The following is a 72,089-nucleotide window of genomic DNA, read 5'->3' on the forward strand; positions in this document are numbered from 1 at the left end:
TTTTATAGCCTCGTGGAAAATTCGAGACCTTTCAGGAATGATTAGACACACCCACTCAATTTTTATTGGTTGACTAAGAATTACACATGGAAATTTGAAGAAGAAGAAAGCTATGATTGGAGGAAAATTAATTACAGAAATTACTGATTGCTTAAATTCAAAACAGGCGGAAGGAAAAGATTAATATTGCCAACCCACAAACCACAGAACAAAATTTAGTAAAGACAAAACTTATGAACACTACATTTCTCCAAGAAGGTTCATTCCTTTATACCAGAGTTCGTTATCATAGTTTTGGGTAGAGACATCTGTTAGAGAATGTCCACACTTCTTGATCAATGATAAACAAAAGCAAATCAAAAACACACAGTGACATCTTCTGATAACCAGTAGAGTTGGTTCAGTTGTTAAAGTTCCGGGTTTCTCCAGTAGAGAAGTTTCAATTGGCGCAAGATTTGAACTTGCGTCGCGTAGAGGTGTACCGCCCGGTACATTTCTAAAGGTGAAAAATGATTGATATCGATTGAATAATACCCTCCTCATATGAATTCGCAATCGTTCTCTTTTTTATAATATGTATAGATTAGAAACGTTCCTCATCAGTCGAAGCAAGCATGTGCATACCTGCTTCAAAGCAGTTGATTAAGATTCACTTTGATCTTTAACTGTCAGAACAAACACTGTGATGTTTTAAACTTTAATGAAAGAGATATTTCTGCCTGGATACTTCTTTAACCCCAGTTGCCATTCCGGTGAGTAACGCCGTGAAACTGATGATAAACATAAATTTCAGGCAGACTTCAATTTAGATTCCTTTGATTTGGAGATAGAATTTCCATCAAATTTGTGTAGCTTATTCAATGTTATTGTCAATAAATCACTGCCATTGGTATAAAATCCCACTGGGCCATGAAATACCGTTGATGGTTCAAACAATGAACTATGGAGGAAAAATAATTTCAAAACGCGTCCCTCATAAATTGTTACAATGGCGCGGATGGCTATTGTAATCCCGTTGAACATACCGGAAGTAGCAAGAATACGACAATTATTTTATTTTTAACAATTATTACTTCAAAGAAGAGGAAATGTCATTTATGCAAGTGCGCCTTGTTCAGATGTGGTTTGATGTGGTGTGCGAGGGGATAGGGCTTGCGAGTACTTCCAGCCATTAAGTTAATGAAATATATTTCTGTACATTAGTTTTGTAACAGCCTGTTATTGTTCTCATAATTCATCATCATCATCATCTGTTTACCCTCCAGGTTCGGTTTTTCCCTCGGACTGAGCGAGGGATCCCACCTCTACCGCCTCAAGGGCAGTGTCCTGGAGCTTCAGACTCTTGGTCGGGTGATACAACTGGGGAGTATGACCAGTACCTCGCCCAGGCGGCCTCACCTGCTATGCTGAACAGGGGCCTTGTGGAGGGATGGGAAGATTGGAAGGGATAGGCAAGGAAGAGGGAAGGAAGCGGCCGTGGCCTTAAGTTAGGTACCATCCCGGCATTCGCCTGGAGGAGAAGTGGGAAACCACGGAAAACCACTTCCAGGATGGCTGAGGTGGGAATCGAACCCACCTCTACTCATTTGACCTCCCGAGGCTGAGTGGACCCCGTTCCAGCCCTCGTACCACTTTTCAAATTTCGTGGCAGAGCCGGGAATCGAACCCGGACCTCCGGGGGTGGCAGCTAATCACGCTAACCACTACACCACAGAGGCGGCGTTCTCATAATTCACAGAATATATTTGTTGCTGTAAATGATAACATAAGGGTGTCGTGAAAGTGGTAGCATATCAGTGAAGTGGACTGAGAGGGGCCTTGGTGAGAAACAAGAAGAGGTCGATATCCAAGACGGACAAGGCAGAGATGGGGTGGTTGCTATAGAATCTCAAGTTTCCCATGCCTTTTTTTGTAATTCCTGCCGAACTGAGTGGCTCAGACGGTTGAGGCGCTGGCCTTCTGACCCCAACTTGGCTGGTTCGATTCTGGCTCAGTCCGATGGTATTTCAAGGTGCTCAAATACGTCAACCTCGTGTCGGTAGATTTACTGGCACGTTAAAGAACTCCAGTGGGACTTAATTCCAGTACCTCGGCGTGTCCGAAACTCGTTAAAATATTTTTTTTACAATGTGCTTTATGTCTTACGGTCATAGATAGGTCTTCTGGCGACGATGGGACAGGAAAGGGCTGGGAGTAGGAAGAAGCAGCTCTGGCCTTGAGGTACAGCCCCAGCATTTGCCTGGTGTGAAAATGGCAAACCACGTAAAACCGTCTTCAGGGCCACCGACAGTGGGGTTCGAACCCACTATCTCCCGGATGCAAGCTCATAGCTGCGCGCCCCTAACCGCACGGTCAACTCGCCCGGTGTTACAGTAGTTAGTAGGACGTAAAGCCAATAGCATTATTATTAAATGTTTTAATAATTTCTCTTCACGAATAATATTTTTATGGTTTTTTACGAGTTTGTTCAATTTTCATACAGAATAGCTGTGCCCTCACCACTGCTTACCTTACGAGAGACTCGATCCTTGAAAAAGCTGGACGGTGGAATTTAGATACGCAATTCAACCACGACCTACAAGGCTAAAACAATACCTCTATACTAGCCTGATATATTGTTCATTATTTATACTTTGATTAATATAAAATCATATTAACAATTTTCAAGGGTATCCTTCTAATAAATAAATAAATAAATAAATAAATAAATAAATAAATAAATTAAATAGTTTGATAAATAGAGACATTTGGCCCGTTTTATCTAAATACGTTTATCTGATGACTTGATAACTATACTTCTGTGCTATAAAAGAAGGAATAAATGAAATAATCCACTTTTTTCCACGCAGTGTTTGCTTTGGGACATCATAGCTGATGTGACATAAGAAAGAATGCAGTATATAAGGGTAGGAATGATATGTTTTTATACACATATATTTATCAATTTTCTGCCATTCACTGCAAATATGAAAACGTAGTTGGATAACGTAGCAGATGTGGCAGATGCACAGCCCTACCGTGTTTGTTTTGAAATGTGCTTTGACAAAGGGACATTCCTAATCTTTTATTGAATCTTAGACATTTTGACAGATGTCAGCAGCACTCCTTGAGTGGTTGACCCTGTGTTTCACACCGGAGTCAGTATTGGATGACATAAACACGGTTGGAAAATAAAAAGAAGGGTTTCAACAAACTTTCGGATACATTAAAAGACCTTCAGTAACTGATATAATTAAAACATCGAGGCAGAAACCCACGACGATTATAATTTTCTGGTTAGCAATTTAACAGCGAAGTAATTTCGGCACAGCAATGCGTATCCCACCGTGAATATCCAATCTCCATAATTAAGTGCGGTCCCTCAGAGAGGGATATGACTGTTTCAATAAAATGTTAGTGTGGAATACCAGTATAAATCTGCACAATTGTTATGTACTTCAGCATTATTGTCTTAAGTGAATAGTTTTGTCATATATGAGGCATATACTGTATTTGGAAACTGGAGCCAAGTGAACTATAACCGGGAATATGTTTAGCCTACTGAAATCCTGGTGGATCATACAGTGGAAGTTTCACGTGACTAATCACTTCGCATCCAGAAGGGCATTCAGTCTTAAAATTCAAAAAGAATGGAAGAATGGACGCTTTGACTATTCCCACTAAGTTTTATCGGGCGAGTTGGCCGTGCGGTTAGGGGCGAGCGGCTGTGAGCTTGCATCCGGGAGAGAGTGGGTTCGAATCCCACTGTCGGCAGCCTTGAAGATGGTTTTCCGTGGTTTCCTTTTCACAACAGGCAGATGCTTGGGCTGTACCTTAATTAAGGCCATGACCACTTCCTTCCCACTCCTAGGCCTTTCCTATCCCATCGTCACCACAAGACCTAGCTGTGTCGATGTGACGTAAAACCACTAGCAAAAGAAAATAGTTTTAAACTTGAAAATGGGCAACATCACGAAAATTCAGTCGCGAAAATGGTAAAACCAAACCAATTAAAATTCCTAGAGAATTATTAAGATGGTTCTCCTTTGTCGTCTACTCCTTTTAACGTCCATTGATCTTATTTCTAAATGAACTGGGTGAGAGCAGCATGTCTACAGAGTATGGCTTTCCATTAACTCCACATCAGATTTACTTTCTGTAATGAGGTTTGTTGATGATATAGTTAATATTGGAAAATATAATAATTCAGTTTCCGTCATATTTAATCACGCCTTTCAATAATTTAAGTAAATTGAACCGGATTCCACTTCAATAAATGTAAATAGATATTGAAAAGGGCCACTTATCGGAAGAAAACAACAACTTCTCAGAACAAGCTCTGCCTTGCTTCAAGACTGATGAATTCATTCCCTACGTTAGAGTCAACTGTAATAGCGAGATTAATTCTGACCCTCTCTCAATAATAAGTAAGACAAAATCTAGAACTAATTATTTCGTCACTACTCCTCCACGGGGACCAGCAATCTAGTATATTAATTACATCTATATCCTTGTGTAACATAATATACAGTACTTTCCAGACGACTACTCCTAATAAAATACATTAAAACCTCATAACGGATCTGGACTGTATAATAAGGGGCGCACTGGAATAAATTTTACAACATATTACAAAGAGGTTTAATTTGTTCTTTGTGGGAAATCAATTTACAACATGTTTATGCATGTCAGCCTTTGTTACATTCAGACATTCCATTTTTGCATATCGACGGGTTTCTTTTAAATCCTCGTATGTCCAAATGCTGTCCGTAACTATTATGTTACTTAAGACTGGTCACGCCTCCCAGGCACATATTTATATGCAGTCCATCAGCATTCGTTGTGTTCATTTTCCTATGCTAATATACAGGGTGTACCAAAACTCGACGGCAAAAATTTAGGAATGGATTCCTCACATAGAGAGAAGAAAGAAAAGGTTATGACAACATGGGTCTGGAAACGTATACTTAAGGATGTATTCAAAATTTGTGACACAAATTAATGTTAGTAATAATTTACATGTCCTGTTTGCTAAAAAAAATCTAGACATCGGTTACAGTTGTTACATAAGTGATCAGGTTGTGAATGAATCTGATGTGAGTCTTAAAATACCTTAGCTCTCACACATCTGGAGACTGCTACGAGAAAACCTGTTGTATCCGTATCATCTGGAGCGTGTACAAGCCTTGTCTCCTGCGAATTATCCTGCAAGAGTAACGTTCTGCCGGTGGTTCTTACAACAATTCAGCATGACGCCTAACTTCGCAGCTTCTGTGTTGTTCACAAATGAAGCGACATTCCCAAGAGACAGCATACAGAATTTCCATAATCAACACGTGTGGAATGATACTATTCCTCATGCAATCATCCAATATTCTCATCAACAGAGGTTCGCCGTTAACATCTGGGCAGGCATTGTTGGTGATTCCTTGATGGGACCCTACGTTCTTCCGAATAGGCTTACTGGACAGAACTACACGAACTTCTTGCGTACTGCATTGCCAGATTACTTGGAAGACATGTCAGTTGCATCCCGTCGACAAATGTTTTTCACGCATGATGGTGCTCCAGCACATTTCAGTCTATCTTCCCGTAGGTACCTGAATACCCATTTTCTTGAGCACTGGATAGGTAGAGAAGGACCGATTGCTCGCCCACCACGCTCTCCTGACTTGAACCCCCTGGACTTTTACCGGCGGGGACACGTTAAGTCTTTCGTGTATGCAACTCCTGTTCCTTATGAAGAAACTTTACGTGAGCGCATTGTGACAACCTGTCAGGCAGTACGCACTACACCAAGCATTTTTGATGGCGTGCGTAACTCGAAGCGACGACGAGTGGAGGCTTGTATTCAATCTAAAGGTCGTCACTTTGAAAATTTCCTCTGATGCATGCTCAAAGTGTTCTAGCTGCCGTTACACACGTACGGTGTAAATGTACAAAAGTTTGAATAAATCTGTAAGTATGCGTTTCCGAACCCATGTTGTCATAAACTTTTTTCTTCTCTCTATGTGAGGAATCCATTCGTAAATTCTTGCGTTCGAGTTTTGGTACACGCTGTATAAAGGAAAATGAACCTTAAATACATTATACTGTAGGAATGTGTAAATTCGCCCTGAAAACAACATCCCTACAATACGATATAGCAAGGTTCCATTTTCCTTTACAGTTTAGTATAGGAAACTGAACACAACGAAGAGTATTCTGATGGACTGCATATAAACATCTGGATGGGAAGCGTGACTAATCTTAAGAATAGAATGAGTAGGAAGAACATTGGGACATACGAGGTTTTAAAAGAAAGCCATCGATATACAATACCATCCTCTGAATAAATCTCTTCTAGTCTTGCAACACTAAATGTGAATGAATCTAATAGTATACTAGATAAACGCGCTCTCACAAGCACACGGAAATTTCGATGAAAATTGCAAGAACTGTTTTTTGAAAAATGGAATAAAAGAGAACATAAGGGGAAAGTTATATGTTACAATGATTCTTTACAAACAATGTACCCCAGTCAATAAATGGATTAGACATCATTAAGGCTTTACTTATAATGAGCGGAAGGAAGTAATAAACATGACGGCGAATCTGTCGGTAGTCTGTAGTGTACCAGTCATCACAGGGAGTGCTCGTTCATGGGGTCTGTTCACACGGGGAATTGCCACGAAATTCATGCCATGGCAAAGTAAGATCGTTAATTGTCAGTGCACTAAGGAAACAAGGCTACAGTGTATTTGAAGAAGTACATGGTATTCCCAATGAAGGCGGCACACGCGGAATTGATATTATCACTTTTAAATACACAGTATATGTTGTGAAGGACGCATAGTCCGACGATCCGTTTTGTATCCCATGAGGAAAAACAAGAGGGGGTAAATACTGAAAAGAGGCTTATTTAAGAGCTAGCAATCAATTGTAAGGACAAACATAATCTAAAATATATTTCGATCACGGGTCTGATTATCGGAGCTCGTGGAACCATACCAAACTTCGTGGGCGTTTTCTGTACATTTTGGGGTTCAATCAATCAATCAATCAATCAATCAATCAATCAATCAATCAATCAATCAATCAATCAATCAATCAATCAATCAATCAATCAATCAATCAATCAATCAATCAATCAATCAATCAATCAATCAATCAATCAATCAATCAATCAATCAATCAATCAATCAATCAATCAATCAATCAATCAATCAATCAATCAATCAATCAATCAATCAATCAATCTGCATTTGGGGCGATCACCCAAGTGGAAATATTTTCAACGAACTTAATTTATCGATCATTTCCCTTGATAATTTATTCCAATCCCTTACTTCTCGTTCTATAAAGGAATAACTTGCCCCCATCTATTCTCTTGAATTCCAACTTTATCCTCATTGTATAATCTTCCCTATAGCTCTTCTTCTACGAATGTCATTCCACCCCATCTTGCCACTGAGAGCTCCAAACATACCACATACTGTAGTTGAACAGCTACTCTCCTTACTCACAAGTCTTCCTAGCTCAAAGTTTGCAACATTTTAGTAACACTACTCCTTTATCGGAAATCACCCAGAACAAATCGAGCTGCTTTACTTTGAATTTTTTCCAGTTCTTGTATCAAGTAGTCCTGGCGAGGGTCCCATACACTGGAGCCATACTGTTACTGCAGTCTTACCAGATACTTTACAACCTGTCTTTTACATCCTTAGTACAGCGCCTAAATACTCTCATAACCACATGAAGAGATCTGTAACCTTTTGTTTTTAACCACATCGTTAATATGATTACCCCAATGAAGATCATTCCTTTTGGCCTCTCTTGTAGCACTGAATGGATCACTAGCCATTTACAGAAATCATACGTATTTGCCATAGGCCAAATATTAGATTTGTTCCTTTATAACCGAGTATACTTTTGACATTGTTCTTTCTTTCTATTCCTCTTCCTCAAAATATGGCTTCATTGTTATTACATTGCGATGTTGTTGTATTGCTCCAAACACATTTAAAAATTATTATTACACGGCTAAAGGTCTGTTTTATATAATTGTATTGATACAGTTTGTCACTGGTAGCCTCTGATAGCTGCAGGGTAGTCTTAGATTGGGTGCCACCATAGCCTACGATTAGGATTGGGAAAAACAGGTATGGCCTTTATGATGGGTATCGACTCTCTATTCGTCTGAACTTGAAGTGGAAAATTCACAGAAGAAAACATTTCTAGAACTGCGAACTCCTTTCGGCTGAGTGCATCACTTCTTGCACTTAAAGTGGGAGTTGAATATCTGATGATGTGGTGGTGTCTTTTTATTCAGGTAAACAATTTCGCTTTTAATTGATGGTTGGTTAGATGACACTGCATCACGTAATGTGTAACAAGAAAGCTCACAATTCTCACTGAAATGCAGTGTAAATTGTGCTGTATGGTCGTTTAATGACGTAACTCTTGTAACCACTCGTTATCGGAGTACTGTAATTAACCTGTTTAATACAATGGTTCGGTTCCTTGCTTGTGGTCATTAAGATCATTACTTGAAGGCATCTTTGGGAGTACTCTGCACATACAGAGGCAGATTTAATTGGAGACCATCCCTGTTGCGATTTGTTATTGAAGTATACAATAAGGAAGCATTCAATCATCGGCTTCTATTCACCAAACTCATATCTTTTCACCCTCATTATCAGTGGTTTAAGATATTTGTGCTTGAGAATTTTCCTTGAATATATCACAAAGGCACTAAATCTCTATACGAGGCTTGGATATAACCTAAGTAAAGCTGTGCTTCAAGTTTTTTCTCCAGCGCCTAGATATAAGGAATTCATGTATAAGGCAATGTTAATAATTACCGCTGGCTTAGAGTAGGGATTCCGTCATGGTTAACAGGGTGGTGGTGAGGGTATTTATTGTTTAAGAGGAAGTTTAACTGGACAACCACCCTCCCTTAACACTAATCAAAGTGAAAAATTGAAGAGGTCCGGCACTTCGAAGAATGAATTTATGGGCAAAAGGAAGGGAATAGCAACGAAGAGGCTGAAAATGAAAGACTCCCTAGACTTCGCAAACTTAATACTCTTGGGATCGCAAGAGTTGACCAACTATGGGAAAAAGGAGACTAGCACAAGTAAGTGGAAGCAACGCTAGACTCAGCTGGGGACCCGGGGTCGCCAACCCATGCTTCCTAGTTATAGGGGATATTGTACCTTGTATACTGACAATGTTAAATTTGTCTCATTTAGGTACATTTATCTCAAGAACTATGCATGATAAGAATGTGAAATTTTAGTAGTTGGTAGAGCATGATTGTCTCTTCTAAACGTCATTTTTGTTGCTATTTGCATAACTTGCTTTTTAGAAATCATTTCGCATGTTATTAAAAATCCATGTTTTTCGAATTAATTAATTGATAATTACCAAAATATTTAACTCAAGTTCTTAAAAGAATGCGTAAATGATCTTATAATATCCTTTGTAATAATATATAATTTTCATTGTCCTAATATGGTTAGTTTCTGAGAAAAATATACCTAAACCTCATAAAAAGGGAACTTCCAGAAAACAGGCCTTCAAGTTTATCATAGTTGCTTTCTCACCCTAAAACATGCCTGCACTATATCCAGGGTCACCTATATCTATGGCAACATTCCCTCAAGTCAGTTTTTCAATATTATTATTATTATTATTATTATTATTATTATTATTATTATTATTATTATTATTATTATTATTATTACTCACACTATTTACACCATCATAATCAAATCTTGCATCTGAGCCGGTTTTCGACTTTTTTTCTGGAAGCATTGCCACTAATATTTTCACTGCTAGAAATTTCATTCATTGAGGAAGTTGAAGCACATGTTAAAACTAACCCAGAACCACTTGCACAAACATCAACAACCAAAAGACTATTATTTACACTATTATTCTCACTATGTACGTTTGCGTTAGTCTTTCTTCCAGACCCTCCACGACATTTCTTGAATGCTTTTCCAATTCGAAGCATGTTGTCTCATAAAGAAACTTCCAGTTGTAAACATATGCTGGAAACACAAGAAAAAAAGTGAAAGGTACACCGTAGAACAGTGCAGCGAACTGTGAATACTAAACTTTCTAATAAACAAGATATCGCTACAAAGAAAAGTAATTGAACTCAAAGAAGTTGACGGCAGAAGAAAGGGGGCGTAGTAAGTAGTGCGGCTGTACCTTTAAATGGATAATTAATGCCTTAAGAGCTAAACTTTAATAAGGAAACATATTTGTCTATCAAAACATTCTTCAAGGAATGTTTAACAGTAAAAACAATGAAAACATATTTTGTCCACCGGGAGGGTAGGTCATGAATATTCGAAGTCCTAGCCATATTTCTTCTTACTGTCACCATAAGCCAATGTGTGTGAGTTTGAAGCTAAAATGCTTGAAAAAAGAGGAAACAAAGTCTACTTGAGCCACTCTAGAAATGTTTCTTCAATGTATCTCTAATTCCTATTCTAGGTGACTAGTGGATTGGTATGTAGTATAAAGATAACTGACACTTCTTTCCCAAACCCATCCCCTATTAGTCGTTCTCAGAGACACGTGTGAATAAATCTATCGACAGAAGTCTGATGAATTTCAGTACAAATAGCATTGGATGAGCCGCGGTTGAAGCCCCCACTTGCGTCCAAAAGGCCAATGATTTACCATCTGAATCACTTAGCCTGCAATATTCGTGTACAATTTTAAGGTTACTCGCATGCTTTGTTAATTTCCCCCCAGCTGTACCATCAGAATATCTGAAGCACTAGCACGACGACTTTTGATTGATAATGACCACTTCTTCAGTAAAATAAAAGCACTTGCTTCCTGATAGATAATTACTCCGAGTAGTTCGAGGAATTTGTCTAAATGGCACGCAATAAGACTTTTAGACTGCAAATTAAAGTCACCCGTTAATTCTAAATTGGAGAACGAATCGTTTGGCATTTCATGAGCGTGAACAATTCGTCTCATGTACCTTTACGTTGATCATTTGAGTTTCAGGTGATGGTACCAGAAATCTCCATACACTGTCTCTATTTAGCTGGACAGTAGTACTGGAGGCAGTTCATTACCACGGCGAGCCATGTTTACTCAACGCCCCAGGACTAAGCTGTTAAGTGGTGTCCGCCCGGCCTAATTGAGGCGCGACAAATAAGTGCTTCTGAGCCTTTGATTCAGCTTAACGCAGTCGAGTGCTTCCAGATTCAATCAGTTGTGCTGTATCAAGTTCTGTTAATGGCAGTGGTGTGAACCTTAAATGAGAATTACAGCTCTGTGACGACCAGTTTTACAGAACTGAAAGTGCTATTCGCTGCTTAGTTTCGGGGAAGTACAATGAGATCATCGAACCCTCTTTACTGTAGTCGTGGGAGAAAAAGGAAATATGCCCATTCCACCGTTTCAGCTAAAGAAAGAGAAAACCTTAAAAGTTGTGAAAATTGAAGAGTATCTTGGCCTCGAAGGCCAAATTACATCGGATTTGGAAGGTAACAAGAGTTGGCCGAAGGATGCCATATAGCAAAGACCTGAATGAGGATTATAGCATAATTAATATTCTAATAATTAAGCTACAACACTGTGATCACCTCAGCACGCTGACAAGTTGGCCAAATCTAGGGGAGCGTGTTTGCGTGTTCAAGCTGAGTTGATGGTGTTGAGGGTTTGTGGAAGTGTGACTAGCTGTAGTAACTGTTACCATGCCATTCGTTTAACCATAATTATACTTAGTCATCTGTACATAAAATGAATGAATGAATGAATAAATAAATAAATAAATAAATAAATAAATAAATAAATAAATAACACTCAGTTCCTTGACGTTCAGTTGGTTTCCTTTAAACTATGTCAGTGGCGTAGTCGGTTAGACTTTGTACTGTTCTCAAGAAAGCGGTTTCGGTAGCCTAATGGCAGATGTAAGAGAAATTTAAGGATGTTAAAATGCAACAACTCCATGTCGGTGTCTTCTGGCATGTTAAATTATGCCTGAAAAACAACATTCTGAAACTCTGGCACTCTCTTAAAATGTATGGTTATTATTATTATTATTATTATTATTTTTATTATTATTATTTACCTGTGCTTGGAGACGGTAGTCGGCTTCCGTCATTACCTGATTCTGGATATCGTCAAGTGATTTCATAGTAATCTATTACATACCACTCATTGAGTGATATTTCCGGTTCCGTGGCTAACTGGTTAGCATGCTGCTTTTGATATAAGGGGTCCTGGGTTCGATTACCGGCTGGTTCGGGGATTTTAAACTTCATAAGTGAATTTCTCTGACTCGGAGGCTAGGTGTGTGTGTGTGTGTATGTGTGCGAGTGTGTGTGTGTGCCGTCTTCAACATCACAATTCATCTTAGGTAAGACCCCATCGTCACATTGGCGCAGGTCGCCCATGGACATCAGCTGAAAGACCTCCACCAAGCCTCGATGGAGTCCATACGCCATTATTATACCGAGTGATTTGGTTGCTTGGTTCGGATCATGTAGCTGTTTAGTTTGCATTCGTGAGATGGTGGGTTTGAACCCTACCATAATTTCTCAGGATTTCCTGTTTTCACACCAGATACATTCTGCGGTTGTACCTTAATCAAGACCAACGTCGCTTTCCTCTTAATCGTAGCCCTTTCCTTTCCCATCATCGCCAAACGAAAACCTGTCAGTTGGTGTGACGTTAAACCACTAACAAAAATAAAGCACCCATCAGATGTCCCCAAATACGGTCAAGTCTATATCTAAGAGATATTATTCATATTTCTGGCCTTTTTCCAATTACTTGGGATATGCGAATCAGGTCATTAAACTCAGTTTTACGTCCGGATGACCCGTCTAACATTTGAAGGGATGTATTCGTTATTTTATTTTTTTTTTGGTGGTTTGTAGTGTGACGTTTCGTATGTAAATGGAGAGAATATGAGGCGAACATAATCAGCCAGTTCCCGATTTGTAGGAATTAACCAGACACGAGTAAAATCCCTAGCCGGGCTAGAATCCAATCGGAGCTCTTTGATTGATTATTCAGCCGAGGATCCGGACAGTTCAAATGAATGTTCACCGTTCTGGCGGGGGCAGGTTTGAATCCCGAGAATGTTTGCCTTAAAACCAGTATCTTGTTATATTGATGACTAGGAGCTGTGTGCATCTGCTCGTACAGTTCACGTAATTCGACACTAACCACTCCACTTACACAGAGCGTGGTGTCACTGGCATATCTCCATATCTCCATGAAGATTTCTGATGTTTCAACCGTGAGTCATAACTTTTGCCGCTTCTTCAACTTCGTGCCCGGATGGAAGGTTTTTAGGTTCTGTTCACCCAGCAAGTTCCCTTTCTTCAGATAATAACGATGTTAACTTCTTTGCCATGATTTCAACTGTGAGTTGTTAAAGAGGTACCCATACCTCGAGTGACATTTTCAATCCAATTTCTTAAATATTTCATGCCTGAAAGCACTTTCAATTGGATGTGGCGTCGGAAATCCGCTAGAAAGTGGATTTCTTTCAAGTAATGATTTTTTGATACATCATCTATGGATCATTGCTAGAGAGTGCGGCTCAGTAGCTAAATGGTTAGCGTGCTGAGCTTTGGTCCAGGGGTGCCGGGTTCGATTGCTGGCCGCGTCAGGAATTTTAACTTTCATTGTTTAATTTCGATGGCACCGTGCGAGTTAGCCGTGCGCGTAGAGGCGCGCGGCTGTGAGCTTGCATCCGGGAGATAGTAGGTTCGAATCCCACTATCGGCAGCCCTGAAGATGGTTTTCCGTGGTTTCCCATTTTTACACCAGGCAAATCCTGGGGCTGTACCTTAATTAAGGCCACGGCCGATTCCTTCCAACTCCTAGGTCTTTCCTATCCTATCGTCGCCGTAAGACCTATCTGTGTCGGTGCGACGTAAAGCCCCTAGCAAAAAAACAAAAAATAAAATGTCTATGGCTTGGGACCGCGTGTATCTGCCGTTTTCATCAGAATTAATCATAAGTAGGCTGTCAACTCGAAAGACCTGCAACAGGTCTCTTCGGAGGCCACACGCCATTATTATTATTATTATTATTATTATTATTATTATTATTATTATTATTATTATTATTATTATTATTATTATTAATATTATTATTATTATGCTAGAGTGTCGGTCTTCTTATCTCAAGATTGCGGGTTCAAACACGGCAGAAATGGTTGGGGTTTTGAAAATCGGAATGACGCCTATTCTGCGCTCTATGTTGTACTAAGTCGGTATGAATATGACCTCCAGTAACATAGTGGCTGTTCTTCTGACAATTTATAAACTTAACAATAGTGGTGTTCCAGTTCTCTGCTGCCTGATAGAAGAAACCGTTACTTCGAAATTGGCAGCCTAAATAATGTGTTATAGAGAAACCTCAACAGGCAGCTGAGGACGTATTATCATTAAAATATTATATCAGAACTCACAGGTCTATGAGAAATACTTCAACCTGATCGATGTAAATGTTTACTGACTGTGCAGCAATGTCATAAGCTTACACGGAACGTTTGCTATGCAGCTCGTATCCTGGGAGTTATAATTTTGTGCGAGAAGAGACCTACACTTTACAAAGGCATGGTATCAGCACACATCAGTTAAGCTCTCATTAACGCTGTAATCTCCTCTTTAGTTTGCACGTGAATGCAGACTACTCGAACTCTGGATATTGATCATATCGTCGTTGCCGGGACAAAACCTCCTATGTGATAATATTTTTGGAGATATACTGACCCGCAGCACATACATTATGAAGAGCGAGAATGCCTTCACAACATGCACACAATATTGCACCTTAGATGACAGAACCTTACCGGCCAAAGTTCTAAGCTAAACTATTTCACATAGAAGGTTTTGTCCCGGCAGCGACGATATGTCACTGTGCTCGTCATATAGTCGACATTCATTTCTTCTGCCACATTTTGGCTGGGCTAATTGGTTCAGGTGGCAGAGCGCTGGCCTTCTGGAGCGAAGTTGGCAAGTTCGATCCCGGCTCAGTCCGATGGAGTTTGAAGGTTTTCAAGTACGCCAGCCTTGTAACTGTAAAATATGGGTGGGGACAGGTACGGGACTGTCCTGCTTGTTTTTTAGTGACAGCGTCTCCCAGTGTAAGTTTCACTGAAACGAAAGTCATGTTAGATATTCAATGCAATACACTTTTATGTACAAGAGGTGGATGGTAACTAAAGTAAGAAATAAATGATATCGTAGTGTACAATTTTCATGCCAATAAATAAATAAATAAATAAATAAATAAATAAATAAATAAATAAATAAATAAATAAATACAAACCGATTAACTGATGTTATCATTAAGGTTATTATGTTATTGGTGATTCTTATTGCAAACAAACATGTGGCTGGTCACCTTATGATATGGGTGGCTACATATCGACTGCTTTATTTTAAAACCTCGTATGTCCGAATCCTCTGTCTACCCATTATATTTCTTAAGACAGGTCACGCCTCCAAGCCACATATTCATATGCAGTCCATCAAAATAATTTTCGTTGTGTTCATTTTCCTATGCTAATGTGTAAAGGAAAATGGACCTTAAATACATTATACTGTAGGAGTGTGTAAATTCGCCATGCAAACATCATCCCTATATTACGGTATGGCAAGGTCTCTTTTCCTTTACACATTTACATAGGAAAATGAACACAACGGAAATTGTTCTGATGGACTGCAAATAAATATGTGGCTGGGAGGTGTGACCAGTCTTAAGTATGATAATGGATAGGAAGAGCATTGGACATAAGATGTTCCCTTTCAGACCTTGTACGCACAATTGTGCCGGTTCGTATTTTATTTATGTCTGAGTTTGTTTGGCGCTAGACCGGACTGCAGTCATTGTGCGGGACACGCAGCATGTATTTCAGTTGTTTTTATTTAGCGCTTAGCCACCAGCGGGCAGGAAGAAGAGTTTAAAAATGCAGTTCACTAGCAAGATGGCGGGAAGCAGTAAAGCCTAAAGTAAATATTTACTTATTGCATTCATATTAATCTAGAAGCTTCACTGAATATCAGAACGTAATCTAGAAGCGTGTAAATTGTTCAGCAAACGTAAAGTTGTGAATTTATAACATCGTACGTAATATCATGAGGTTTTACATGTTGATATGCACAATTGTGCGGGCTAGGTTTTCCTACAGGCAATGCATGTGGGAGTGCTGGCTGCTGCCACAAAAAGCACTGTGAAAGCAGAATTTGTATTCTACGTGAGAAATGTAATGTATACGATTTTAATTGTTTTAAATCGTTCCACACTGTAAATTAGAACATCTGATCATGTACATGTGTATATTCACATGTGCTCAGCTGAATTTTTAAAATGTTTCTTTTTTGTAAGTAGTGAATTAAGTCCTAACACGCACATTTATGTGGTTGCTGTTTTTCAGACGATAGTTCTTATTTTGTAAAATAAACTGTAAACATGTGTATTTGAGAGAATTTTATTAACTTTTTGTCGTACAAACATAAATTAACACCTCCAGTTTTCTTTCAGGTCTGACGAAAATGTGCTGCTGCCAAAAGGGCTGTAAAAGCAAAACTCGTCCTTAGTGTAGAAAATATAATGTATACTTCTGTTTCAACAAGGGTTTTAATTGTTAAACACTGTAAAATAGAACATCTGATCATGTACATGTATATATTCACATGCACTGAGGTAATTTTTCTTTTTTTGTAAGTAGTGAATTAAGTCCTGACACGCACAATTGTGTGGGTGCTCTTTCTCAGATGTTAATTTTCATTTTGTAGAACAAACTAAAAGTATATGTATTTAAGACCATTCTAGTCAGTTTTTGACGTATAAACAAAAATTCACACCGCCAGTTTTCTTTCAGGTCTGAAAAGGTTAAAAGAAAGCAGTCGATATTATATAGCCCGAACTTATGTTTTAAGTCATTTGATAATTTTTGAAACTCGTTCACCACATAACTTCTGTCCTAATTGCCACAAGTCAGCCGCATTTGTACCGTTATGTTGGGCGCAAGAATTGTCACATTTCGTCCCTGAAGGTCGTAGAACTATTATGGTGCTATAATTTCGGTCTTAGAAATTTCTCATGAGATTAGAATTGATAGTTATCCGGTCAAATCAACCATTTTCCAAAATATTTGTTGCAAAGTTTCAAATGCTCGCAACCATTTTTTTAAGAAAAACTATGCTTGTGTTCACTATAATATAACTTTTTGTTACCCTGCCTGTTTGCAAACAACGCGTGACCAGTCGGCCGACGTGTTCACTCGCTACTGCGCTCGGAATTACAGTGGGTGTGCGTAATCGAGCGCTCAAAACAGGAGGCTCCCAATGGGAGAGGATTCATCACCGCGCTAAATTTGTCATTGTGATCTGCACCTGGGGATTTATGTTACCTAGTGATATCTGAATATCGAATGTTTTGTTACGATCTAATTTAATGTAGGATGACCCAGTCAGTGCACTTGAAAATGAGTGACATCAGTTCACAAATTAGTGGTTATTTTCAAAGTCTCTACTCCTCACAGCAGGTCCCCAGATGCATGGTATTTACCTGAAACCGGCGGTCCCTCCATAATCTTGATTAACAGGTCTCTTATTTCACTTCGCTACGCACGTACCAATCTCATAACTTAGCAGTTTCCAGCAGGTGGGCTCGAACACAAGTCTGTTGACTGTTACGCAACAGGACTATACATTTGGTTCGACTTCACACAAGGTCGATAACTCACACAATCGATTCACATGACTGCTCCACATACTGAGTTACTCAACACGTATCACTTGACAATAAATACCAACAATTCAGCTACTCTCCAACACTCCTCACGACGACACACTCTCAACACTACTCTCCAACAACACTACGATACACACACACACGACGACGACGACAACAACAACGACGACAACAACAACAACAACAGTTCCAACAGTTTACTACTCTCAAAATCACAGCGCTGCTCCAACAGCACTAAAATCTGTTTGCGGCGGGCCTGTTTTTCTTCCTTCGACTTGGCGTCTGAAATAGGGACGTTCTAGTTTCGCCTTCCAGAAAATCCACGGAGATACCAGTCGAGAGGCACAATACAAGCGGAGACCAGCACATAGGCCTACCCTCAAGCTGGATGGGAGATCCCTGGTTTGACTCACTCATCCCTTCCAGGAAATATCGAAGGGGCTTCTAGAGAGTTCACATGTCACTTACATAAGTGCGTAACAGTATCACACCGAGCGAGTGGCTGTGCGGTTTGAGTCACGTAGCTATCAGCTTGGATTATGGAGATATGGGGTTCGAACCCCACTCTCGGCAGCCCTCAAGATGGTTTTCCATGGTTTCCCATCTTCACACGAAGCAAATTCTGGGGCTTTACCTTAATTCAGGCCACGGTGGATTCCTGCAGACTCCTAGCATATTCCTCTCCCGTCGTCGCATAAACCTATCTGCTATCTGTGTCAGTGCGACATAAAGTAAATTTTAAAAAAAAAGAAAGAAAAAAAAGAAAAAAGTATCCCGTAATGTTTGCCAGGAACAGCGTGTGGTAAACAGGCTGATGTTCTTTAACGCCAACTTTCCGTGCGTGCAAGTCTGCGGTGTGAGATGCACTCGCGTCAGAAAGTCCTTTAAAGGTATCAAAGACAAAGATGCGACTGAGGCAGTCTGATACAGAATTAATCTTAATACAGTGCACGGTGAACACTATATCTCACCAGAGGTGGATGTACAGGGTGGAGGGTGACTGTTCTCCCATACTCCGTGAAATTATTTCACATGGCACCTATAACAAAACGTACATGCCACTTTTCTTGGTTAAAGCACTATTAAGTCGAAAAAGAGTAACTGTCAAAGATTTGCAGTGATCTTCTGCATTCATGGTTTGAATATGAGATACATTAGTCTGCAAAGGGAAAGGTGGAGGGTACCTTAACAATGATGTGTCGGTCTGTTTCTTGTATAATGCACGCATTTAGCCGGAAATACTCACTTCCTTGATTGATCCGCTTGTACCGGTTGGTGTCGAGGTTTGGCGGAGAGAACGCCATACTTTCCTGTCTTTTATCTGTCTTCTGTCCAACTAACCTTCAGACTAGACGCATTTGATACCTGGTCTGCCTCTCGTTCGGGCCCCTCACTTTAGGCCTCCTAATTCTGGCGTGGTAGTCTTGTTTCAGGCATCCTTAATACGTGGTCAAATCACCGCAACTTGGCTCTCCCGATTGTTTATGCTAGAGGTATAATGCCTAACGTTGTCCTCATGGTGGTATTCTTGACACAGTCTCTCCTGGTCTTCTGCTTAACTCGCTTCAGGTATCTCATATCTGCCTACTTAGATGTTGGGTGCTTGATGTCCAGGGCTCACAACTGTATGCGAGTGTCGGCGCGTGGACTGCCTCGTAAGCTGTCAGCCTGGTCTTCTTGCTTACTTCCCTCTTATTCACAAAACTGCTGCATGGTGAGTGTTTGAGTGATAACAGAGATGCATTTATTTAGTTCTGCATCCACCTTGCTATCTTCAGAGGGCAGTCAGTGGGCCAATACCCTGCTATTCCGAAACGAACCTACTGAAAGTGAAAAATAGAGAGAAAGCCTGGCTGATTCATAAGACGACGAACTGGCGAGGACTACGAAACATGGAATGTTAGAGGTATAAATGGGAAAGGAATCGAACTGGTGAAAGAAAAAGCAGAAAGCCAGTGTATATTATCTCCCTGTGACAGAGGCAAATAGAAAGGGCCAAGGTTGTAAGCCGGAAATACAGAAATATTGCATAAATCGCCTAATTACATCTTTTAACGTTGCGACCAGTGTCCTGTGCCTTGCACGAATTCAAGCGGGACGGCAGCCAGAGAAGGGGCGAACCAGTTGCAGACGGTGTATTGTTGTTTACAGGTGACACGAGCACTTGGGGCAAAAGCGCCCTGAATACATCGCATCTCACTGGCACGTTTGCGGCCTTACACTAGTAGCAGCGATGTTGCAATTTACATTGAAGAACAACTACGATTTTCCTAGGAAACTGCAGACATGGGAATTGGCATTTTCAATTCCTCTTGCCAATATCTATTAGAGATTTTATTGCACCCAGCAAAGATATTGTACGGAACTTATGAGCATGATATCCCTTCCCGATTACTGTATACAGGGTGAAGCGTAATTCGCGCACTCGGGCATCGCAGCGCGACTCCTCACATGCCAGCAATAAAAAAATGTCTCTTACAAAATTTCGTCTTGCGAGTATATCCGGTAGAAAACGGACGTTAAAGAGTAGCAATCTGGCAACACTGTAACCATATGTAGGGTAACTACCGCTGTCAGCACGTCCCCGTCGTGCTGTAAAGTTGGTGCAGTGGGTAGAGTTTTTGGTTGGCATGCAGGAGGTCGATGGTTCGATCCTGGGTTGAGGCGCATCTTTTATTTGCTAATTTCCATCTGACATTACCTACTGTGATACAGTAAGACACCGTTTCTAAGGTCACATGTATCCTACATTTGCAACATAATAATAATAATAATAATAATAATAATAAGTATTATTATTATAATTATTATTATTATTATTATTATTATTATTATTATAATCATCATCATCATCATCATCATCTGTTTACCCTCCAGGTTCGGTTTTTCCCTCGGACTTAGCGAGGGATCCCACCTCTACCGCCGCAAGGGCAGTGTCCTGGAGCTTCAGACGCTTGGTCGGTGATACAACTGGGGAGTATGACCAGTACCTCGCCCAGGCGGGCTCACCTGCTATGCTGAACAGGGGCCTTGTGGAGGGATGGGAAGATTGGAAGGGATAGGCAAGGAAGAGGGAAGGAAGCGGCCGTGGAATTAAGTTAGGTACCATCCCGGCATTCGCCTGGAGGAGAAGTGGGAAACCACGGAAAACCACTTCCAGGATGGCTGAGGTGGGAATCGAACCCACCTCTACTCAGTTGACCTCCCGAGGCTGAGTGGACCCCGTTCCAGCCCTCGTACCACTTTTCAAATTTCGTGGCAGAGCCGGGAATCGAACCCGGGCCTCCGGGGGTGGCAGCTAATCACGCTAACCACTACACCACAGAGGCGGACTATAATAATAATAATAATAATAATAATAATAATAATAATAATAATAATAATAATAATAATAATAATAATCATCTGTTTACCCTCCAGGGTCGGCTTTTCCCTCGGACACAGCGAGGGATCCCACCTCTACCGCCAATAATAATAATAATAATAGTAATACATTGAGATATGTACTAAACAGCATGCGGTTACCAGACGCAACACGCAATGTTGAAAGGCAGAATTATTGGGACCATGGTGATAACACATACAAATTGTAACCCAGTTTGGGCATTATTCACAGAGCACGTTGCTAGGCCTACGGTAACGTAAGGCCCTAACGAAATGTAATGGACCTGAACGAGGCAAGAATAATAGTTGGTACTAATCTATGGGACCATTGGAGGAGGGTACAAAGAAAACAGGTTTCACATCTAATAGATGAAGTGGTGCGAATAAATTCACGCCCACGACGTGGAAAGGGCGCCTTTCAAAGCTGACCAATGAAAACGATTGTTCGTCCATTTCTAGGATCGTAGTATGTAAGTGCAAATGGTTTCTAGAGGACCCACTGCAATCGCTGTTGACGATTAAGATGCCAGATACCATACCACCTGGACTACATTTACGAAATAAAAAACATACGCCTCAACCCAGGATCGACCATTCGACCTCCTGCATGCTAACCCAAAACTCTATTCATTGCACCAACTGTACAATACAAGTTATGCTTGCTGACAGAGGTAGTTACCCTACATGTGGTTACAGTGTTGCCAGATTGCTAATCTTCAACGTCGTTTTTCTGCCGGATATACTCGCAAGATGAAATTTTGTAAGATACATTTTTTTATTGCTGGCATGTGAGGAGTCGCGCTGCGACGCCCGAGTGCGCGAATTACGCTTCACCCTGTATATGAGGTGAAAACAGCACCACGGATGATACTTGAATACAGGAAGTCATGTTTTATTTGTATTACGAGGGCAAATTACTTTTTAACTGTAGAGATGTCCGACTCGTTGGCTGAATAGTCAGCGTCCTGGCCTTCGGTTCAGAGGGTCCCGGGTTGGATTCCCGGCCGGGTCGGGGGTTTTAACCTTCATTGGTTAATTCCAGTGGCCCGCGGCTGGGTGTTCGTGCTGTCCCCAACATACCTGCAACTCACGCACCACACAACACTATCCTCCACCACAATAACACGCAGTTACCTACACATGTCAAATGCCGCCCACCCTCATAGGAGGGTCTGCCTTACAAGGGCTACACTCGGCTAGAAATAGCCACACGAAAATATAAAATATTTTACTGTAGAGATCCTCTGTTGTAATATTTCCCGTCTTCTTTGCTTGCTACTTTTGTCCTTTTCTTCTTTCTAACAGTGTTGTATTATTATAATGAGTGTATTACACCGATGAGAACAAAAGCTCACACACTGCAGTTCCGTTGCGGCAGGAAACCGGCCTGGATTTTGCTGCTTGTGACGGGAGAGTTTATTTGATAGCATTCGCAACACACATTAAAAATAACGACCAGCCATGCAAATAGTGTATCTTCCTCGCCGAAGTGATACTAGAGATCTACCCCGGGGCGTTTTGCTGCGGTAGCTGACTGGAAAACGATGACGTCAACTATGCCCTGCATGCTTTTAGTAATATTTATACTCTAGTTTTATAAAATTGTTTTTCAGTATTATTTTCATTAAAATGAATGTTCCAGATGCTTATTTCACCATTTATCAACTAACTATCAGTGTCCATCCATCATAGCTTCATTTGCTCGCCAAAACGCGCCCACAGTGCAGACTGAAACGTACTGTTAACACTTTCTCTCGGCGTATCCTATCTGTCTACCTATCTATCTATCTATCTGTTTCATCCCGTATATTATATATATATATATATATATGTGTGTGTGTGTGTGTCCATCTATCTACCTATCTATATATATCTGTCTTCTGAGTGAGCTGGCTGCGTGGTTTGGGCCGTGTAGCTCTCAGCTTGCATTCGGGAGATAGTGAGTTTGAAAGTCACTCTCAGTAGCCCTGAAGACGGTTTTCCGTGATTTCCATTTTCTCACTTTCGCTTTCCTACTTAATCGTCACAAAAATACCTGTCTGAGCTAGTGTGGCGTTAATCCACTATCAGATAAAAGCTCTCTCTCTCACTCTCTGTGTATATATATATATATATATATATATATATATATATATAAATATATATATATATATATATATATATTTATATTACAATTTGTTTTACGTCGCACCGGCACATATAGGTCTTATGGCGACGATGGGATAGGAAAGAGCTAGGAATGGTAAGGAAACGACCGTGGCCTCATGTAAGGTACAGCCACAGCATTTACTTGTTGTGAAAATGGGAAACCACGTTAAACCATCTTCGGGGCTCGAACCCACTCTCTCCCGAATCTAAGATGATAGCCACGTGACCCAAACTGAACAGGCACTTGCTCGGTAAAAGACAAATCTGTATTTCTTTCTTTTCGTTTATCTTCTATCTATACCTCTCTCACTACATACTGATTACTATCGGCGTTAGTCAACTACCTTATATAGGTTGTGTGGAAAATAACCATGTATGCTACGACAAACTGAGATAAGCAACATTATAATAAGTTTTCTCTTACCTTAATATCACTCTAACATAGAAATGTTTTCGGCGACACTTAGATAGGAAGACGGCTAGTGCGGGAACGTAACGGTAGTGCTTCTTAATAGGTTATAGCTTCAGAATTTACCGGAGTAAAAAAAAAAAAGGAAACGATGGGCTGGTCTGCTGACTGCTCCTGTTAGGATGTGAACTAACTCCTCAACTCGCACTTCTCATGCCTAGTGAAGTGCGACAGTTACCACTAGGTAGGATGTAAGTTTCCTGTTTTACTGGTCAGCAACAAAGAAATGGAGCTCGCTGTAAACCAATAGATTGCATACAGGTACACAAGTCAGTAAATCAGAACTTTGGCCCAGCAACAATTGCAAGATGCTAGAGTTACTGAACGACAGGTCCATACAACGGTCCAAGATTGAGTCTGTATACGGAAAGAAAACAATGTATCTTCAACAAGTGCAGAGGTGGTTGCGTGAATATGCAAAGGTTCAAATGACAGTGGAAGACGAAAAGCAGAGTAGACGCCCCACATTCCATACGCTATTAATCAAATGATAGACGTGTAACGCTAAATCCTATACTGCATAAATTACTTTTTCGTTTGGTGAAAAAAATTTCAAGTTTTAATGTTGAGCATACGTTCAGTGTTATACATGTAGGCCTACCAGCAATTCTTAACTGGGGCTAATAGCTTAACACTCGTATGTGATGTGGATTGCCATAGTGGAATATATATACGATTTTTCACGATTTTACGCTAAGCTTTTAACATTTAAAGACCGAACACCTCTAACTGTTTAACCCTCTGCTACATACTGTTGCCGTACGGCAATAAATAACTTTTCACCTGTATAAATGGATAAATATTGTAGACAGAGGTAGTTTTACGGCACACCTTCAACTGTACCGTCAATTAAACACATATCCAAGTGATGCTTTTTTAATTTTTTTTTACATAACATAAGACAAAACAGCCCTACAACCAGAGGTGTTCAAAAAACAATGTAGCTTTCTATCGTCAAGGAAAGGAGTCGTTAATTTTCCACCATGTCAAATGCTTGAAAAATTGTTTGATATTGATGTAAATTAAAGGAGTGAAACCGAAATATATATAACTTTTCTTTGTCTTTATTTTTTCACCAACAAAAGGCCAGGGAGCTTTCTTTTGGGCCTACCTTTGTATACACATATGTATGACTGCCAGTTAGTCACGTTTCTTGATACGGGATCGGGAATGAGGTCAGATAAATTTATATGGCCCTTCTTGACAACAACCTCAGTTGAGGAGCTAATTAAGATGAAATGAATGATTCCTAGTGAATGAACTTTGGTTATTAGTTGGAAGTAATCGGCTGTGATCTCTGAATAGGAACTCTCTCGGCATTTACCTGAAATTGAAAATGGGAAACCACAGAAAATCCTCAGGACAGCCGACGGTGGGATTCGAACCCACGCCTCTCCCGAATGAGAGCATGTCCCCATAGCCGCAGAGCAGCCTCTCCGCTCGGTATCTTCGTATTTATATTTTATTATTCAAAATTTTAATTTGCTTCTGTTCTAGTTGACAAATAAATATATAGTCAACATATTTCCGCCGGGATACATCGTGTTACTTTCTTACTTAAATTGATAGATATAATATTCCTTATCGTAAGGTGCTATTTAGAGGCTTTCCCTCCTTGCACATTGTAGCTCAGTCTGTTTTGAGTATTATTATTATTATTATTATTATTATTATTATATGCTAGTTGCTTTACGTCGCACCGACACAGGCCTTATGGCGACGATGGGGCAGGAAAGGCCTAGGAATAGGAAGGAAGCGACCGTGGCCTTAATTAAGGTACAGCCCCAGCATTTGCCTGGTGTGAAAATGGGAAACCACAGAAAACCATCTTCAGGGCTGCCGACAGTGGGGTTCGAACCCACTATTTCCCGGATGCGAGCTCACAGATGCGCGCTCCTAACCGCACGGCCAACTCGCCCGATTTTGTGGAGTCTAAGAGCTATATATTCATCATTTAACGACCCATACAAAGAACATTTTTAATTGTCCACATTTCTAAGGATCTGAAAGTACTTCTTACTGTTGCACCTTCAAGTTACCGTATGTAAACTATAATCAGTGAAAGGATGTTAAAATTGATTACGTATACCTTTCCTTTGTAACGATACAAATATGTTGGTCTACTGTGTATTCGATATTTTCAGCAAACTCCCTCTCGTTGTAGCACAGATTATTAGCTTTCAAACGTTCCACGAGGATTACAATGTGATACTGATAAGGTAGATGGAAGGCAAAAACCACTGCTGCCTGTTCATTATTTTCATCCCCACTCTCGGCTTGAACACGGTGTTAATCGCGGATGAAGTAGAGTTATGTGGACTGGGAGTTCCTCGTTTAATTATACATTATAGCCTTTGTTAAAATAACCCTCGAATATTCTTTATCTAATTACCAGTCGTTAAACACACTCGCACGTAGCAGCCATTGTGTGTCTCGTACATTTGTGTGTCCGGTAAATTCATTGTTTTCATTACTGAATGTGACCATTTCAGGGTACTTCGGCGATATGAAACCTACATTCTTTGAAAACCGTCCAAATGTACTAGAGTATTATGTCTCTTTGTTGATCATTGCGATTTTTTGAACGTATTCCCAATAAGAAAGGAAATATTTCTGTAAAAGTCCGGAGAAGCAGAGTTCTTGAGGAGATCATTGGTTGCTATGGGATTACACCGGACAAAGAGGAGAGGACGATAAATGAACTACTGGCCTAAAGCATATGTATTTAGAACGTAATAAACGCCAACAGTGTTGGTTGTATTTCTGGGACCGGGTGAGTTGACCGTACGGTTAGGGGCGCGCGGCTGTGAGCTTGCATCCGGGAGATAGTGGGTTCGAACCCCACTGTCGGCAGCCATGAAGATGGTTCTCCATTGTTTCCCATTTTCACACCATGCAAATGCTGGGGCTGTACCTTAATTAAGGCCACGGCCGCTTCCTTCCCACTCCTGGACCTTTCCTATCCCATCGTCGCCATAAGACCTATGTGTGTCGATGCGACGTAAAGCAAATAGCAATATATATATTTCTGGGAATTAACTCCCGGAACACGATACCCTCCGACGGTCTTCCTGCTTGTGGATTGTCTTTCAGATCAAAGTCACCCCGTTTAAAACGATTAACCCATTTTCGTTCCGTATTCTCCCCGGTAGCATTGTCCCCGTACCCAATGCAAATGGTTCGAGCCGCCTCTGCTGATTTTGATCCTCTGTTATACTCCAACAGCGGAATATCGGAAATGCTCGTTCTTCGCCACAGGACAAGATGGAGTCTTCGACAGTTCTTCTAACATGTTAACTTCTTCAGAGTAGGACAGTTCAAAGCTTATCCACAAGAACAGCAACGGCGCTCCAAATGACAAACCATAAGCAAGTGGTCCCAGTTTATATCCAAGCGCTACGGACTTTTGTATTAATACAATATTATAATTCTCAGATACAATGAGTTTACTTCCAGTCTTTCTTACATAAGACCATAGTTCTGATCACAGCTGTGTGATTTGTTTAAGTATTCTTATTTTGGTTGCTCGTGACAGCAGTTTGGATTTCACTATTTCTTTTCATAGTAAACTACATGTTCTTTCTCTTCTTGAATCCTGGTTATTAAATCGTCCTTGAATGCCTTTATTCCTCGTATCACACTTTCTTCATATTTGAATTTCTCAATATTTTCTTTGATCATCCCAATTGCATTTATTTGCAAAAAGAATTGCGCACCATGAACGGATCTCAGGAGTAATTTACAACAAAGGTTGCCACACAGAATCAACATAGGGTAACATGAATCCCATTGTCCAGCTGCATGGCTAAATGGTTAGCGTGCTGGCCTTTGCTCACAGGGGTCCCGGGTTCGACTCCCGGCGGGGTGAGGAGTTTTAACCATCATTAGTTAATTCCGTTGGCACGGGGGCTGGGTGTATGTGTTGTGTTTATCATAATTTCATCCTCATCACGGCGCGCAGGTCGCCTACGGGAATCAAATCAGAAGACCTGCACTAGGTGAGCCGAACATGTTATAGGACTCCCGGCACTAAGAGCCATACGCCATTTCATGAGTCTCATTTGCATTTAGTAGTAATTGCTAGCGCGCATAAATGTTCTTCCCTCATTCATAGACGCAAGATATCGAAAAAGGCCTTACTAGCGTGAGCCAAAGGAGTAAGTTCAGTGACCAGCAAGATGAATTTGAGAGAGGCCACGTCGCCGGACTAAGAGAAACAAGTTGGACGTTGTGGTGCATTGCTCGCCACATGAACAGTTCTGATTACACTGTGTTTTGGTGTTGGACGCAGTAGGAATACCAGGCTGCACACACACACGTCGAGAAGGCTCAGGTTGATCCCGGAGGATCATTTCGTAGTGTAACAAGCTGCAAGCAGCCTATGGTTGTTGCTGTGCATCCTCCAGAGGCATGTCTCGGCAGAGCTTGTGTCCTCCAGTACCATACGTAAGTGGCTAACAGAGAAGGGTCTATCTTCGCGGCGTCCCTTAAAACGTCTACCGTTACGAGGTAACCAATGCCGAGTGCGTTTGAAATGAACGGGTAGCATGGAAGCTAGCAGACTAGTGACGAATGGTATTCAGTTCTGTATGGATAGAGACGGCCGCCGAATTCAAGCCTGGCCAGCGCAGTGCTCCACACTTCATTCTAGGGCAGCACACCGTCCCAACGAGAGGTATCATGATGTGTGGTGTCACTTCCTACGATGCCCGTTCTTCAGTGGTGGTGACTGAAGGAACCCTGTCGATGCGATGATTCGTCCAGAAAATTGTGACTGTGCATGTTTTCCTTCTCGGTGCAGCTTGAGCATCTTTGGCCTGTCTTGGTGATTTCAGCACAACAATATCTTCCACCATGCCAAAACTCGGTTTTCAATACACGGCAGATGCCATCCACCATCATCGGATGGTCTGTCTTGCAAATGCTGCACCAGGCTAGCAATAGAAACACAGAATAATATTATATCATTCTCATGGCCGTTTGAGAGATGGAAGTTAGAGGAAATATACGAACAATTGATACGCTATTTACCTTGAAAATTTCGTTCCTTTCCATAGACTGCTACAATTTTCTGATTTGCACCAACAATATATTAATAATATGAATTAATAATACGTATACATTCCTCATTTCATCACATTCATCATACTCGTTGAAGGCAAAATATACCTTCTTGGAGCGCATTTTACCGCGACCATCTTCACTAGCCTTAGAAATTGAGTACCCTCTGTCATGAATACAACTTTAGTGTAGCGAAGACCATTGTACTGCAGCACATTTCATATTTTATTGTTTAAAACCTTTTTGGAAGTAAAATTGTTGATCCTTTAAGTGCTGATAATATATCGACGTTTCATTTATAGTTTCATTTTTATATTTTTCTTTTCAATGTTCCATTAACGATAAAAATAAACTGCATTTTGTAACACGAAATGAAGTATTCCATGGTACAACATGATCATGTACCATACAGATTACCAGGGAGCACAGGGAAAATAATGTGAAGTAAGTGTAAGTAAATGTATGAAATCAATGTAAGTCGTCTCCATAAGACCTATCTGTGTCGGTGCGACGTAAAACAAATTGTAAAGAAAAAGTGTATTTTTCATCATTAACCATTGTTACCAATCTTTACATAAACTCGTAGAAACAATTGATTTGCGATGCATCAACACATATAGGGCTTACGACGGACGATATGTAGAAACACTGTAGAGATTATAATAAATCAGTGCAGTGTGTATGTACATTTATAAAATGATGAGAAACACACCACAGGTGGCTATTAAAAACGTTGTTTTGTCTGCAGAATCGATGATTGTTAACATACCAAATGAGAGCTACCATTAGTGATACCTAGTGGTAATTTTTGCGAATTGGTTGAATTTGAGTTCACTAAATAACCGCACAAGTCAGACCAAAAACATACCAAGCTAAGGTACAGGGCTGCCATCCCTAAGGATGGGCTTCCAAAACACAATATAGCAATGTTTTTTTGCTCCCCTATTAAAAAACTGAGGACTTTCTTCCACGAACACATGTTTGATATTTTCAGAAACTGTGCACATTCTAGCATGAATACTAATTTAAAGTCCTTAGAAACAAAGGATTTATTGCCATAAATGGAAAAGTCATACGTGCGTCATAAACTGATATTAACTATATTCATAACAGAAAATACAACATGTACACACATTTTTCCTGATGATAACCACAGTGAAGTGGGTTAGTTTAGTGTCAATTACAACATCCTCACTGCACAATAGACATTAACGTTCAAAAATGTATTGATATTAAAGGCTATGGATTATTTTTTTATGGATTTCGCTTAGTCTCTGCTTATTTAAAGCGTCTTGTCGAAAAAGTGTTACTATAATCTAGAGACTGGTAATGAATGGACTTCCATGATGATGATGATGATGCTTGTTATTTGAAGGGGCCTCACATCTGAGGTCATCGGCCCCTATGGATGGACTTCCAAAACATAAGATAGCAATTTTTTATTGCAAGTTCCTTTACGTCGTACCGACACAGATACGTCTCATGGCGACGATGGAACAGGAAAGGGCTAGGACTGAGAAGGAAGCGTCCGTGGCCTTAATTAAGGTACAGCCCCAGCATTAGCCTGGTGTCAAAATGGGAAACCATCTTCAGGGCTGCTGACAGTGAGGTTCGAACACACTATCTCCCGAATACTGAATACTGGCCGCACTTAAGCGACTGCAGCTATCGAGTTCGGTAAAAAACGCAAGATAGAGTAACGAGCATGGCCGCGGGTACAATTGATCCATCACAGGGATCTCCTGCTTTATTTTACTCATGTATCATGCTGGAATTTCAAAAGTCCGTAAATATAAAGCCCAGTAAAGGAATCAAACAAGTCAAGGAATCAGAGTGTCTCAGCCCATTTGGGATATTTAGGTAACGTTATGAGTTAATATCAGGCGTGCCTTTGTGTATCTCTTCCAGTGATTGCTTGTCTTTCCGTCTCTATACCATTTCTTTTGTCTTTATGAAAGCTCTTATCTCTCCTTTCCTCTCCGTTTGCCCTTTCTACGCTCGCTTGCTGGAAATTAAACTGGGAGGGAATTCAAACGCAATATCAAGAGGTGGATGTGACGGTAAACTAGCCACCTCGAGGTGTTTATTCTGATGTCAATGTTTACACTGCATGAAGTGTAACTAGAACTGCTACATTAGCTCACATTAGTCAGTGGCTGTAATTCAGTGGAACGCACTTTGAAGACACTTTTCGTTGAGAATGTGTACTAAAGAAATACCAGATCCAGAGAGATTTACGTAGTGATACACAGATGGCCATTTCTTCCATGTGCTTTTGGGTGGAAGAGGAGTAAATAGGACCTGATCATCCACAACAAGCAAATTTTGGCTCTGCATATCAGATCTATGTATAGTCTCTGGGCTTAGCTGGCAGCGCTGATACAATTACAGCAACCTGAAAAAATTAGGGATTAGAGGATCAGAGGGACTCCACTGAGTGTATTTGGTATTTATATGACTGACTGAATATTCAGGGCAAAAATTGATAATATATACTGAAAACTAACTTCATTTAAAAGTGGTGTTTCACAAGGAAGTATCAGAGGACCTACTTTGTATATTAATTTTTTTCGATGAAATAAGCTCTTATTTTATAAACTATAAATATTTCATGATGTAGATGACAAACTAGTTGTTTAAGTATATACAAGCCCGAAGGTGGCAGAGAATCATTTACAAATGAAATACAATTATTTTCAAGAATGGTGCCATGATAAGTGTCTAATAATTAACATTGATGAAAACACAGTCATGTACACGACTACCCCAAAAATGCATAGAGTAAATATTAGAAAATCAAGCCATTGAGTTCAGTATATTCATGATGATGAATAATTGCGACTATGTAATAGGGGAAGTTGATAACAGAAAATACCTGAATATTTTCATGGGAGCAAGAAATTAGTTGTGTGCAAGCCTGAGGCTATGCTTGCTCAAATGGAAATTGGTAAGATACTGTATATAAAACCTCATGACAGCTTAACGGTAGTTTACCATTCACTTGTTCGGTCATTCGTGTCATATGGTACAAGTGTATGGGTATCCGCTTCTGTTACAGACATGAACATGTTAAAAATGTTACGAAATCATATTATCGAGACTTTTTTGGTAAGAAAACTGTGGCATTCTTTTTTTAGGTGAAGATATGTTAAAACAATGCACCAAAGGAAGGTTTTTTTTTTTTGCTAGGGGCTTTACGTCGCACCGACACAGATAGGTCTTATGGCGACGATGGGATAGGAAAGGCCTAGGAGTTGGAAGGAAGCGGCCGTGGCCTTAATTAATGTACAGCCCCAGCATTTGCCTGGTGTGAAAATGGGAAACCACGGAAAACCATCTTCAGGGCTGCCGATAGTGGGACTCGAACCTACTATCTCCCGGATGCAAGCTCACAGCCGCGCGCCTCTACGCGCACGGCCAACTCGCCCGGTAAAGGAAGGTTTCTTGAGAGGTAAACAATGTTTCATATACAAAAATAATTAAAGAAAAATGTTGGAAACCCCAGCATAGAAGTGTAAATGTACATATGGAACAACATTGAGGTATAAAGATTATTTTTAGATCAGCAGGTATTATAGCAAGTACGGAACTAGAACAGTATAAGTTGTTCTGGAAGTTCCTGAACGTTTGAACAATTTGCCTGAAGAAAGGATGCACTTAAGAACAAAGATTAAATTAAAAAAACAGGTGAAAATAGGGATCACAGGAAATACAATTTAAATTTAAGTACTTTCCCATGAAAGAAGAAATTATCGGAAAGAGAATTATTTACAATGAATGATACATTTTGGGAACTAATTTACATCAAAGTGGTAAAAATCCACAACACAGGAAGAAATTACCATTTGTAAAATACTATTATGATAATGTAGGCCTACTCTAAATGCAAAAATCTTTATAAGTTTGTAAACAGGAAGGATTGCAACAGTGTATAAAAATATGTAATAACTTCACCGGCAGATAACCACATAAGAATTTTTCAGGTGTAAATAACTGTAAAGATTACGTGTAAATCCAATCCAATCCAATCCAATCCAATCCAATCCAATCCAATCCAATCCAATCCAATCCAATCCAATCCAATCCAAACCAACCAAATCATATCATTATTGGGATGATTAGTGCAGTGGTTTATCTGCTTGCTATCCGCACGGACACGTCTGAGGTTCAAATCCCGGTCCATGCGGGGTTCAGATTTTCACCTGGAAAGTCATGTGATGTCAGGAAGGGCACCCAGACTTAAATCGGCGGCCACAAACAGAATGAACTTGTGTGGTTCCAGTGATTCCAGACATATCTGAGATAACATGATGAAATTATTATTATTATTATTATTATTATTATTATTATTATTATTATTATTATTATTATTATTATTATTATTATTATTATTATTATTATTATTATTATTATTATTATTATTATTATTATTATTTGTAACTACTCTATTTTCATTGGTCGTCAATTTGTGTTTGAGGGTTATTTAAAAAATAACTTGCAGTAAGTGAGAATGATGTGGTACTCTCGTGGTAACCAGTTGTAGCCCTTGCTCGCGAACAGTAATGGGTGTTTCAAGGCGCTCATTTGTCATGCTACCACTGCTGGACAAATTTCCCGCACGCCTTCAGATTTTCTGCATACCAGCCATAATTGTTCTCAGATACGTGTTGAGGACACTGGCTGAGCTAATAAGCTATTTCTCTAAATGGCATCCAACATGGTAGGGATTTCGTCTGCTGCTATTTCTACTTGGAGCAGTGCCAAGAGGCGAGTTTCCCTTTCTGTCTGCAGGTTGGTCCATTATGGAACTTTCTGAAATCGGGGGCCAGCACACATCATTGCATACTAGGCTAGAGACAAGAAAGTCATCTATGAACTGTTTTCGAAGAGAATGGTTGAAGTTTAAGCCAGATTTTAATTTTGTCAAGTATTAAATTATTCGTGTACAGTACTTTTTATCAACAGTCGCCTCGTAAGGAAGTTCGTACTTATTCAAAAATTCACTCCGTATACGCCAGTATGCCACGCTGACGATGTTGGAAGACGTTGTAGGATGAATTTAATTCAGTGTATGATTTGTGTTCTTTTGACTCCTGGCTGAATGGTCTTGGTTCGATAAAACTCGGAGGATTTATTACCTTGTCTCTTCTGGGCGATGAAGACTAGCTAGCCAAGAACCACTTTTCAGAAAACCTCATGCTTTCAGCAATATGACCCGTTATTTTGCCTACCTCCACCAGTCGACGATATGTAGTCGCCTAACTAAGCAGAACGTAGCGCATTATCGAAGGAGTAGCGGGCATTATTTAACGTTAAACACCCTCCTGCTGGTTTTGATCTCCTGCGAAGAATTTACATTGCCCGTAACAGAATCCGAACCAATCACAGACGATGTGGTTCACTGCTTTGTAAATGAGGTATGAGACCTTCCCCCGACTGTAACTGTGGTGCGGTGAATTGATCTATTCACCTCATCATAGCAGAAGTCCGCGGTGAGCGTACTGTAGATCACTGGAGAGGATTTACGCAGACGGGACAAAGTGGGCGTATGCCTATGATATCCGTAGGGCTAAGTTGATTGTTTCATGGTTTGTTCCAGTTCTTGTGTATTGTGCCGTAGACAGTATAAAACACACGTTGAGCGCTAGAAAGATAGATTTCCGAATATACAGGATGAAGCGAAATTCGCGCACTCGGGCGTCGCAGCGCGACTCCTCACATGCCAGCAATAATAAAATGTCTCTCACAAAAGTTCGTCCTGCGTGTATATCCGGGAGAAAAAGGACGTTGAAGAGTGGCAATCTGGCAATACTGTAACCCCGTGTACGGAAACTACCTCTGTCAGCACATATTACGCGTGCTATACAGTTGGTGCAGTGGATAGAGTTTTGGGTTAGCATGCAGGAGATCGAGGAGGTCGATTCTGGTTTGAGGCGTATGTTTTTTTATTTTATTTCGTAAATGTAGTCCAGATGGTATGGTATCTGGCATCTTAATCGTCAACAGCGATTGCAGCGAGTCCTCTAGAAACCATTTTCAGTTTACATACTACGATCCTAGAAATGCACGAATATTCGTTTTCATTGGTCAGCTTTGAAAGACGCCTTTTCCACCTCGTGGGGGTGAATTTATTTGCTCCACTTCATCTACTAGATGCGTTATAACGTGTTCAGCGTTACTAAATTTTGTAAATCTAGGATACATGTGACCTAAAAAACGATGTTTTACTGTATTACAGTATGTAATGTCCGATGAAAAATGAGCAAATAAAAGAAGTGCGCCTTAACCCAGGATCGAACCCTCGACCTCCTGCATGCTAACCCAAAGCTCTATCCACTGCACCAACTGTACAGCACGATTATTGCGTGCTTACAGAGGTAGTTACCCTACATGTGGATACAGTGTTGCCAGATTGTCACTCTTCAACGTTCTTTTTCTGACGGATATACTCGCAGGACGAATTTTTGTGAGAGACAGTTTTTTTATTGCTGGCATGTGAGGAATCACGCCGCGACGCCCGAGTGCGCGAATTTCGTTTCATCCTGTATTTAAATACAAAACATATTAAATATTACAATGGAAGTTAATAAATCTCAGGACGTTTGCGATGATTCCGATTCTAGTTCCGATGGTATGCCTCATCACATCCTCAGATGAAAACGTTAGTTGTTGTTGGTGATTACTGTTTTAAGAGGAAGTACAGCTAGGCAACCATCCTCAATATAAAACTAATCAGAGAGAACAAAATGGAAGGGACCGAAACTTCGAAAAATGAAGGTATCAGCCAAAGAACGGCGCGAAAATAAAAGATTCCCTAACCCTTGGAAAGAACAAGATTTGACCAAGGGAGGTCGGATAGGATAGGTGAAAGTGAAGAGCTTGGCCAAGTAGGCCTAAGTGGAAACGACGCCAGGACTCAGTTAAGGGGCGCGCTGTCGCCGATCCACGCTCCAAAGTTCGGAGGCCCTGGGGACCTTGAAAACGTTATTTAGGGGATAGATAAACTTGTAACTATGCAAATCAGGAAAACGGAAATATCGTGTCTACAGTTTGTACAACGTTATAGCGTAACTTGAATGACACACTCTACGTATATGAAATATTCCTTGTATGCCACTAGGATAAGTTGCGACTGAATAACTGAATCATCATTCAAAGTTTTCGTTAATAAAATTATTTATTAGCTTAGAAGTTGTTAGCATACACAGGCGACATCGGTATAGAACTGGAGCTTGGATTGCCGTCCGCTTGTTATACAATGTTAAGTGTTACGTTTAACACACGTAATTACAACTTGAAAATGGATGGACTGGTGCCTTCTAACACAGCACACGATGCGGTTTAGGAATACTTCCAAAATACTGCTGTTTTCCATTAATATCTGGTTGTCCCTCTTACTTCGTGTTTCCCAGAGACCATGCAGTTGGTTGCCAGTCTACATATACTCTACTTAAGTAATTTATGACAGACACCAAGTTCTTCATTAAGTCATCACGTGGCCAACCTGCCTACGTGATAATATGATACCGGAATACGAATCTTGAATGACTGAAATAGCGTCTTCACAAAGCGTCTTGTTCCGCAATTCAAGCCTCGCTTCAAGACGGTTCCAAAACATGGGAACGAAAGCCAAGCTTCACACTAGAGCTTTCCACTAATCAGTCACCATTCGGTCACTATTGATCTGAATTTAGGGCTGTCACCCAGGTGGCAGATTCCCCATCAGTTTTTTACCTAGTATTTGCTTAAATGACTTCATAGAAATCGAACATTTATCAGTGTAAATTATTCGAGTCTTTAATTCCTCTTCCTACAAACGAATATTTGCCCCAATTTTTCCTCTTGAATACCAACTTTGTCTTCATATTATGATATTTCCAACTTTTAAAAATTCCACTCAAGATTATTCGTTTACTAATGTCATTCCAAACCATCTATCCACACACAGCTCAGAACATTCCGCTTAGTAGAGTTGTTCGTCTACTTTGTTCCAGGTCTTCCAATCCCGAAGTATTGAACATTTTTGTAACACTACTCTTTCGTTGGAAATCACCCAAATCACCCAGCACGATTTGTGTGCTGATTTCATATGAATATTTTCTAGTTCTCATTTCAAGTAATCCTGGTGAAAGTCCTATACACTAGAACCATACTCTTTACGGCCTTACTTTACAGTCCGCTGTACTTCGCACCGACATAGACAGGTCTTGTGGCGACGAGAGGATAGGAAAGAACTAAATGTGGGAAGAAAGTGGCCATGGCCTTAATTAAAGTACAACTCTATCGTTTGTCTGGTGTGAAAATGGGAAACCACGGAAAATCATCTTCAGGGCTGCCGTCAATGGGGTTCGAACCCAATATCTGCCGAATGCAAATCACGGCTGCGCGACCCTAACCGCACGGCCAACTCACTCGGTACATCCTTAGTACAATCCATACATACCCAATGAATATTTTATGAAGAGCAAGTGATAAACCCCGTACACATAATTTCATCTACTTGTCTTTTAGTCCAAGCTAATGAACATGACTATCAGTACAATAAAATATACTATTAGAATACCAATATATGATTAGAGTCCTACGCGGATATATAAAATTTTATCCCCGCATCCGCTCCCCATCCGCGAATGGTTATCAGCGGATATTGTAACTATTTATCTATATTACACCGAAGGTATTAAAATGGATAGATCTGTTAACGTAATACAATAGGCCTGTTACCTGGCACCAAATTCCCGTGAGGGATTTCCTCTCGCGACAACTATCGATATACTGAGCGGTTCTCTTTCGGAACTTTTGTTCCTTCCTTCCACTAATTACGGGGAGGAGCCAGTTAGACTTTGGTCACATTTACGGCTTTATGGTCTCAGGGCTCCTTATATATCACCATTCTCTCATATAAATGTCAAGGGTCGCCTAACTACTAGGAAAAATAAGAACATACCTGAATGAAAATCAGTAAACTCAGTTTTAGAAATGATCAGCAAAATAATCCGCATTGCCGTACAGTTTGCATCCACCAAAAGATTAACTTCGTATCCGTGCAAGGCTGTATTTATAATCGCTATGAAACTGAACCAAACTAATCTAAACAGAAAAAAAAGAAACAAGCCAAAAGATATGGTGCAACAGCCCCGAAGGGTCATGGCCTTCCAAGCGACAGCTACTCATCCCGAGTTCCTGCAGATAACAAGGTGTCGTGTGGTCGGTACGACGCATCATTTCGGCTGTTATTATTTGTTTTCTAAACCGGGACATTCCACCTATAATTGATTGATATGAAATAAAATAAAAATTAGAAGTAACATAAATAATAGGTATATTAATAAAACATCGTGTCATACGTACATTGTATATGCACACAGAGTGGTCCACCACCCCTTATAATTTAGTTTTATGCTACCCGCAGTTTTTAGACAGCTGACAGATAGGTCGCTGTTCCTATACAGGATTACTACAAGAAAGTTCAAGTTCGACACTGCAGACGGAACTGTTAGCACCAATGGGAATTCAGTATTTGAAACTCTAATGAATGCATGGAGCTATCATAGGTGCGGATAATACTTTCAGCATAAAGGGAACGTAAATTTTTTATTTATTTATCATATGGCTTTTAGTGCTGGGAATTTCAGGACATATTCGGCTCGTCTGGTGCAGGTCTTTCTATTTGATGCCTATAGGCGACATGCGCGTCTGACTGTGGTATGATGATGTAGGGAGAGGGTGAAACGTGGTGTTGGCACGTAGCCTACTCCTGCCAATAGCACTAAGGGGTCTGCTCAAAGCTTTACGTCTCCATCCGACAGACGAATCACCATCAACAGCGTCATATACCCTCACTCCAAGTGAACACTGCAGAGAGGTTTGGAATTTCATCCAGGCTTTAGGCACGCAACCTGGTGATTATAAACTGTAGGCCACCACCTTCTCTAACCTGCCAGCCAACATTCTGATGGTGAAGCTTTTTTCGATCATCGAGACTCGAACCGGCTAATGACGGTGTCAGACGATGCAGACTTCAACGCCTTAATAATCATGGCCACGTAAATTTAGCCTATGAACAGGTAACGGACTGCGAATTGACTATGGGCCTCGCTCTTGTTAAGGCGGTAAAAACATTCACTTTTACGGTGAAGAAACCAGGTTACTCTGCTTCAAATCCCATGCAGTACCCCTTTTTAAAACTATTACTGTGGGTAACGTACGGGTACCTACGTATTTTCAAAGAATTATTTTTGTTTGGTCCTGAGAAGGAATGTTTGCATCGGATGTTACGTAGCGCCATTGTGGTGAATTCATGATTCATCCGAACATAAGACTATTGATGAAAGGCTGTGTCATTGCTCACTTTGTGTTATATCCTTTAGCAACGTGTTTCTGAAACGTCTAAATCAGATAGTGGAGCTCCTGGTGTAATTGCGTATGGTATGGATGAAATTTATTGCTATGTAATACTCCCTATCACACATAACTGGCTGATGTTGGAATGTTGTTCAAGTGCCTGTGTGTGTACCAATATGTGGGACATTCCAGACAGTCTAAACCTCATCATTATCGCCAGGCGTTACATGAGGTTTTCTTCCAAGTGCGTCGCTTGAACACAAGCGTAATTCAAGGCTACGGAACGTATTGACTGTAAGTTTCCTTCTGCTAGGATATAAACCTTATGATACAGGCGTTGGGACTCTAAAGACTTCAGTCGTGTTTCCCCATGGATGAGTAGTACTGAACATATTCGCTGCTGGAACACATCGTGTGTGTAGATTAGTAAAACCAATTACACTTGCTTCCTCTACACGAGTCAATTAATGAGCTTTGTTTTGCGACTTTTTTCATAGGTGTGGAGTTCAGCAATTTTTTACATAGCATTGTGTTATCGTATTAATAGAGACTCTCTTGATTTATGAGTACCATAAAATATGTGCATAGAGCAGGTTTCGTACCGTGGATCAATTTTCAGAAGCCGGAAACGTTGCCGATTATCCACAAACGTTATGTACTCCTAGCTCGCAGGAAGCGCGTTAATAAAAAACACCCTTTTCACCTCAGCTTTTAATTTCCATGTCTATCTTTAATTCGTGTTGTACCACGTTCATTTAGGTTCCGATAAAACAGATCACTTGACACAGCGTATTGACGTGACCATATAGAGCGATTCATGTATTATCAACAGCATGTTTGTGGAGTGGATTTATCATCTTGGTGCGACGACTGCATTTCCAGCGCAAGTTTGGTTCATTTTACGTTGCTCACGTGTAGATAGCAAGCAGAGCAGTATCCACCTTAAGGACTAACAGTGTTAGAGGAGTTAGAGGATTTATAAATGGCTAGTGGATTACTCTATTTGTCGTGTATATATGTGTGTGTGTATGATTGGTGTATCGCAGAGAGGATGGTTGCTTACTTGTACTTCCTCTTAAAACAGTAATCACCATCACCACCTGTATCGTATATTTGTTTACAGTGCCATAATCGAATAATAATAATATTAATAGTATTAATTCATTTACCGTATCAGAAGCGCTAATATATACATATAAATACAAACTGTACACGCGAGCACAGAAATGGTGTCCTGGTATAAACAAAGCATGGTATATCCCCACCTCCACGCTCAACGCATTGCTGCAGGCAGACAGCTACAAGACTGTTGTGATTGAAATGGGCACAGTGGTGGATGTATACCAATACACATGCTGTGCCTTCAACACTACCCCTTCACTCCCTCTCCTTTCTTCTGTACTGGAGTGGGGCAGTGTTGATTGTTTACATCGGGACACCATTTCTTTGCTTGCATGTACAACCAAAAGACAAATATATAACAAGCATAACATAAAGAAAAAAAAGGAAACAAAAAGAGGTCCCAATATGATAGATTTGGACTCTATAGGTGACTTCCTGTGGAGCACGGAGCTTGGAAAAGTAGATGCTGCGTTGACAGAAACACAGACTTGGGCTATATGTTTGCTGACCGATAGTTAGCCACTTTCAGCGACTCAGGTGTTGCTTGCATGAGGTCTTCCATAGTAGTTGGACGCAGCTTGCATTGGAGAAGATTAGGCGTTGTCTGTGGAGAACCACAATCTCATATCGGTGAATCTAATAATAATAATAATAATAATAATAATAATAAATAATAATAATAATAATAATACCATGAACATTATCCGCCTAAATCTGACTATGCCCAATGTTACTTGACCTCGGAATTCTTATGAGATCAGTGTCTGAACACGTTTTTAGTGTTTGTGGTTGATCTGAACACAACCTTAAATTTGAACATACAGTATTACACTTCCGTTAATATTGTTTCATTACCTCTGGTTTTCGCACAGTATGTACATTTTTATCTGCTTCATCACTCTAGTAATTTAGTAGAAACAACATCCGATGTTGTGATACATACTGATAAAGTTTACACAAACAGATATATCTAACCATAAAGGGTGACTGCTGTAGCTAATGATACGTTATGGGTTGATCAAAACATATTTACCGCTATAAAGGTACTTGTACGTGCTAGTAAAAGCGAACGATAGCGGTGATGTCCAGGATAGCAAACAAATAATATAAAATTGATGACGCTGAGTATCAGTTATACAACAAATGTATCAATGGAATGTGAATCTCGCGCTATTAATAATATTTCACCGTTAGTCTCTGTGAATAATTGTGGATTGTAATTAAAATGCAATACAGGATGAATAAGAATTGACAGACTATTATTTATCAATAGTGAAATATCCGAAGAGAAACAGGTATGTTTAATACGAACGTGTTGTATCCATTTCAGAAACAAAAAATATTTTACTGCTCTAATTTCGTTGTAGTTGATTCATTTTACTGGCTTTAGGCTTCCTTGTACATCAATCCCATGAGCTTTGTGAGTGTGAAATTATGTTTGATTGGTGTATATGTGTGATTGTATAAACGGGCTGAAGTGTATGTTACTGTCTGTTCTATTAATAAGATTGTCAATCTTAAGTTCGGTTATGGGACATGGCATCATCATTTCTGTTAACGTTATCATATTTTAATAATTACAGACCATACTCACTTATCCTTAAAAATGACTTTTTTATATTGTACTAAGATACAAATTATATCTGGTGAGATGTGATTTCATGTGATTGATGATTTCATTTTTATTCATGTATAATATTTGTTGCTATTCCAATATTTAAATACACTTTGAGGATCCTGATTTGCTTAGCATGTGGGGACTTTCTCCGATTGACAAATATAATCGATGTGGCGTGTCTATTGAAATGTGAAACTATAAGCACCAAGAAGTATAATTAGGATACAGGTGTGCGCTAATGTTCTGTAAAGTCACGACTTTTTACAGTGGAAAATCTTGTACGGTTGTGAGTTGGAGTTTAATCCTCTTCCTTTCTCATTTATGTTACCCAAAACTGCGTGTTTCCTATGCTATAACTTCAACTTCACATTCGTGCAAGAGTCAGACGTAGAACCCTGGTAAGTCGGGAAGCTAGTTCCTACGATCAGACGTACAGTTTATTATTATTATTATTATTATTATTATTATTATTATTATTATCATCCGTTACCACCTGCACTGTTATTGCTTACTTTTGATTTCTTCAGTTAGTATTAGAACGATGACTCCATGATGTCTTTGACAATTTTCAATGCGCACAGGACTTTCTTTCTACTTCCTTAACTCCACACTAACAGAGGTTGATTTTTCATAGCATTGGGATTCTACAGTCATGGACTCAGTTAAGGTTGATCTCCGGCATTTAGGGATACTTGTATGAAAATAGGATACCTTTCACACCCTTGTATATGATGCCGACACACAGAGAGAAATGATCAGGATTTCCTGGTAAAATTTGTTTTTAATCTCTGACTGCTAATACTGAAGGTTAAACGATTATTAAATCGCCTGATATTAGGAAGAAAGATAAAGGTTGAAAGAAAATACGTATTTTAGCCTACAAGTTACTTTCACATACTGTAACAGAAGATTTATTTTATTCGTTGTACACACGGGCAGATTGCATCTTTTTTGGAATCCATCTTAATTGTCTTCCGTCCTATCATCACAGACCTGTATTGTCTTCGTCATCATCATCATCATCATCATCATCATCATCATCATCATCTTCATCAACATCATAATTTTGTCGTCTCCTCCTCCTTATCTATTGATCTATTGATTCAAGATTTTTTTGTCTGCAGTAGAAAAGTATGCCATGTTTGGCGAAATGTTCAATAATAAATTTCCTTGGCACCTGTTGAAGAGGAAATGTAGAGAATAGAAGAAACTGAAAGCATTTTGAAAATGTCGTCTAATTTTTCTGTTCTGAAAGTTTTCCTCGCAGTTCGTTCCCTGTATTCCATGGCACAGAGAAAACACATATTTCCATTTTCACTCTTACAGTAAAAGTATAGCTCTAGACTATACAAATAAGTTACACATTTCAGTGAAAAGTTAGGTTTGAGGAAATAGGTAGGTCCAGGCAGGAGAAAATATCCTCTATGTAACAAAGTAGCCTACCGGGCACTGTCTTATTTTTGTTTCAAGTAGGTCGTATAGGGAAGTTTATATAAATACCCTTGATATTTAAAAATCATACTTTTCTGATTTCTTTCCTTTTTCTTACAAGTTTCTTTACGTCGTACCGACACAGGTAGGTCTTAATGCGACGATGGGGGCAGGGAAGTACTAGGAGTGGGAAGGATGTGCCACTGGCCTTAATTAAGGTATAGCTTCAGCATTTACCTAGTTTTTACATGGAGAAACCACGGAAAAACATATTCAGGGCTGCCGACAATGGGTTTTTGAATCCACTATCTCCCGAATACTGGATATTGGCCGCACTTAAGCGACTGAAGCTATCGACCTCGGTTTTCTGATTTCTTACATCATGTGAATTTTATACATATAACTTACATCTAGGAGTGGTAGATGTGAATTTTGCATACATAGCTTACCTCTAGAAGTTATAGGCATCTCAGAGAAAATATCAATTTGCTGAATGGTATATCATTTTGATAATGAAATGCGGGTCACTCACGAGGTTGAATAGCTCGCTGTCAGCAGGTCGAACATGCAATGTCAACTTGGAACGACTCAGGCACCTGACTATTATCAAGTGGCTTACTGATAGCTTTAAATACAAACACAAGAATATTATACCTGATATAACAATGAATTATTTGTTTCAGTTTCGTAGATTTTTAATTTCGAATATTGGACAGGAAGTTGTGAAAAGCGTCCGCCTCTTTTGTGTAGTGGTTAGTGCGATTAGCTGCCACCCCCGGAGGCCCGGGCTCGATTTCAAGCTCTGCCATGAAATTTTGAAAAGTGGTACGAGGCCTGGAACGTGTCCACTCACCCTCGGAAGATCAGCAGAGTAGAGGGGGTTCTATTCCCACCTCAGCCATCCTCGAAGTGGTTTACCGTAGTTTCCCACCTCTTCTCGAGGCAAATGCCGGGATGGTACCTAACTTAAGGTCACGGCCGCTTCCTTCCCTTTTCCTAGCTTATCCATTCCAATCGTTCCATTACCCACAAGGCCGCTGTTCAGCATAGCCGGTGAGGCCGGCTGGGCGACGTACTTTTCCTCCTCCTCATTTGTATCTCCGTTCAAATATCTCACGCTCCAGAACACTGCCATTGAGGTGGTAGAGGTGGGATCCCTCGCTGAATCCGGAGGAAAAGCCAACTCTGGAAGTTAAATAGGCATGAAATGAAATTATGTTAAATTACCCAGTCTGACTGCGTATCGATGGACCTCTGAACCGAAGGCGGTTACAATGTCCATAGGCAAAGAGGCTGATAAACTGATTTACAAGAGATGATTTAACCAATTGAATAAATTGGTATCTCTAACAGAAGGACATAAGATATATTTAACTTTTTAATTAATTGATAAGCCCACATCTCTTTATGTTGCACTATGAACTTTGATATAGGCTAGAACAAGTTAGTTCCTTTCATCAACCTGTCCTACTCTCATATTTGGATTTGAAAAATGGTGTATTGGTGATGCAGCCGGTTTCTTTTATATTTTGTGGTAAAGTATAGCTTTTAGGTTTGAACTACAGGGGACTTGACAGTCTGATATGTAATAGCAACTCCTGGATCGGTGAAGAAAGTAATGGGAATTACTTTAGTCTTCATTTCCCCAGAACATATTTTCAGTGCCCGTGGACCTTTTGTCACATCCAACAAGCCTAATACTAAAATCAACGTTCACATACCATTTCGAAAGAAAATCAGCTACATTTCGTATAAAGATATTCAAACTTCTTAGACTTTATCATCATGAAATCACGCGAATTTCACGCCAGCATTAGGCTCATCAGTTAGATTCCTTACTTCTGGTTACTGCGCCGTTAAAATACCATTACAAGCATGCCCGCCTTCGTTTATAGCGTATTTATTAGTGTAGATACATATCCCCTTGTGTTCTGCCGTAACATGTGCTTCAAAGAAGGCTTGGAATTGTGTCTCAACTGTCCACTAACCGCTAGCGTCTTGAAGAGGTCTGGCACTCCTAATGATGAGTCTGATGCCACACTGAGGCGAAACTCTAGTAATTTCACGATTCAAAAATATGAAGAGCTTGAATACTTACGTAATATTCGCAGTGAGTGAAATGAAATAATTATGGTTCCCTTCTGGAAATTTAATTACTGACACATTCTATTTGTTTTAACTTAACCATACCTCATGGCTGTGGCCTACCAAGCGACAGTTACTCAGCCCACCGTGAATGACTCCTCAATTGTAATCACGTAGACGGTGTGGACGTCCAACCAGCCCTCAGATCTAGGAAAAATTCCTGAACTGGCCGGAAATCGAACCCGGGGACTCCGGGTAATAGGTACGCTACTCCTACACCTCGGGGCCGGCTGTTTTTAACCGTTTTGTGAATGGTCTCATACCTCCCCTTGTTATCGGCTGGTGATATAAACCGAGGCACATTCTGTGGTGGTGAAGTAATTACTAACTCATTCATCAGCCATTGATGTAATTGGATATGAAGGTCCTAGCCCGGCTCCTTGAGGCTCATTACGCTTTCTGCTCACTGTTCCTTGAATGTTCTAAATCACACTGAGGGATGAACGCGTGCACTTTATTCTGTAGACGACGACATCGCCTGGAGCTTATTGTTGCGCGCTTTTCTCAGGTCGTAAATCACAAGGGGTTGCTTCACCCTCCCTGGCGAACTTGAGGGGCTGATTAGAGGCGCGTCCCATACGAGTTGTGTTGTAATCGGCCAACACTTACCCAACTCTGCTTAACGTCTTCCCACATGTTACAAGTTACACACAAATGAGTTGGTATTATTGATCGCAACCCGTTTAGAATGACTGAAATAAAGTCTCACCATTTAGAAATGTTTAGTTCTATTTTAACTTAGGTAACGTTAGAGATCTTACGGTACATATTTCCTATCTAGGCGTTGTGTGCCCGTCACTGAAGGGGTATTTCTTTCGTAATCGCAGCAGTAGTGCAATCTATTCTATCACAGATGAAGCAGTAGAGAAAGAGTGCCCACCAGTTTACAACAATAGTTAGTTAATTTTTTATAATCTTAAGATGTGAAGTAGCAGGACATCAGATTTTGTTTTCTAGCTGTTCTGCAATATTCAGGAACTCTAGACCTAGGCTTTCAAAGTCACCTTTTATGATTTCTCATTCCCATTATTCTTCGAGTGATCGTGTTGTCGCGTTTTTCTACCCATCTCCCATCCTGATCAACAGTAACAACCACCACCACCACCATCACCGGTTAGTTCGTAATGGACTTCGCAATAAAAATCTAAATTCATGTATATCTGCAGTATTTAATGCTCACGCGGTATAAATGTTAAGGGCAAAAAAGATGAAGATTTGAAAAAAGGGGATTTTCTATCATGTTTATGCATACACATTTTAGATAGAAATAATATTTACGTGGATACTTCGAAGATTTTGAAAACATAATAGTCGCGAATAACTCCGTTATTATTCCTTGTACGATAAAAAAAGGAAGGAAACATAAAATACCGGAAATGATATTTTGCAAAAATGTTATCGTGTACTGTTTTTCGATGCAGGTTAATATTTGCTATCTTGATGCCCTTAATATTGCTACACCGCTGTATACTAAACAAATAAGTATATAGCCTAGTTCGCACCCCGGCTATTTCTAAACTTAAATATCGTGTTTCAAGAAATTATGTTAAGCTGCTTCCCTGTCAGGTCGACACAGACAGAGAAAAATTAACTGAACTTACTTTCGACCTGTGTATACCCAATCTTAGAAAAAGAACGGTGCACCGAAGAAAATTTGCAATGTTCAGAAAGCGTTATAATTTTATTTATATAGATCATATTTCCGAATGGTATTCTCAACGACTGGAAAGTGTACAATGTATCTATTTATTTATTATTTATTTATTATTTATTTATTTGTTTGTTTTTAGTTTATTTATTTATTGTCATCCAAAAGAGCTAAGAGTGACTGGAGTGACGAACTGTAATCATGCTTTGAAGAACAAATTACACATAGACTTAGGAACCATTGAGTAAAAGGAAATTGAAAATGTTAAAAAATAAATAACACAATAATATTAAAATCATTAGGGGCTTGATAAAAATATTTGACGTCGTTTTTTAATAACAAGCAATATTAATAGGATATGAACATATCCTGGATCCTTAGGCATTTTTAATAATGAAATTACAAACGTTTCGTCCCAGTGTGGCAGCGAGGTGTCTTAGAACGCCACACCTCTCGAAGACGCTGGTGGCTAGTGTTAGTGAGGCATCACTACAATGTTCCTATGAATCGCATGCAGTGCTCTGTGGAAGGATGGCATTGTTACAATAGGGAACATGCATGATCCGGGGTTTTAATTAAAAATATGCTAATCTGATTCAAAATTGCATGCAGAATTCAAAAATGTGATCAGAATGTACAAATAATAACTCCAAACATGATAAAAATCTACGAAAATGTCACGTCACGCAAGTACGCGATCTCATTGGCCTGACGTCATCGTACAGGTTGACTGAATTAGCAGACGAAATAACACATAGTGTGCTGTGAGAAGCAGGATACACTTCGCGTATTTCTACTTTATCTTAGTGTCTGGTATAGGTAAATTCGAGGTCTATACATTGGATAATAATCTGAGTGGTATATTTTAGACTTAAAATGAATCCTGCGCAGACAGTGAGGCAGAAAACTTACAGTATAAATGGTGTAGAGTTCCGATGTGCAATAGCACATCGCATACCATAAACAAATTGTTTATAAACGTTCCAAAGACGCTAAAACTAGGGAGAAATGGATTTTGGCGAGCTGGAGAAATGCTGGTGATATATCGGAAAAGTCTACATTTTATTTCTTTGAAGATTTTAACGTAAGATGAATTTGTTTGAATTTTCAAATCACTTTTCCATGTCAGCTGTTCTAGTGGTAAAACTTTAAATTTTAATGTATGATGCTTTATTTAAATGCTTCAATTACATCTTGGAATATGAAAGTAACAAACAGTGCATTAAATAATGCTGATTATTAAAGTATTCTCCAAACCTAACCTATGTTTTGGGTGATCCATATCAAGATAATAAATCAAAGGGGTTATGAACCATTTGACAGCTCTAATTCTACCAATATATCTTGGCATGGGACAGTTATGTATGTCTTTATTGAAGAGCTTAATTGGTAAAGAAATTTAGGCTATATCTAAATACTCTATAATGTAACAAAGAATAGGCGTGTACATCATGAAAGGAAACAACGTGAATTTAACAAATGTATAACTCTACACAAAACCAATGCTTGTCTGTTGGGGTCTTATAAGTTAACAATGCTCAATTATAATAATTATCATAATATTAATGAAATAAATAACATAATTGCACACAGGTGAAAATAGTGATGTAGGTGTTTAAAATATTATCCAACTTAGCCTACGTTTTAGGTTATACAAGCCAAGTCAATAAACCGAAGGATAAAAATACCGCGCGAGTTGGCCGTGCGGTTAGGAGCGCGCAGCTGTGAGCTCGCATCCGGAAGATAGTGGGTTTTGAACCCCACTGCCGGCAGCCCTGAAGATGGTTTTCCGTGGTTTCCCATTCTCACACCAGGCAAATGCTGAGGCTGTACCTAAGTCCACGGCCGCTTTGTTCCCATTCCTAGGCCTTTCCTGTCCCATAGTCGCCATAAGACCTATATGTGACGGTGTGACGTAAAGCAAACAGCAAAAAAAAAAAAAAAAAAAGAGTAAAAGTCACAGCACCCAAGACATTCCTGTATTGAGCGACTAAAATGTCACCAGGACACTTTTTTTCCTGATATGCTCAGCTTGTTAAAAGCCAAATGTAATTAATGTTATTGGCTTCACGCCCCGCTAACTACTTCTACGATTTTCGGAGACGCCGATGTGCAGGAATTTAGTCCTGCAGGAGTTATTTTACGTGCCAGTAACTCTACCGACACGAGGCTGACGTATTTGAGCACCTTCAACTACCACCAGACTGAACCAGGATCGAACCTGCCAAGTTGGGGTCAGAAGGCCAGCACCTCAACAGTCTGAACCACTCAGCCCGACTTGTGAAAACTAGATGAAGTCATATTTATCCTTATCATGTTTAACTTTTTCCCTCCACAAACATATTTAATTCTCTTTCATGGGCCCCGGAAGAGGGTAGGCCAGTTGTCCCAACCATAAATATATATTTTTTTGGGAATGATAGATTATAGCCCTATAGTACTATGATCTTTCTTTCTTTCTTAATCAGTTTATCCTTCAGGGTTGGTTTTCTCTCGGACTCAGCGAGGGATTTCACCTCTACCACTTCAAGGGCAGTGTCCTGGAACGTGAGACTTTGAGTATGGTGATGAAACTGGTGAGGAGGGCCATTACCTCGCCCAGGCGGCCTCACCTGTTATGCTCAACAGGGGCCTTGTTGGAGGATGGGCGGATCGGAAGGGATAGACAAGGAAGAGGGAAGGAAACGGCCGTGGCCTTAGGTGCCTGGAGGAGAAGTAGGAAAATACGAAAAACCACTTCGAGGATGGCTGAGGTGGTTTTCGAAACCCTTCTACTCAGTTGACCTCCTGAGGCTGAGTAGACCCCGTTCCAGCCCTCGTACTATTTGTTTTCAACTTTCATGGCAGAGCCGGGAATCGAAACCGGGCCTCTGGGAGTGGCACACATTAACCACTACACCACAGAAGCGGACTAGTACTATAATGCAACCTATATGTTTATGTTAGTGCTGAAATCCGATTTCTTACTTTACTAATGCTGACAGCCCGAAAATGTAATGTTATTCTTTAATATGGGAATCAGTCTAGAAGGAAATGTTGAAAGTGATGTGATATCTATCCAGGTTCGTTGTTATCCTAATACTATGGGTTACAGTACATTGCACGTATATAAAAGACGCCACTTACAAACTTGCTTGTTATCCGCGAATTTTTGCGGCCACAAAAGTCACTATTTTTCAAGAATGATGACATTTACACATGATAGATTGTCTGATTGTGCTGTTTTGAACCTTTCTTCTGTCATTTTGAAGTTATTCGCGATCATGAATAATAAACAATCGGCTTTTAACAACGGCTGATGCACAACGGCTGGTAGAGCTCCATGCGGTACTGGATCGTGACGTCACAGCGCGCCGCTGACGTCAGAGGCCGTTTCACTCGCCTTGCGGAAAGGCACTATTAAATATTTTTTTAATGGTAGAAAACAAGGCAACATACCACAATGTAATACGTTTACGTACTATTTCTTTGGTGTACTTTTCAAAAAAATATTCTTGAAAATTATGCATGTTCCCAATTGTTATTACTTTATTATTATTATTATTATTATTATTATTATTATTATTATTGAGCTCATAAGCCGATTGGACTACGGTGCTTGCGTTTTATCCGTATTGTTTTTGTTGTTGTTGCTGTTGTTGTCCTCGTGGTCGCCCTTGCTCTTTGCCGCTTCTGGTGTCTCGCGGTGAATTTGGCGGCTACTTTCTTGTTGATACCTTGAACTTTCCTGCTGTCCCAGTATTCCTTCATTTTCTTTCTTAACTCTGTGTTCCGTTCTTCGGACCATTTCCTGGTCTCATTGAGTTCAGCTTATGTAAGGGATTTTAGGATAGATCTGGTTTCTATAGTTAAACGGCATTTACACCTGTTAGTTATTGTGTCTTGATTAGTATTAAGTTCTGAAAAATCTTTCTCTACCTGATTAATCCACAGTGTAGGAGAACGGGTAGGGGTCATACATACATACATACATACATACATACATACATACATACATACATACATACATACATACATACACACACACATATATGGTACGTGACGCCTGAGTGGGATAATCAGTGGCACTTACCAGTGCCACCGTAGTTGCAATTTCGTCCAATGTATGTAGAATTTTAAAAGTAAAATTTCACGTTCCTGTCGTTCGGATTTCACTTAAAGCTTGAGATCCTGTGCCTGTGGTCGCGATATGTACAATCGCGTAAACACACAAGCTTGCTTGTATATACATCTTCATATACTTTCCTCACATTAACATATTTTGATTTTATAGAGTGGAGGTGAAGGAAGAAAGTGCCAGAGAGTGCCTAAAGGCCAGGGAGTACGGGTATAATACAATTCATACAGTAATTAGGTCTATAACTTAACGACGTCTGTTACATATCGGTTCAATTGACATAGATCAACTTAGAAACATAGAAACCAAAGCTCGTATGTTACAATGCTCTCCCTATCCATTATGTTCCTTAAGACTGGTCACGCCCCCCAGCCATTTATGGATATGGGGTCCATCATGAGGTTCTTTGTGTCAATTTTCCTACGCGAAAGTGGAAAGGAAAATTAACCATAAATGCAGTACACTGTAGGAGTGAGTAAATTCGTCGCGTAAACATTCATTCCTATAGTACGGTAAAATAAGGTCCATTTTCCTTTACACGTGTCCGCCTCCATGGCTAAATGGTTAGCGTGCTGGCCTTTGGTCATAAGGGTCCCGGGTTCGATTCCCGACAGGGTCGGGAATTTTAACCACCATTGGTTAATTTCGCTGGGACGGGGGCTGGGTGTATGTGTCGTCTTCATCATAATTTCATCCTCACCACGACGCGCAGTAAAATAGAAAGACCTGCCCCTGGCGAGCCGACATGTCCTCCGACACTCCCGGCACTAACAGCCATAGGCCATTTAATTTTCCTTTACACGTAAGTATAGGAACATGAAGACAACGAAAATAGTTCTGATGGACTGCTTATCCATATGTGGCTGGGAAGTGTGATAGTGGGAGCTTTGGCTCATACAAGGTTTGGTTTCTTCAACGATGTTATGCTCACGTTATATCATATTAAATTAAATGGAAACTGTGACCCTTCTTTTCGTCGTCCTCTCATGATGTAAGTTTTATTCTAGTCATTTTATATCTCTAGGGAGGAATACGATATATAATCCGTATCTTTTAGAACATAGGCTAATTCGATCCATGTGTAAAACTAAATTTTAGTTATGCGCAGATTCTATGGAATGTATACATCATACTTTTTCCGCGATGTAGAGTAGGTTAGGTTCCGACGTCTAAGAGTGGCTGAGTCAGCTAAACAGCTGCTAGCTCTGTTAGTCCAGTATTGGCTATACCTTGGAGCGGAGGATCTCTGTCTTGTCTTGAGAGGCCCCGCGCAGCATCTCGTTGTATGTCACGATCTTACGGTGCTCGTCCGTCACGGCTGGTTGGGCCGTCCGTCAGTCCACCCGTCGCGTGACGAGGCAAAGAGCGCCGCACACGGAACGAAAGAAGGGGACAAATTTAATTATGCCGAGCTGAGTCCCTCGGGGGTGGCAGCAAACCAAAGTCAATCTCGGCTTTGATCGGGGGTGGAGCTATTGCTGCTGTATGCCCTCCTACATGACTAATTTAATAAACTGTTATACTGCTGCCTTCACTCCAACTTGTGTTCTCAGTTCATGCTCAAGATTGTCTTATATTCTTGCTGCTCAATTAACTCCTTACATTGTGCTGTTCCAATATTCGTGTCTTACAATAGCGCGGAAGTTGTAGTAGTCTCTAAATTTGAGCCTTAGGCTTTTCCTTGGTTTTCTCTTTGACTTTTACCTCACCAGGTCGGTCACAGAGAACGAAAATTCGGTATGTTATACAAAGATTTACAACAACCGGAATGAGAATTTCTAGGATATATTATTATTATTATTATTATTATTATTATTATTATTATTATTATTATTATTATTATTATTATTTACGGCTCCATGACTAAATTGTTGGCGTGCTGGCCTTTGGACCAAGGGGTCCCAGATTCGATTCCCACCGGGTCGGAGATTTTAACCTTCATTGGTAAATTCCGAAGGTTCGGGGGCTAGGTGTAGGCCTATGTGCCTATTCAGCATTAGAATTTTCAACATAGATAGGACCCCATTCTCACAGACCTGCAGGTCACCTATCAGGCTTCAATTCGATAGACCTGCATCAAGCCTCTCCCGAGGCCACACGCCATTATTATTATTATTATTATTATTATTATTATTATTATTATTATTATTATATCGCAAAGATAACTAACATATAGTAGTAAAGGTAGTTTGTAAAAGATACAGAATAAGATTTTGTACCTTCTTTTAATCAAGTATAATCAGTCTTATATGTAATGAAAATCTGCACACTAGCATGAAGCCACCTTATTATGTAGTAGCAGAAGTACCCGTTCTTCGTATGGATTATCATAAACTGGCTTTAGTTACTCATACTATAGGTGTGACTGATTTCATTAGATATTTATATCACTGGTGTATTTACTTAAGTACGTAGAAATTATTTGTCATGTTTGGAATTATAGTGTATCTTCTTCTTTTCTTCATGGGGGCCTCTAAATATTAGTTCTTAATTAGCGCCGACCTCTAAGATCTTTTGCTACCATGTTTTTTCTTCATTTCCACCTAGATATACCTGCTCCCTTCACAAAGCTGCAGGTTCAGTGTAAGTATACTTTCGCCAGATAGTACCACAAATATAAATATTATTGAATGTATTTGTTTGATCCGACATTTCATAACTATTACAAATGATAAAGGAAATACGCGATGCATAAAAGAAACTACTATAATTATCGAGAAGTATAATTCTCAGGGCTTGTCACTTATGTCGCACATCATGTAATGAATCTGAGTATAAATGTTGAGAATTTTTTTCAAGTCATGGGCGCACCATCTTGACAATCGTGTACAGTATATAGGTTTCATGGTTACAATGATCGTAAAAGTAGACCAAAATATCGGCACTAATAACATCAGTGATCCTACTACTCCATGATTTGATAGAAAATACTTTAAACTATAAGTAACAGACTCCGCAAAATGCTGAATCCTAAGCCTGTACGTGAAAACGGAGCCCGTCGGCAACCGCTGGTCGCTGTACTACGGAGATCTCCGGGGCTATTATTTTTATACTTCACTCCCTTTCCATCCCCGGCCAAAGGAGTGCTATGAGCGTCTTACACAACAGTTTATTTTTTCCAGATAGTAAGTCATATGTGTATCAGTTTTGTTTGGCAGCTATGCCCAAATATCATGCATAATCTCGCTGCTGTAGAATCCTGGAGCTGACGTTGCCATGGTTACGGCCGTTCGTTTCTTTATCCGATTCCTAGAGCAGGGGTAGCGTGATTCCAATATCTCCATAACGGTTGGTTTTAGCGCCTTCAAACATGGTTTTCGAACCCGAAGGATTTATCGAGTTTTGTTCTTTGCGTCAAGGGGCTTAAAATGAGCTTTGTCTCGTCCTTGTACGACAAATTCGATTTCGCCTATATTAGCCTATTATTTTAATATTTTTATATCTCGCCTCGTCGCCACCCCCCCTCAAATTTTTTGAAAATAAAATACAGCTCATTTTACTCACTGGTAATGTAGCTTTCTACAGGTGAAGTAATATTTAAAATCGGTTCAGTAGTGTTTGAGACTATCCGTTACAAACAAATATACACATTTTTCCTTTTTATAATATTAGTATATTAGTATAAATTACATCCCTACACATACGGTTGCCGTCAGGAAGGGCATCCAGCCGTAAAACAGGGTTTAATCCACATGTGCGACACAGTTCGCACCCGCAACCTCACAGGTGTGGGTAAAGCGATAGAAGAAGATACTCATTTCTAAAAAAATCACTCGCTTTTTTATTCTTTTCACCCCCTTAAGTGTATTTTCCAAAAAGAGTGTGTTCATTTTTAAAGGAGATTCCAAGTACAAATTTTAAAGTCTGTAACATCATCTTTTTTGAGATATATGTATATTCACCACTGTTCATATCCGTTTTAGTGTTAACTGTTTACTATTGCGTCTCAGTGACTTGTCTAATACAGCACAGTACATGCCTTAGCTGTTCTGATGAAAGTATATATGAACCGATATATGTATCCTCATATAAATAATTCCTCGCTTTCTTTCACCCCCCTCCCCCTTAAGTGGATTTTCTGAAAAAGAATATTTGTGTTCTTTTATTTTTAGACAGGATTCCGAATATCAATTTTGATGCCTGTAACATGTTAAGTTTTTGTGATTTATTGTAGATAATTTCGCTGCTGTAGAATCCTGGAGCAGACGTTGCCATGGTTACGGCAGTTCATTACTTTATCCGATTCCTATAGCAGGGGTAGTGTGGTGCCAATATCTCCGTAAAGGTTGGTTTTAGGGCCTTAAAACATGGTTTTCGGGCCCGTAGGGCTTACCGAGTTTTGTTCTTTGCTTCAAGAGGATTAAATTGAGCTTTGTCTCGTCCTTATACGACAAATTCGATATTTTTCCTATATTAGCCTATTTTTTTATATCTCCCCCCGTGCCCCCCACTTAGGATTGTTTTAAAAATAAAATACAGCCCATGTTACTTACTCGCAATGTAGCTTTCTATAGGTGAAGACATTTTAAAAATCGGTTCAGTAGTTTTTGAGTCTGTTCGTTACAAACAAACACATTTTTCCTCGTTATAATATTATTAGTATAGATATATTTTTTTACTTATGTTAGGATACTGCTTTGTCACTTTCATCAGAACAGCTAAGGTATGTACTGTGCTGTATTAGACACGTCACTGAGACGGAATAGTAAACAGTTAACACTAAACCGGATATGAAGAGCAGTGAAGAGGAAGTTCATTTGTAGTAAGAACGGCTAACGGCCTAAGATACACCGACAAACAGTGGTTTGCTTCTTTTTAACTGGTCCCACCATCGTAGGCAAATGGTAGTAAGGGCCGGCAGTAGTAGCGAAACTGAGAACTGTAGATAAATGGATGAGAACGTCGAGTGTACATCCAGTGTCCACCAGAGATCTTGTAAATGTCATTGTGAAGAACCTGACAAGCTATGAATTTTTCTATCTCAACAAATCTGCAGACTATGGCCGGGATGGAAGCCGCTATCTTGCGCGCAGGGATCTAATGTAGTTATTTTTTGCAGCAAGTATTTAAATTGATTTTTTTACACGGTGGTGATTTCTCTTGTTACGCTCGACTACCAGTTTCAAGAACCTACTTACCACCAACCGAAAGCCATCGTCATTCTATATAAATAGCTCTTTCCTTATCCTTTGATAGTGAGAAATAAACCTCACTGACTGAGGACTGACAGTATTTTAAAAATATTTCGAGTTGTTTCGTTTCATTAACATGAAAGGAACTCCTTCAGAGTACTCGCTTTGTACGAGCACCTAGGAAGAGATGAGTGGAAGTCGGAAATGCATTAGTGAAGGGTGGCTGATGGAGAAGTGACTCCCCCAAAGTGAGGGAGAAGTCGAGTTCCTAAATTCTGTCCTTTTCTACTAATTCACACTGCGTTCACTTCCTGCTCTGTCGTAGCCGAGCATGCTAAGGCACATTCTACACCAGCACTAGGAATCCAAAGGTAACTGAACTGGTACGATCTTGGATTATGATGTTTTGCAGATAGGTTTCTTTTACTTTCCTTCGGATATCTGCTTCAAGGAGTTTGTGAGATAGTGCCTGATAACCTGTACCGAGTTATGTACACCACTTATATGTCAACTAACACGTCTCTAACTATAATGCTGTTTGTTTCAACGTCTCTAGATATCAAGAGACGCGGTGTGTCTGAATATTGTCTCAAGATGTTCTTTAATGAAACCGAAGCCAATGAAACGGAACTGTCACATTCAGATGCTACCGATAACAGTCAAGATATAACCAGAAGATGGACTAACCGGTACGGCTTTAACAGTTAGTGTTTCAGCTATGTCTAACACTTCGCGTTGTGTTTAAAGTAGTTTGTGTAACTTTATACGGATTTCAATTCGAAGTCAGGTGCTTGGAGTGAATGTTAGAAGAGTCATGCCCAGGAATCCAATCATACTGTTTTGAATCATTTATCATAGCATATTACCGCATAAAGTACTATAGGTTTCTATTCCTTTCTCCTGGTCTTGCATGTTCGTCACCCCGTTGTTTTGCATATTTAAGCAACAACTACCATCAAAATTTCTGATCTTTTTTGGTTGTATCAGTCTTGTTAAGTTTTTCACAGTATGTCTCTTCATCAATCAATCAATCAATCAATCAATCAATCAATCAATCAATCAATCAATCAATCAATCAATCAATCAATCAATCAATCAATCAATCAATCAATCAATCAATCAATCAATCAATCAATCAATCAATCAATCAATCAATCAATCAATCAATCAATCAATCAATCAATCAATCAATCAATCAATCAATCAATCAATCAATCAATCAATCAATCAATCAATCAATCAATCAATCAATCAATTCTTTCTTTTACATGTTCACTATTTGTCCTCTGGGATATCTTATAAATTTTCTCTGCCCCTTTCTGCTGACTTTGGATCAATAAAAGCCCATAATAGATGTTGTTCTCTTCCCAACTATGTAGTCTGGTCTGAGTTTTGGCACCTAGTATCAGATGTGTATAAAATTATGCATAATGGCGTGGTCACAAGTGACTGTATTTGAAGAAACGGTACCTGTACAGGTGGATGAACTGCTTCAGATTTTTGTGCCCAAGATCATAAATGTGATCAGGGTATGGATCAGTGGATATATGAAGACCGAAACATTTGTAGCTCACCCGTCGCCATGAATGAACCAACGAAGAAACATTAGGTTTCACCTAGTAAAACTGAAATGAAAGGCATTCTCGATTTCAACACTAGTACATTTTCTACGTTAGATGTAATTTAGTACACAGAATTTGTGTTATACAATTTTCTTTACGTTGCACCGACACAGACAGGGCTTATGGCGATGATGGGATAGGAAAGGAAAGGGCTAGGAATGGGAAGGAAGCACCGTGGCCTTAATTAAGGTACAGCCCCAGCATTTGCATGGTGCAAAAGTACACTGAACAGGCCACTAAAATGAAGCACGAGGTTTGAAGGTTACGTTTGAATGAACATGACCTGAAATGGGCAGTCGAGGCCATGAGTTACTAAAATTAATAAATAGGTCAATTTTCCATAGGTATCACTGCATTTATATCTTCAGAGGTGCAGAAGAATGACTGATGTGAGCTCATTTCTAGTTTTGGAGAATCCTGGTATATTCTTTTACAAGAGAATTTCATTTTGTAACTTGTTTACATGTTTCTTTTCACCGCATTAATATGGTTCACAAACATACATATTATATCACATTTTTAGCGTATGGAACTTTATCAATTACTGTTTTCTTTTCAGGTAAATTTCTGGCTTGGAATTGGAGGCATATACATATCGAGTAGTTGACAGGTAAGATCACCTTTCCTAGAGCATAGATTTTCCTTTGTCCTCTTGTATTTTAAAGAACAAACATGCGAATGTAGAATTTTGAATTTTGTTAATCAACAACCTGAATAGTGAGAAATAGGAACGTGCTCACTTAAAATGACGTTCAACTGACGTTTGCGACCCCGGGACGGATCAGTTTTCAAATGACTTATTTGGAGAACTGTCATTGTAGGAGGTATTTCTGGAGCAATTTAATGGATGGCTAGTTTCTGAAGTTACAGTAGTTGAGGGATCGTCTTCTGTATCTACATTGTAGAGTGAAATACAGAGATAGTCGTTTAACTGTTAAGGGTGCTTTTATGTTACAGAATTAACAGTAACAAAGCGCTTCATGGCGGATTCGCGCTTCCTTTGCGTCTCCTAAAAGCATTAGCAGCTAATGTAATCTCATGCGTATTATTATTATTATTATTATTATTATTATTATTATTATTATTATTATTATTCAAAAGAAACCTCTATGTGATGGTGTTTATATTATCACTGTTTTAGGAACGAAGTTTATATAAATACGACTCTTAGAAGCCAAATTGCTAAAAAATAATTTATTTTGTGAAGTGTTTCCATTTCTCTCCAGTTCATAGCTTTTCGATTTTTGTATGAAATTTGTTTCTTAGACATTTATAACTGGCTGAACATTGTTCAACCAAAGTTCATATTCCAAAGCACATGATATGAATGGATATCAGCAAACAATGTATGTAAAAAGTCCGAGGGAGACTGAGAATAAACTGTAGTTTTTGATTGCTTAAATTTGAAGTAACAGGAAAAGAAAGAATTTTCTAGAATTACAGACATAGAAAACGGACCTTTATTTATTGGCAGCGTAAATTTATGACGGTAATATCATGGTTGCTCCTGCGAAAACCAGTATGTGATTTTTTTTTGGAGAAATACTGACCCGCTGCTCATATATTATGAAGAGCGAGAATTCCTTGACACTCTTCACACAGTATTGAACCTTAGATGACAGAACCTTACCGGCCAAAGTTCTAAGGTAAAATATTTCACATATTTTCAGGTGCAACTATGATATACTTCAACCGAAATTCGCATTTAAATTCAAGAAATCTCTAAATGTCTGTTTTCTTTAAATAAGATATCAGGATTGTTTTAACTTTACCTTTTAAAAATCCTGAAATACACTGCTGATTTATTGAACTACTGAACAGGTATTGTACAGTATGTATATTCTTATTATTATTATTGACTCTCATTGTCCTCACTTGAATAGTTTCGAACAGTTTTGTATTCATACATCTTGTTGCATTTGTAAAAGAACGGGAGAGTAATAATTTCATCGCGTTTCGAACTTAATAGAATGATTTCTAATTCCCAGATCACACAAATTCTAAACAACTGAACATACTTCAGGAAAAATGGTGTTTAGAAGCAATAAAATTCGAAATGTCCATTTTATCAAATAAAAAATCAGAATTGTTTTTGCATGGAAATAATTTTAAAAACTTGAAATAGACGAAGGGTTTGTAGAAGATCTAAGATAGTTGTATGTTTTCTTAGTTATTACTGACACAAAATTGTTTTTACTTGTGTATTTATTATTGAATATATAAGCAATAAGCATGAAACATGTTATTCACGGGTGTAAGAATCACGATGGCATTCTTTAAAAACCTCGTAATTCCGAATACTCTTCCTATCCATTATATTCCTTAAGACTGGTCACGCCTCCCAGTCCCATATTTATATGCAGTCCAAAAGAATATTTTTCGTTATGGTCATTTTCCTCTGCCAACTTGTAAAGGAAAATGAACCTTAAATACATTATACTGTAGGAGTGTGTAAATTTGCCATGCAAACAACATCCCTACAATACGGTACGGCAAGGTCCATTTTCCTTTAGACATTAGCAAAGGAAAATGAACGCAGCGAAAATTATTCTGATGGACTGCATACAAATATATGACCGGGAGGCATGATCAGTCTTAAGGAATATAATGGGTAGGAAGAACATTTGGACATACGAGGTTTTAAAAGAAACCCATCGATCAGTCTTCTACTGCCTTCACGTGAACTGCGTGTTGGTAGACTATAATTCCCTTGCGTTGTCTGCTAAAGTTATTCGGACACCATACGTTGGATGGAACACTTTTCCACTCTTCCTCCCGTGTCACACGTGGTGATGAGTTATTCTTCAGTCAGGACACGCAGATTCTATAATGCTTTCCTATTAGATCTTCTTTAACATTACATATGTAGCTTTTTTCTCGCCGTATTGAGTAGCTTGGATGGTAGAGCGCTGGCCTTCAGAGCCCTAATAGTCAGGTCCGATCCTGGCTCAGTCCGGTGGTATTTTAAGACGCTCAAATACGTTAGCCACGTGTCGATAGATTAACTCCTGCGGGGCAACATTCCAACAGCAGATTATTGGCTGAAATGATTTTATCTGTAGCCGGTGTTATCTTTTGAGTTCTTTCTGTGCTCATTCAGCCGTTCACTCTTATAAGCCCCATGTTAAGGTTGCACAGTTCGCAATGCCTAAGAAAAACCCACTTTCATTCTTATGTTACGAAATATATTATTATTATTTATATATGAAAAATTACTAAAACATCTTTGATCAGTCCGTCCGTTCTAAAGGACCGATTTGCTTTGTTTCTATTCGGTTCTGTCCAGAATTACCTGCCAGCGAATCATGAGGCATTGATAGGTCTCCAAATTGAACCAACTTAGAGTGATCCTAAAATGAAATCACTAAATTACCACTCCAATAATAGCAGGCGAAGACTTGTCCTAGCCCGCAATACATTTTGTACTTAGCGGGTTGCACGCAGGTAAGGAGCATTATATTTACGTTAACATATCGACGAAGCTAAACGATTGAAAATGGCTGCAATTGTAGGCAAACATGCAATTTCAACCAAACTTGGTATACAGATGACTATCTGGAGAGAAATACAGTCAGAGTAAGACACATCTAGCACCCGTAGGGGTGGAGTGAGGTTGGATTGGTATGTAAAAACAATCGTAAACGACCTATATTAGTGTTGAATCCGGCAGCCCTGAAAATGGTTTTCCGTGGTTTCCCATTTTCACACCAGGCAAATGCTGGGGCTGTACCTTAATTAAGGCCACGGCCGCTTCCTTCCAACTCCTAGGCCTATCCTATCCCATCGTCGCCATAAGACCTAGCTGTGTCGGTGCGACGTAAAGCCCCTAGCAAAAAAAAAGTGTTGAATCCTTAGTTTTCGGGGTTGCTGAGATGAATAGTGTCACTCCTGATGACATTTAAGTCCAAGTACAGCCATAATCGGCATGAAGGTTGAGAAAAGTTGAAAAATAAAACGTCCAAAAATGACCGAGAATATGAATGTATGTAGATGTGTGTGTGTTCGTGTGTTCGAGCATAAGCTTTCAACCAAACTTCGTAAACATGTGGCTTACTATCTGGAGGAAAATACTCTCTATGATTGGTGATTGGGAGGGAGCGACATGTAAAAATAATTGAAAACGACAAATATTAGTGTCATATCCATGTTTTTCGGTGTTGCTGAGATGAATTGTGCCATTTAATTCCAAGTTCAACCTCCATTGGCATTGTTGGAAGAGAGGGGGGTGAAAAAGAGTTAAAAAAAAAACAACAACAAAATCTCCAAAATGATCGAGGTTAGTGTTGAAATGCCGGGTTCGCTAGGTTGGTTGTTGCTAGTCTCAATGAAAGTAGGAACCGTGTGCATCATATCTATAAGGCGTCGCGTAAATACACACAGTTATTACTTACTTTTGTTGTTTATTTGAAGGGATCAGCTGTTTTCCAGTTAATATGGCCTGCAACAAGTACAAATCTCCACGTGAAATAAAGGAATATAAAGCGAAATCTGTAAATTAAAAACAAAATAGTTCTTAAAATATCAGTCAACATCACAATAAAGTAACAAAATTTCACTTGACACATAATTAAGAGTTAATGCAAATCCTAAAAGTAGACATTCGAAAAGTACCCGGATATCACATGGAGCAGAAGAGTATCAGCTATTTATAACGAATGCCTCGAAGCAGCACGGGTCCTCTATTTCATTTATTTAGGCCATCTACCATATCCTGTGGTAAACTACGTTATTTCAGCCTTCATCTGTTATAATATTTTCATTTTATAGATATTTGTGATGTTATGCTGACCCCAAAAACTAATGTCTCAAGACGTTAAACTCTCAGTCTATGTGTTCATATGTTCAAATATCGCCATGCTTTTCCCCCCTCCAAATTCATTATCATGTGATCTAATCTTGATCCAATCTAACTAACTCATTGTGAATATTATTCTGTAGTACCATATTTTTTATATTTTTTTGTTCACAATTTTTCATTCACATTGTTCTTCACCAGTAAGATTGTCCACGTTTAACTCCAATAATCGTGATCCATAGAGATGACTTTAGAAAAATGTGTTTTTTTTTAATTCTTGTCAACACATCAATGCATGTTCTAATTAAAGCTTTCCTTTTACTTTTCACCCTCGTTGATCACATGAGGATGATTCGATAAGTAAGCAAGATTTCTAACTCTGTAAATATAAACAGTTCTAACATGCACATATACTGTATAATGGACACAGTGTACGTTACTCATAAGTTCTGATCTCATTTTAGCATTTATTTGAATGATTAAGTAAGGCATCTGTGTCGGCGTAGAGAGAACTTAAATGATGACTCACTGAACTTCACTGTCATTTCATAATCTTTCCGCTTCTTAACTGGTGCAAATAAATGGATGCCTGGTCAATATCTTCCATCGGTATTACCGTAACAAGTCACGAGCGCAATTTGTTTAGTGTGTCGTATTGCTACTGTGCCATCCGTTGTAGCAACTCAGTTCGTTTTCGAAGACTGACATGCGGTGCAGTGCGAGGGCTGTCAGGACAAGCGTTTATTTATCTGCACTGGTCTGGTGGGAAATTCGAATGAAATAGTGAACAAGTCCTTCTCGCGGGCTGAATTTTTAACATCACTGCCCTTGGTTTAAAGCAAAGGCGGGCAAAATTCTGCGCAGTGAGCAGCGCTAAGAGCAGAATATGCACTCTGACGGAAGTTACAGCCTAGCAGCTGCTTTCACGGCCCTCATTTACAACTATTGAACAGATTTAAATTTTAAGAGCTTTATTGTGCCTAATGTCCCACTATATTCAGTGTATTAGATTATGGTGAGGAAACCAAATGAGTTATTTTGTATACAAACGCCATGTTCTAAGTAAATTACGTTTAACTATACTTATTTCATTAGTTTTTGCGTAGGAAACAAAATTAAGTTATTTTGACATATGATAACTAAATACTCATTGGTCTACTACCTATAGTCACGGATAGCTTGTTTAGGAATATAGCATAAACAATCAACGACGAACTGTACGATTGATTGTATTTTGTAAACGTAATATACTCAGCCAGGCACATTGCTGACTTTGCTTCCACTATGACTCCACATATCGCCATCTAGTCTTTACAGCACAAACTATTAGAAGTCAGCTGCTCTCGGCTCTTCTCCCGCTCATGCCGTAGGCTCAAGGAGCGGGGTTCTCTCTATGGTTTAAAGGGTCCTGGACTCGATTTCCTGCCGGGTTAGGGATTTCAACCGCGTCTGGTTAATTCTTCTGACTCGGAGACAATGTGTTCATAATTGCCTCAACACACCTTTCTTCATACACACTCAACGTACCACACTATAAACCACCACGAAAGGGAAATAATATTTCTCCACATACAATTGGCGTAAGGAAAGACATCTGGCCGTAAGAAAGAACCAAGTGCATAGGCATGACCCAGGCACCCACGACCTCAACATGGTATGGGGAAGTCTGGAGATGAAGAGTAATATACATGTGAAAAGTTACATTACAGATTTAATGTTGATATTTAGGCCTAATGACATACATATCCAGGGGCGACCGTACCGTATGTGCTGATGTGCTGCAAGACATTGCCTATTTGAAAAATTCAAAAATTTAAAAACATTAACTACAATCAAATACAGTGCATTGAAAAAGACGTCAGCCAATGAATAGGAAATCATTCAACTCCCCTCACAACCAGGTAACTAGTCGTGTGCTTCACGCCGGGTGGCCGTGCGATCACAGCTCAGCGAGAATGTATAAGCTTTTAGCCAGAAACCAAGAACTCTGCCTTTTGCTCATGCGCGCCCAACTTTTCCGATAGGCTGTGGAAACAACAGCCAAGGCCGCAAGACATCTCTTCACAGCGATTCCTCGTTCGACCACAAAGAAGCAGCACTAGTCACACTTGCATTAACACCGATATGAGAAGGTGGCAGGTTGCACCCTGTTGACTCAACGATAGTATTTAAGAGGGGATCGCTCAAAGAAAACGGGAAAACACAATACTGTAGAGCTATTTCCGCCAGTTCTTTTAATACCAAAGAGGATAATATACTTCCCTATTCCATAGCCACATTTGTAAATCGATGAACTATATAAATTGTATTTTTTATGTTGTCAAAGTAAGGAAATGATACTGTGATTTTAAAAAAATTAAAAATGTGACTATGAAACCATAACATGTAATTTTGCATTACGACATTGCTGGTTTTATTTCAGTGATGTTGGTAACATTGGGAAGTTCTGTTTTTGCGCGCTCTCACCAAGTGTTTTTGAGTATGTGAATATTTTGCCATTGCAGGTGTTATTGTGTGTTTTATTATATAGTTTTATAGTTTTTTATGAGGAATTTGTATATGTGCTGGGGTTGTTTGCGTGTTTGGTCAGTGTGGAAAACTCAGTGGAGAGCCTCATAAAAACCACATACCGGTATTTTTCTAAATATTTTTATTTTTTGACGGGGCATGGGTTACAGCGCACAACTGATTTTCTGCACCATCCGCCACTGTGCATATCGTAATACGAACTTCAGAAAGTTTGTACTTAAGAGACTGCAGTCCAAGCTCCAACTACTTGGTATGCTGACGGAGCAGTGCACCAATGAAATTTATTGAGGTACGTTACGTGAGTGTACATTGTTCCGCTCTTACACACTGCAGTGTGTTCCTCAAGAGAAATACGGACTGTAGAATATTTGTACGGACATTGATCTATAGTATCGTCTGGAGGTACGCCGTCATGTACACTCAACTGCACATAAACTGGGCGTCGCAAAAAGTAACTTTCTTTCAAAATCCTGTTGTTTGAAATCGGATGAACATATTGTCCAGGTGGTAGTATTACAACTATCATATATCCGGTCACCAGCTACCACAGTTTACGAATATTATCGCGTTTCGAGAATGTATAAAGTTAAATATTTCAAATGCAGCCAATTTTTGTGTGCTTGAGTGTACGTGCCTGCATTAGAACTTGAATAACAATACTGGGGATAGATAGAATACTGCAAGAGAGGCAATCAGAAAGAGCGAGGAAACAATTTAGAAAGGGGCGTTAGTAGAGTAAACTAATCGGGATATAAACTGAGACGTTTGGTGGACGAAAACTAAATCAGTTATTACTACAACTACTATTACTACTACCACCGATGGGCTGCGTAACACAATTCACCAGAATTATGGCGCGTTCCGATGCCAAAAAAGTGGAATGGCGTATGGCTTTTAGTGCCAGGAGATCCCAGGATGGGTTCGGTTCGCCAGGTGTAGGTTTTTTGATTTGACTCCCGTAGGCGACCTGCGCGTCGTGAATGACGATGAAGACATACACCCAGCCCCCGTGGCAGGGAAATTAACCAATGATGGTTAGAATTCCCGACCCTGCCTGGAATCGAACCCGGGACCCCTGTGATCAAAGGCCAGCCCGCTAACCATTTAGCTATGAGACGGACGTTCCGATAACATTCAAAAAGATTTAAAAGTCTCTATGTCCCCTGACTCGACAATGAATTTCTTTCAGAGGACTCTGGTGTCTCTGGTCATGTTGGTAAGTGTGTGTTTACGGGACAATGGTGGTATCATTCCCCAAGTTCAGAGTCACGACGTTGTTGTTGCGTTTCACTTGTGGGAAGAGATCACGTGTATCAGTTAGTACAAGTGTAAGGACAATTCGATTTTATTTGGCAGGAAATCAGATGTACATCCAAATAACAATTATTGTTGGAGATCAGTGGGGACGTGACCTCACGCCATAAAAATGAACTGCTCGGAGTAACAGACATGATCATTATCAGATAAATAAAGATGTTAATTCCCTACTGGACAATAATATTCCAAGTACTTTTTAGTTAATGTAAATTCTAAATTTATTGCAAGTAGAAAAGCTGAAAAGAACCCACTGGGAATAAGGTTACCACTTGGTTGTACGTCAAGGAAAGATCTTCATTGGGGTAATCACATAAATGGGATTGTAAATAAAGGGTACATATCTCTGCACATGGTTATGAGAGTATTTAGGGAGTAAGGATGTAAAGGAGAGAGCATATTTGTCTCTGGTGAGATCCCAACTAGAGTATGGTTTCAGTGTATGGGACCCTCATCAGGATTACTTGATTTAGGAACTGGGAAAAATCCAAAGAAAAGAAGCTCGATTTGTTCTGGGCGATTTCCGACAAAACAGTAGCGTTACAAAAATGTTGCGAAGTTTGGACTGGGAAGACTTGGAAGAAAGGAGACGAGCTGCTCGACTAAGTGGTATGTTCCGAGCTGTCAGTGGAGAGATGGCGTGGGAGGACATCAGTAGACGAATAAGTGTGGATGGTGTCTTTAAAAGTAGGAAAGATCACAGTATGAAGATAAAGTTGGAATTCAAGAGGACAAATTGGGGCAAATATTCGTTTATAGGTAGGGGAGTTAGGGATTGGAATAACTTATCAATGGAGATGTTCAATAAATTTCCAATTTCTTTGCAATCATTTAAGAAAAGGCTAGGAAAACAACAGATAGGGAATCTGCCACCTGGGCGACTGCCCTAAATGCAGATCAGTAGTGATTGATTGAAGGTGCTGCACCCAATTGTCTTCAAACACTCGTGAGTACGGCTATGGTTAATGGGATTTTCAGTAATCTTCTACGGATGTCCGGTGATGGTTGGTTTTGTAAGTCAACGGCCACTGGCCAGTGGTGGCTTTCGTTTTCGTTTTATAACAAGCCTGTGGTCATAGATTCTTTCTCCTGCGTTCGAAGGCCAGTGCTCTAGCTGCGTCAGTTGTAAGACGGCAGTGAGTGGACGTTGATACCACGTGAATGACATAATTTTCTATTTTATTGTTACTGTAATAATATTCATAATAGTAATACTAGGAGACTACCCAGCGCACAGGAGGACAAACAAGAATGGAGAAAGGCTCCTTCAACTTTGCAAAACCTTCCAGTTGAATCTAATGTCAACTCACTTTCGGAAACTCCCAAGAAAAGCAATGACATAGGTATGTCCACATTCTAACCTAGGAGAATTCCAATTAAACCATGTAGCAATAACTTGGACAAACAATAGGGAGGTGACGAATGTTGCAGTGATTAGAAATGGTAATTTTGACTCTGATCATTATCTCTCTGAAGTTAAAATAATGTTTTATTCCACCAAAATAAGGAAGATTCGCCTAAAGTGAAAGCAATACAACATCAACCGAATGAACATCAAATAAATTATAAATAACTTCAGAGAAGAATTCCGCTCTCCTCGATCAAAGACCTGGCAACATCTCTGTCAAGAGATCAACGAAGCCGCTAAGAAAGCACTCAGCCTAGCAAAGAGGAAACGTACAGACTGGTGGAATGAAAAATGTGAGAGAGCACTCGAAAAGTGATCTGACACGTGGAGAAAATGGAAATGTTCAAGAAATACGGAACACTTGGAACAATTCAGAAAACAAAGGAAAGAAACATCAGCGATATTCCGCAGGACATTTCTTCCAAAACTTCAAGGAAGAGCTCAAAAGATACCAACTTCCAAGTTTAAGCTTCGAAAAGGAACAAGACAAAATTGGACTGAACAGTAAAAGAAAAAAAAAGCAATTTATTAGCCAGGCACTTTGAGAAACTTCTTAAATGCCCACCTCCAACAAACAAACTAGAACTTCTGGCTCCTCCTGTTTAGAAGATGATATGCCACCAAGAAAGGAAGAAATAAATAAAGCTCTAAAATGTCTCAAGAACAACAAAGCCGGCGGAGAAGACACAATATCAGCAGAAATGTTGAAATGGGCTGAACCGAAAATCCTGGATGACCTGCACCACATTTTCCAGCAAATATGGGAGACAAGCTACCATACGAATGGAAAACAGCGCTAATCCATATGAAATGGAACAAACAAGATGTTAACAACTACAGAGGTGTGTCGCTACTCCCAGTCGCTCAAAGATCCTCTCTAAGGTACTTATGAACAGAACTGAAAGAATTCTAGATTAGCAACTTGGAGAATACCAGAGTGGGTTCCGGAAAGATCGCTCCTGTGCTGAGCAAATCCTTAATTTGAACTTAATAATTCGCCACAGAGTGCTGAACGGCAAAACTGTAGTGGTTTCTTGCATTGACTTCAAAAAAGGCTTTGACGCGGTGGACAGAGAGACCCTAGGCAAGGTCATCAGAGAATCTGGAGATCAAAACCAAACTGGCAAACATTATCAGATGTATCTTAACAGGCACAAATTCAGAGGTGAAATTCATGGGAGAATTGTCTGTCATTTGAAATTAGGACAAGGTGCGACAGGGTGATGGATTATTACCACTATTATTCAACTGTGCCCTGGAGAAGATTGTGAGCATGTGAAATTCCGAACTTGAAAATCAAGGGAAAACATCGATCTGCTTAGGAAGAAAATCAGGAGGAATCAAAGTCAGCTGCTTGGCTTTCGCTGATGATTTTGCGATACTTTCAGAAAATCTAGAGGAAGCGGTCGTACAGATAACCTCCTAGAAAAGATCGATGGAAAGGCGGGACTTAGGATCTTGAAAGAGAAGACCAAGTTCGTGATGAACGACAAACATCGACCACAATTCCTCGAAACGGAGTTTGAACGGATTGAGAGGGTTAAAAACGTTGAAATACCGTGGTGAAATCATACAAGAGAACGGATTAGAGAAAGCTGCTGTAGTTAGTCGTATCTCAAAAATGGTGAGAGCTTATAGACTGACTAAAAACATCTGCAACAAGAAATGCGTCTCATTGAAGGCATTAAAAACCTGTATGCCAGCGAATGCCTCGCAATGAATTACAAATTGGAGAAGCTGGAGGTCCCAGAAAGCAGAATAAAACGAAAAATCTTGGGCCCAATCCAGACTGAACCGGTTGAAAACTTCGGAACAACAATGAAGTCTGCAAAAATGTGGAGAAAATTTCAGGGACCATGAATAAGAGAAGGTTATCATTTCTCGGACATTTGTACAGAATGGGCAAAACCAGACTAACCAAAAAGTTATTCGACTACTTGTGGAACAAGAAGACAACGACGGCGTGGATTAAGGAAGTTCGTAAAGATCTAGAGAAATCCAATATTCAGGATGTTCAGATGTTAGACAGGAGAATATTTCGGACCATGATTAAAAATTTGGAAGGGTTTCAAGTCGAAAGAACTCTAAGGAGGGGAACCTGGACGGATGAACAGAAGAAACAACATAGCGCCCATATGAAGGAGGAATATTATAATTAATAATTATTAATATGATTACTATTATTATAACATTATTATAATTATATTATTATATTATACTAGCAAATGTACCCGTGCTTTGTTACGGTATTTTACATTGTATACGGATATCGAAGTAAATTACTGTACATGCAGTGAGTAAGATATTTTTAATTGCATGTCTCTTAGCGTTATCCAGAAACAGAAGCGGGGGGTTCCCATACGTTGTTTCCAATGTAAAATGTAGGTAAGTTTTCATTACAATGGGAGGCACCATTACCAACTGCGCGGTCAAATCGATTTTGAGGAGTTTTCATTACAATGGCAGGCGCCCTTTCCTACTTCCAGAAATATTACAATTGAGGAGTTTTTATTATAATAGCAGGTACCTTCCCTACTGCCAGTCAAACTTGAGTTGTGCTGTTATCATTATAAAGACAGGCCCCTTTTCATATTGACAGTCACACCAAGTTGATGAGTTTCCATTATAATAGCAAGGCCACTATGCCTAATACCAGTCACATTTTTGATGGGTAAATTTGTTTATAATGGCGGACACACTTGCCTACTCCCAAACACAATTGGTTAGGGGAGTTTTGAACAAATTTCCATGCTCCCTTGTTCTGCGAGTCAAATCGAGAATGGAATTATTAGTTACAATGGTAGTCCCTCCTTACTAATGTTAGTTACAAATGAGATAGGAAAGGATCCCATTCCTAGAACAAGTCAGTCGATGTGGAGAGTAATGATTACAATAGCAGAAGCACTCCTGCTGAGAGTCACTATCGATGTAAAATATTAATTGTAATGGCAAACACACCCTTTCTACATCGCTACAAATCGACTTCAATGAATATATATATCGACATACGAAGTATATGCATGTTTAAGTATTGCAAACCTTAATTTATAGATTAACTGCTGCTAAACGATACATCATATCGACAAACGGATTGTACCATAACACGCCTCATTTAGCGGTCTAAATACCTGGTCTTAAGATATTTTCTCTTGACGCATCTATTTAGGATAAAATTGAGTTGGAACGTTGAATAGGTTGAAATTTGGGTAAGGTTTCCTCACAGTGCATTAGATTTGGGTACTAATATGACAGCTACAAGGATAGAATTTGGCTCGCATGTCAATACTGGGTGGGCAATTGTTCGTGTAGAATTAGATGATTCTACCTTTCGTATAAGTGATTCTAACTACGAATTATGCGTGTACAAAGAGCAAAATGTAGGTATAACCGAGAAATAGAGAAAATCTAACATATAAGGAGTAATGACGAAACGTCATAGGACCAAGGTTGTAGATCAATCCAAATCGCAGCGAGATCGTGCCATCCGTTTTGTGACACGACTTACCGTTTAGCCGCGAAATACCTCGAAACGGAGGTCTACACTGACATACAATAGCCTCAATATTCCGATATTTTTCGGAGGTAAAAAATGAAATATTTAACAATCTTGGAAGCATTCCATCGATTACAGGCTAAGACATATCATTTTTCCAAATTTCAGTTATCTAGCTCGTCTGGCAGATTGTGCCCCAATCTTGATTTTTTTGGGGGGGGGCTTAAAAACGTGGACTTTCAAGAAACTAAAGGTGAAACATTATGCAAATGGTCATTATTGCAATTGAATCGGATAACTGTACGAAAATTTTTCCAAAATAGCCAATGTACAGACACACGGTCGTTACGACTTTATCTATATAGATATGGAATCTGTTCTATCTACAACAACTTCTGGGCTATGTGCGTTGGTCTTTGCCTGCAAAGTCGACCGTTCATGATATCTCCGTTATTAATCCTCCTATCGCAAAAATGCGCATGAGAAAAACGTTTTAGAAATGGATTTCCATCAAGGTTGGTCGATTTCCAGTCAGGTTGGTGTTGTATGTATTGTGAGAGAGTATAATCACTATTTGGGATCCCTACAAAC

This window comes from Anabrus simplex, chromosome 1 (assembly GCF_040414725.1).
Source record: "Anabrus simplex isolate iqAnaSimp1 chromosome 1, ASM4041472v1, whole genome shotgun sequence".
NCBI lineage: Eukaryota > Metazoa > Arthropoda > Insecta > Orthoptera > Tettigoniidae > Anabrus > Anabrus simplex.